Here is a 72089-nt window from a genome sequence, read left to right on the forward strand (position 1 = left end):
ATATGGAGATTTCAAAAGTATAACTTTCAATATGTACAATATTTAATAAAATAAAATAAAAATAAATTTTTAGTATCATTATCTCTTCTTTTTCGATTTTTTACTGGAAAAAAGAGAGCCCATTTCAAATAAACTCACAGTAGAATTTGGGGCAATGTTCAAAACTGGAGTAATCCGAACTCCATTGTTGTACGATCTGCTGCTGCTCTTCCCCAGCGACGGCTTAATGTAATGGTAGAATTGATTATGAAGCCCCGGCGCCGGAGAGCTTCGCCGATTAATCGGCGGTTCCCGCACCGAATTATGCTTCTGCTCAGTTCTAACAAGATAAATCATACCATACTCAATTCCAACGTTGACCAGAGCCTCTTTCCCAATCTCTGCAGAGTGAAACTCGCAATTCACAAACGATTCCATCGAAGCTATAATTGCATACTATATTCATAAATTTACCTGAAAAATCTTCCGAGGAAGGAGATACCATTCTTATTTCACTATGTACATCTAGATCTGCATCGATTTCCCCTTTCCCCCAATTTCTCTCTGCGAATTCTGTTCTCGAAAACCTAGATTTCCCGCCATTGAACCAACGCCGGAAGATAAACGATGGTGACATATAAGTGAAGCTCCGGTAGATTTCTGTCCTCCGTCGCGGCCTCCGATCCTTCGCCGCCGCAGCACCGTCGCAGCTCATTGTGGAACAACAATACGAAGAAGCTCACTGTGATTTCCAGTTTCCATTAATGGAAAATTACCATTTTAACCTTTTCATTATAAAATAATCTAAAAATATTTTTTGTGTGGCAAAATCTGGACCACTCATTTAATAAAAATGAGTGGCTGATATTGCATCTCATTTCTCAATTATAATAAAAAGATCTCAATTGATCATGGACCTATATATATATATCTATATATAGGGATGTGTTAATATGACAATCCCTTCTAATATGACACCATACCACTAATATCAGCCCTAGGATCTGAAAATTGGATGGTTGATAAGCTGCCACATGGCAGCTCATTTCATTTTTGTTTAATCAAATTAAAATGCTGAAGCGCAAATTTGGAAATTTCTTTTCTAATATAGCAATGGAATTCTCCACCCAATTTCACGCCACTTTCCATACAATTCTCCACCCAATCCCACGCAAGATTCTGCAAATCACACAACCATTGTCGACTTTTGATTCTCGATTCAGCAATATTCATCTCAATTCTGTTTGAATTCATCTCAATTCAAGCTATCCAATCACACGATCGGTTGAATTTGCATTCAACAATTTCTCTGCAATTCTCTCCAATCAGCGATTTCAATCTGCAAAGAGCTATTCAATCGTTGAATTCTCGGCGAATTTATGAGTGAAAGAGGGCCAGCAGCGCCGCCGGCGGGAATGGCGGTCACGGATCATCAAATTGCACAGGTGCTGGACTCTCTCCTTTGCGAAACTAACGCCCTTACTACTATTACTGCCGTCGTTGAACAACTCCAATCCAAACTCGGCGTCAACTTGCTTCACAAAATCGACTTCATTCGTAGCCAGACCACCATTTTCACCTATTCCACTCCAATTTCATGCCCATGGGTAAATCGATTATCAGCCCTAGGATCTCTAAACTTTATGTTTTTTAATAGTGATTATTTGATAATCTGCAAATTCATCGATTATTGCACATTTGTTGAATTCATGCTTATTTGATAATCTGTAAATTTCATGTTTTTATCCAGCTTTGTTGATCATAATTTGATTTATGATTATTATTCATTCTTATTTGTTTATTTGATTCATTTTTTGTGTAGCATGTTTTTTTAATTCCAGATTGGTTCGTAATGTATTACGAATTGCATTTCTGTGAACTTGCAATTGCATATCTGTATTACAGTTGCATCGGTGAATATTGCTGTTTAAATTCATTTTGATTCGTTCATGAACCTACTAATTTCATTTCTGTTAACATTTGTTTTGATTTGTTTTTATCAAGTTCTTATGGCTATACTCTGTTTTTTACAAGATTGTTGCATTATGTGGTGCATATTGTCGTACCTCAAATTAATTTCTTCACGGGCAGTTGCATGAATTTTCATTGGATTTCATCAATCAAGTATAGTTTGATTGATGAGAAGTTTTTGGTTGACATTGTTCTGTTTCAATATATTTAAGGAATTATGCAGAATATGCAGGCTGTGATTTTATGGCAATACTATGCTTCTGATTTATGTAATTTCTATGTACTAATTGTTGTTTTACATCTTCCTGTTTATATAGTCGTATATTGCAGGCCATACTATCGTATATTGCAGTCTGAACTGATTCGGCTTTGATTTCTGTGAATCTCTTCTTGGTTCTTTCTTTTTTGCTGCTTATTTCATAAATTTCGTTGTTAATTTTCCTGTTGGTTTCAGTTTTGTTCACAATTTTTTTGCAGTGTTACCATGGTGATATTGCAGTTTACATGTTATTTTAATAATTTTTGTTCATGTTGTTGTAGTTTAAAGAAATGATTGCAGATTAATTATTAAATTTTATATTTTTGTTCTCAGGTTGCATTCCATTTCAGTAATTAGTGTTTGTTGACGAGAATAATCTTATTTGTATCGAGATTGCAGTATACCGCTATATGAGTTGTAGTGCACCCAATAACTAAAGGTTCGGCAAAGTGATTCTAAAAGCCATTTGGTGTCCGCGAAGGAGAAGGCTATAAAGTTGAACAACAAACCATTGCGTCGGTGTAAAAAATGTGGAGAATTAGGTTACCATGACTCTAGTAACTGTGGCCGACAAAAGGGAAAATAAAATTATCAATTCATTTTTTCCATTACCATATTGCAGTCTTATACATTGTATATTGCAGTATTAGTATCATCATATTGCAGTCTTAATGTAACGATTGTCGATCACACAATTTGCTTCAATCTATTATTTTCAATCTATTATTTCCGGAAGGATTAATTATTAATTTTATACTATTTGTTTCCAAGTTGCCTTCCATTTCAGTAATAAGTGTAACTTCAATCCTTTTTTAATTACAAATTTGTATATTATCATATTGTTGTGTTGTTCAATGAATGTTGCAATGTTACTCTAAGACAATATTGCAGTACACGACTATATGAGTTGTAGTGCACGACTATATGAGTTGCAGTGCACCTAATAACAATATGATGTATAATGTTGAGACGTATTCTATACCTATATTTAATCTCAAGCATGCAAACATTTTATAAGTAACTAACATCAAAACAACTACACAAAAAAAGTCAAATCAAATTAAAACTGCAAAACTACATGTTTCAGTGCTAAGTTCATTCACACAGCCAAGATTTCATTCATGTTCAGAAAAGCCAAGAGTTAATTCAATGTTTATGGTTTCTTGTACTCCACAACCATCTTCTCCACATCTATCGGTCATCTCTTTTTTTGCCTCCTTGAACTGATGTTAGGCAATTCGCAACACACAGCCAAATGCCCTATTCTTGTTGCAGGGCCTTTAATCTGAACAGTAGGGCATTCAACCCCTTGTTTAGTTTTACCAGAACTACAAAAGAAAAAGGATTGTTTAAATATTGCATTATTCTAAATGATGCACTGCAATATATAACAAACAATACAATAATATAACAAGCAAAACTGCAATATATAACACGCAATACTGCAATATATAACATGCAAAACTGCAAAGTGTATCACAATACCTAAACTTCTTGATCCCCTTTCTTCTTCATCAATGTTTTGATGACTAGTGCTGGTTTCAACTTCTTCTTCTGTCCCTTCTAGAGTTTTCTTCAATCTCTTCTTCTTCTTCTTCTCTGTGATCTTGTTCTTTTTCGTGCCATTTTAATTTGTCTTACACTGCATTAAACAAAGAATATGAATCAAATATTGTCCACCAAACAAGCAACATACAAAAAAATGCAGACTAATGAACGACCAAATCATCCACAAATCAACCAAATCATCCACTATTCATCTAAAACACAAATACTAGTACTCAACAAATAATTATATACGTCGTACAATAATTAGATATATGCAAGTAATTGTAGAAACAAAAATTGAAATATTATGAATAATTAAAGAACAAGTGGCAACCTAGTTAGTAGAAAATGTCGTGCGGATCAATAGGCAGAGTAGCTGATTACTCATTTGTAGTATGGAGTATGAAATATTTAGTGGAATATGTTCTAAACTACTTGAATATTCTAACTGAGATACGGTCCTCAACCTGAAATCCAATAACATACTTTAGCTCCCTAGCTTCTTTTCTCAATATATCAAACTCACAATTTAAGTATTGCGATATATATGCACACATTAACACATACATATGGAATACGAAATTCTATTAATATTTTATCAGTTTAGATGCGAATTCGGTTTTTTCTACAACCGATCACTTAATTTGATTTATGGTCCCTGAAACAAATGGACAAAGCAAACAAGTATGAACAACCAAATCATCCACAAATCAACCAAATCGTTATACAATTGGTGATAAACAATATTGTAAATGATGCACTGCAAAATATTATCAGCAATACTGCAATATTATCACATATATAACCAGCAAACTCACATAACAAAATCACGATAAAAACTATAAAAAATCTTCATACAATTGCAAAAATCACCAATACATGGAGCAAAATCGCCATACAATAGCAAAATTACCATTACACCAAGCAAAATCGCTATACAATTGGTGATAAACAATACTGCAATATTGTAAAGGATGCACTGCAAAATATTATCAGCAATACTGCAATATTAGTATCACATATATAACCAGCAAACTCAGTATCACATATACTCCAAAATGCACATCACATATACTCCAAAAATGCAAACTCAGTAAACTCAGTATACTCCAAAATGCTCATCACATATGCACATATACTCAAAAATGCACATAAACTCACATATACTCTAAAATGCACATCACATATACTACAATATCAGTATCACATATACTCCAAAATGCAAACTCAGTAAACTCCAGCAAACCAAAATCTCAGTTCCTCTAGGTTTTCCAATACATCAACCAAAATCTCGCAAAAACCTAAGATCTAAACAATAAATTTAGCAAAAAAACACCAATCAACATTAAACATGGCAGAAATTGAATGAATAATACTTAAATTTCGCAGCAACATCAATGAAATATGAACAAAAATCAATAAACACATACATAAATCTGCATACACAAACAAAGTAACATTCTCGAAACCTATTTCGTTCAACCCTAAACGGAATCCAATTAACATACCTTATGAACTGTTTTCACCGTTTAGTTGTTATAGGCGTTCGGAATTCCAGAAATTAGCCCTAAATCGCGCGATGTAGAGGCAGAGGCGGTGGGATTTAGAGGCAGAGGCGGAGGCGGCGGGATATATAGGCGGAGGCGGCGGGATTTAGAGGTGGAGGCGGCGGGATATAGAGGTGGAGGCGGCGGGATCAGGTTTTGGAGAATCGGAGAGTCAGGGAGAGAGAGAGAAGAGTCTGGGAGAGAGACGAATTTGGAGAATGATGGTATTTTTGGGGTAACCCTAATTAAAATCTGTTTGAAATGACTAAAATGCCCCCGACAGCAATTCTGTATACACTAGACAGCAATCTCAATTATGTTGACGAAATTAAATCTTGAGCGTTGGATTTCCGGATCTAAGGGTGGATATTGGTGGTTGATGTTATTTTATCTATAGTGGCACCCGAGTGCACCCCTATATATATATATATATATATATATATATATATAGGGATGTATTAAGATGACAACCCTCTTTATTGTAACATCATACCATCATTTTAGGCCATTGGATCTGAAAATCGTGTGCTTGTCATGCTGCCACGTGTACAAACACGGAGGGGTAAAATAGGAAATTTCTAATTTTATGTTACCAGATTGTTGTGTTGTTCATTGAATATTGCAGTCTTACCACAACAATATTACAGTTTACCACGACTGCAATATCTAATACAGACTGCAATATCTAATACAGTAGACTGCAAACCCGTGTTTTTTCATGAAACTTAATCCTAGGCGTCCATAAACGAGATCTAACGGACTATATTGGTGGTATATATATAGGGGTGCACTATGGTGCCACCATAGATAGGATAACACCATACCACCAATATAGTCCGTTAGATCTCGTTTATGGATGCCTAGGATTAAGTTTTGTGAAAAAACACGAGTTTGCAGTCTACTGTATTAGATATTGCAGTCTACTGTATTAGATATTGCGTCGTGGTAAACTGCAATATTGTTGTGGTAAGACTGCAATATTCAATGAACAACACAACAATCTGGTAACGTAAAATTAGAAATTTCCTATTTTACCCCTCCATGTTTGTACACGTGGCAGCATGACAAGCACACGATTTTCAGATCCAATGGCCTAAAATGGTGGTATGGTGTTACAATAAAGAGGGTTGTCATCTAAATACATCCATATATATATATACATCCATATATATATACATCCATATATATGTGGTCCTATTAGGTTGAGATTTTTTAGTTTAATTGAGAAATGAGATCCATTTTCAGCCACTCATTTCGAAATGTCAACTGCAAGTAGATTGTCAACTAAGGGGTATTATCGTCATTTCATTTCAATAGCCAGAATATCAAATGTCAACAACTTGTATTAAAATGTCAACAACTAAAGAATAACACTTATAATTCACATATCAATACCGTGAATATCGAATGTCAACAGCTTGTATTAAAATGTCAACAACTAAAAAATAACACTTATAATTCATATATCAATACCGAGAATTCAAATGTCAACAACTCGTATTAAAATGTCAACAACTAAAAAATAACACTTAATATTCACATTTCAATAGCCAGAATATCGAATGTCAACAACTCGTATTAAAATGTCAACAACTAAAAAGTAACACTTAATATTCACATTTCAATAGTGAGAATATCGAATGTCAACAACTCGTATTAAAATGTCAACAACTAAAAAATAACACTTATAATTCACATATCAATAGCGAGAATATAGAATGTCAACAACTCGTACTCCCTCCGTCTCTGAAAATTAGTCATCTATTTCCTTTTTCGTCCGTCCCTAAAAATTTGTCACCTTTCACTTTTACCATTTTTGGTAGTGGGCCCCATATTTCATTAACTCATTATCACTCACATTTTATTATAAAACTAATATATAAAAGTAGGACCCATATGCCACTAATGTTTTCAACCCACTTTCTATTATATTTTTTATAACCCGTGCCGGGTCAAGTGGTGACAAATTATGGGGGGCGGAGGGAGTATTAAAATGTCAACAACTAAAAAATAACACTTATAATTCACACATCAATAGCAGAATATCGAATGTCAACAACTCTTATTAAAATGTCAACAACTAACAAATAACACTTATAATTCACATATCAATACCGAGAATATCTACCTATTCTATGCTCCTTCACGTGATCCATCGAGGACAGTAGTTGAAGTAACCTTTTTCGAGAGATTAGCAATATCTCACAGTATTGCCGCTCATAACCTTCAAATACTTGACTCATCCTTTAACCTCTCATCAATCTCCTGCAATCCTCAACAACAATTCTCAATTCTAAAATTAATTAAATAATCCTAAACACTACAGATTCTCATTTCTCAAATTTTATTCGTTGCCAGAGATCCGATCAAATTTTAAACTACCTACTGATTCTAGTTTCTTAAAATCACACACCATACCCATTCCGTCAACACCAGTATCTACCAATCCAAATAGATATTAAAGCACTGATTCGATAAACAGAAGCTATTAATCACCGGAATTCAATGAAATTCGAGAATGTGAATTGTGAAATGAGGAGCGCTTGAATTTTGATCAATCGATACGATTTTTACCTTCAATTGCTCGGATAGGTGCGGGAAATTAACAGGCAATGATCGGAGATTGCACTCTGGAATGATCAGAGAATGCATTCTGTCCGATTTCGCGAATGATTTGCTGGCGCCACTTATCGATCTCCGCCAGATCGCGACACTCCGATGCTAAGTAAGGGCGGCGCTGCTTAGGCGGCTTCTTCTCCTCTTTCATGGTGATGAAACAATTCAGGATGGATTGCGCTTTCTCTTCGTTGCCATGGTGGAAAAATTGGGGAGGAATTAGGTTTTTGGTGGAAGGAATAAACCCTAGATTATGAGTTGTGTGTGGGAGACTGGGAATTGCGGTTATCTTGTTTAAATTACCATTCTGCCCTTTCATAATTAATTAATCTAAAAATATTTTTTGTGTGGCAAAATCTGGACCACTAATCCACAAGATTAACGAAATGTCAACAGCTATCACATAATTGTCATTTCATTAATAATGTAGTGGAAAAAATAAAATTGTATTTGAAATCATTTTCTAAAACCCTCTCTAAAACTCTCGCTGCAAAATCTGCTGATCTTCATACAATTCTGCATTCGATTTTGCAAATCTTCAAAATTCAAACCGTAGACCTTCAAACACAATTATCTACAATGATGATCGAAGAGCAAAATCGAAGAGAATCGGCTGAAGTGCCGATTGTATCTGAATCTGCTAAAGCGCCGATCAAACTGAAATGGCATTCAAAATCGGTGGTGGTTGAAGCGACTTATTCAGGTTGATGAATTTTCAAAATCAGCATTCAACGGAGTTTGGTTGAATTTTCAAAATCGTTCATCCGAAAATTGATGAATTTTCGAACAACAGACGACTAATTCGATGGAGTTTGGTTGAATCTGAAGTTTTTAGGTTGATTTTATCGACTTTAATTGTGTTTATATGCTTTATTTTTTGATGCCTAGTCAAATTTGTTCCTAATTAGTTTTTTTTATTGCTTTTTCATCTTTAGCTTCGAGTTCAGTTCATAATCAAAGCCTAAGGTGTTATCAGATGGATTCTTCATCATATTCAGAGTCGACGTCGACGAATGTTGAAGGTATTTTGCTTTGATTTTCATTAACATAACTTTTTTTGTATTTTGTTGGTGAATTATATACTGTTGACATAAATGCAGATTTGTTGACATTCTATGTAGAATTTATTATGATATCATGTATACTCTATGTTGCTATGATGATCATTTCTTGTTTATATAAATGCAAATCCGTTGACATGGTGTATGTTACCTGTTAAATATTCTATGTAGCTATACTCTTTGTTGATATACAAAATAGTCAAAAGCCCCAACTGTGGTGTTTGTGGCTGGAGGAAGGGGTTTTGGATAGGGTTGCGAGTCCATGGTACGATGTGTGAGATGTTGGTGTTGGTGTATTGGTGCTGCATATTTTGAGATGTAGTTTTGAGATTTTGATTCTAGATTTTGGAAATTCTTTATGCTGTCAGTTAAGATATGCTAGTTGACATATTTGGATGTTAGTTTATATGCTGTTGTGTTGACACTATACTAGTTGATATGTTGTCATTTAAGATATGCTAGTTGACATTATGCTAGTTGATATGTTGTTGCATATTTTGGGATGTAGTATTGAGATTTTGATCCTAGATTTTGGAAACTCTTATGTTGTCAGTTAAGATATGCTACTTGACATTATCTGTTTCAGCTCGTTGTCATATTTTTCCATTATGTTGTAGGGATCTGTTATTCCAATTTGCAATGCCGAGTTGAGGCCTTATGAAGGCAAACATTTTCTTCACTTGAGGAGGGATTTTTCTTTTATGAAAAGTATGCTCAAGAGGCTTGTTTTGATTGTCGAAAATTTGGAAATAGGTCTAGTGGTGGTGTTGTTGTTTTTCAGTATGTTGTTTGCAACAGACAAGGTTTTCATACAGTTGATCCATTGGATGTCGATAGATGTATATCTGAGAAAGGGTATATGTCAGATGATGAAGTATCTTCAAAGAAGAAACGCAGACGTGGCACCAAAGAGAGTTGCAGAATCACTAGAGAAGCTAATGGATGCCACGAGGGAAGAGCTGCCGGACACCATCGCTGTCGTTCGATTATCTGGGATGGAGATCAGCGACTTGACAATGGAGCTCAGTTACAATGGTTCCGATTCAGAACTCTTCTGCTTCAAATCTCACAAGCTCGTGGAGGTGACGAAATAGTGCAAGGATCTGAGGCACAGTGTGCCGGCGGTGTTGGAGGTGGAGGTGGATCAGAGTGGTGGACCTAGGATACATAACGCGGCGATGGAACTGTACAGGAGAAAGGAGGAAGCCGCGAAAATCAATATCACAAGTTGTTGACAAGTTGTTGACATTTTGTTATAAGTTGTTGATATTTTGATATGCAGACTATTAACATGTGTTGTATGATCATGATGCCAGAACTTAAAATCATATGATAGATGTCAATAGAGAGAAAAATCAAATATCAACAACATTATCTCAATGTCAATAACTTGTAGTATATGTTAACAACTAAAAAACAACTCTGATTGTTGTTGATATGGCTTGTACGTGTAGTTGACATAGTATGTAACATAGTTGACATGGCTTTACGTGTAGTTAACACGATATGTACCGTAGTTGACATGACTTGTATGTGCCGTTGACACGATGTGCATCATAGTTGACATAATTATATTAGTTGTTGACATGACTAGTATATATAGTTGACATGATTTTTAATTGTAACTAACTTTAAAAACATGAATTGAAATAGTAATTATCCCCCCAGGCAGGACTGGGGCAGCCTGGACGACCTCATCGGCGAGGAGCACGGAAGCAAGCCTGACTCCAACTTGTATTGAAATGTCAACAACTTATAACCAAATGTCAACAGCTTGTATAAAGTGTGCACAACTCAGAAAACAAATCTTAAATTAAAAAATAAAATCATACAATAGACGTCGATAGAGAGCAAAATCAAATATCAACAACTAATAAGAAAATGACAATAACTTGTAGTATATGTTAACAACTAAAAAAACAACTCTGATTGTTGTTGACATGGCTTGTACGTGTAGTTGACATGACTTATAATTGTTGTTGAAATGTTTTCTATGTGTAGTTGACATGGCTTGTACGTGTAGTTGACATAATATGTAACATAGTTGAAATGGCTTGTACGTTTAGTTGACACGATATGTACCATAGTTGACATGACTTGTATGTGTCGTCAACATGATATTCATCATAGTTAACATAATTATATTAGTTGTTAACATGGCTTGTATATATAGTTGACATGATTTTTAATTGTAATTAACCTTAAAAACATAAATTGTAATTGTAATTACCCCTCCAGGTAGGACTGGGGCAGCCTGAACGACCTCCGAGGAGCACGGAAGTAAGCCTGACTCCAACTTGTATTGAAACGTCAACAACTTATAACCAAATGTCAACAGCTTATATAAAGTGCGTACAACTCAGAAAACAAATCTTCAAATTAAAAAAGAAAATCATACAATGTTGGGGTTTTGGTGCCCCTTGCACAGCGGAAGACTTGTACAAAACAAATAAATCAGACAAAGATCTATTTGACCGATTATGCGATTAATCAATTCACATGTTAAACAAATAATTGCATGCTAGAACACAAATAATTCATGCTTAGAAAATATAAATCCTAAACATGATTTCTACGGTTTAGGGTTACCGATTTTGATTCTCCAAAGAATCGACGATTGCTCGCGCCTTCTCCACGTGATGATCTTCGATACTAGACCACGGATCTTCTCTCTGGTTCCCGAACTGTATCTCGATATCAGGGTGGGCTGATCTTATCAAAATACTAGGACTCGAATAAAGAAGACAGAAGAAATCCTTCTCCAATTAGGAGAGAAATTCGAACTCCTCTAGGTAGAGGGGGACGAAAATTATGAGTAATAATAATGAATGATTTCTGTCTCCTTTATTCTCCTATTTATATTAAGTTCCTTTTGGGCCCAGACAGGGATCTATGGAAGGTTTTGGATATGGGCTCGTCCAATTAGCTTTTTACTAATTAAATTGAACCCACAATTTAATACAAGCTTATATTGGAATATTACGAGCAGCCACTACAGAAAGTAATATTGAACTCTCCCCATCCAAATCCGAAATTACAAGTAATCCGGATTTCCGTTATTTATTATTTATTTCTCGCGCTTAAGATATAAATGTCCATTAATTAATTAATGTCTGCTATGGACTTAATTAATTAACATCTTATTAATTCCAAGAGTGGACTTAGCAAGAAACATTTATTTATTATTCATAGAGTAATAAAACTCCAACTGGCCAGTTTTCCGAATAATAAAACCTTGTTCGAGCTCCTCTTGAGGACATTATCAAACGAGACTCACCTCGCGCACGTTTCAACATAATAGCAACCCTAGCACCGCTAGATATTAATCACCACTACCCAATATATCAGGATTATTGGGTTGCGAAAAACCCGCACCATTTGATAAGTCAAAGTAGTGCATAATCAATACCGTATGCTCAATGCTAACATATGTAGATTAAGAAATAGTATTTTATCAAGACCTAGTCTTTCAAGTAGATAGCATAAAGACACATCTTGCTGTTAGATCCGTTCAGTGCTATACCACACCAATGTCATCTTATTTCAGTAAGGCTTAGAAATATGCGGACTGACATTGCAACCTTTCACGATATGTAGCCAAAGCCTATCTAGGTTGTGAAATTCTTCTTTTTCTTTTGCAAAGCATTGCATAGATCTGACCGTGTTACCTTAAATTGGACGACGCCCACAACCGGTCTACTAAGCAAAAGACTTAGACTTTGTTTACTTCTTATGCATTTAAATGTTTGTAAAACATCTTTTAAATGCACAAGCAAACACAATGTAATAATAATAGTGATTCTATTCGTGCGAGACTGCTCGAATAATACTGAATCGGGTTAAAAGTGGATTGTAGAGTTTTACGTATACAAGCAAGATTCTATTCGCGCGAAACTTCCTCGAAACATGCTTTTCAGTATACCAAACCTAACATAGATGTCAATAGAGAGCAAAATCAATATCAACAACTAATAAGAAAATGTCAATAACTTGTAGTATATGTTAACAACTAAAAAACAACTCTGATTGTTGTTGACATGGCTTGTACGTGTAGTTGACATAGTGTGTAACATAGTTGACATGGCTTGTACGTGTAGTTGACACGATATGTACCATAGTTGACATGAGTAATATGTGTCGTTGACACGATGTGCATCATAGTTGACATAATTACATTAGTTGTTGACATGGTTAGTATATATACTTGACATGATTTTTAATTGTAATTAACCTTAAAAACATGAATTGTAATTGTAGTTACCCCTCCAAGTAGGACTGGGGCAGCCTGGACATCGGCAAGGAGTATGGAAGCAAGTCTGACTCCAACTTGTATTAAAATGTCAACAACTTGTATAAAGTGTCAACAACTCAAAAATAATTCTTACAATTAAAAATTAACAACTATTTTCTCTTAATTTTTTTATTTGAAACAAGTTCTGGTATCATGTTCATACAATACATGTCAATAACTTTCATATCAAATGTCAACAACTTATATAAAAATGTCAACAACTTGTATATAAAATGTCAACAGCTTGTCAACAACTTGTATATATACTTGACATGATTTTTAATTGTAATTAACCTTAAAAACATGAATTGTAATTGTAGTTACCCCTCCAGGTAGGACTGGGGCAGCCTGGACATCGGCGAGGAGTATGGAAGCAAGTCTGACTCCAACTTGTATTAAAATGTCAACAACTTGTATAAAGTGTCAACAACTCAAAAATAATTCTTACAATTAAAAATTAACAACTATTTTCTCTTAATTTTTTTATTTGAAACAAGTTCTGGTATCATGTTCATACAATACATGTCAATAACTTTCATATCAAATGTCAACAACTTATATAAAAATGTCAACAACTTGTATATAAAATGTCAACAACTTGTATATAAAATGTCAACAGCTTGTCAACAACTTGTATAAAGTGTCAACAACTCAAAAATAATTCTTGTAATTAAAAATTAACAACTATTTTATCTTAATATTTTTATTTGACACAAGTTCTGGCATAATAATCATACAACACATGTCAATAGTCCGCATATCAAATGTCAACAACTTATAGCAAAATGTCAACATCTTGTATATCAAATGTAAACAGTTTGTCAACAACTTTTATAGAGTGCCAACAACTCAAAAACAATTCTTGTAATTAAAAAATAACAACTATTTTATCTTAATTTTTTTTATTTGACACAATTTCTGGCATCATGATCATACAACACATGTCAACAGCCTGCATATCAATGTCAAGTAAAATGTCAACAGCTTGTCAACAACTTGTGATATTGATTTTCGTAGATGAGGATGAAGCTGATCACAACGACAACGACGAATTCCTCGTCGGATTGACCAAATCTGAGAAAACTAGAGAGTAAATCCCCGATTCAAGCGTCGATCGCCGCCGCAACTCCGATTCCTTCTCTCTCATGATTTTGAGCAAATCGGTGGAGAAATATTGGAGTAACAACAACAATCATATCCAACACCCGATTTGGAGCAAATCGGCGGAGAAATCAACTAGCAATGAGAGAAAGGCGATCAGCAGGACTAGATCGGCGAATTTGGAGCGGGTGCGGGGTGAGGAGGAGCGCCGCCGCGATTTGAGGCAAAGGATGAGCGAGAAGTGCAGAAAGAGAGTGGAGGAAGAGATGAGTAGCGATTTGTTTTAATTTGTTTTCAACTGAAATGACCATTATACCCTTTCATAATAAATTAATCTAAAAATATTTTTTGTGTGGCAAAATTTGGACCACTCATTTAATAAAAATGAGTGGCTAATATTGCATCTCATTTCTCAATTACCCTAAAAATCTCAATTGATCATGGACCTATATATATATATATATATCTCATTTTTCAATTATCCTAAAAATCTCAATTGATCATGGACCTATATATATATATAGGGTTGTGATCAATTGAGATTATTTAGGCTAATTGAGAAATGAGATGCAATATCAGCCCACTCATTTTTATTAAATGAGTGGTCCAGATTTTCGCCTTCGCCGCGGTGGTGAAATCGTCTCCATCGGTAAGTTTGCGCGGTCGCTGCTCGGCGCGTGCGGCAACGGCGGCGATAATCGCGGCATCGAGGTCGGGTGAGAGGTCTGCGAGGGATCGGCTGATTTTGTGCAGAAAATTCGACTGAATCCAGCGGGATCGTCGATTGCGGTGGTGAGGGCGGCGCTGCCGCTGCCGGGGCTGAATTTGGGGAATTCGTCGTTCCCGATGAAATTGAGGAGAGAGGGAACGAATTGAGGATTTACAACCACTGCGACCGGAGATGGAAGTCGGTTCTGTTCAATCACCCCGCCGATTTCGACGTGATTGTTCTCGATCCGGATCTGACGGTGAAAATCCGGCACGATTTGGAGAATTTTCTGAAATCGAAACAGTACTATCACAAGCTCGGCTGCGTTTGAAAGCGGAGCTATCTCCTCTACGGCCAATCCGGCACCGGAAAATCTAGCTTCATCGCCGCCGCGCCGAATGAAAAAGGCGCCGACTCCGTCGCCGGCGTCGGGGCCGAGCTCTACAGAGTCTTGGAGACCTTGACCGACGATGTCCTCACCAAAATGTAGGCCCCGCCCAAGGACGATTCGATCCCTGAGATCGGATCGCCCGCCGATTTGGCAGCCGCCGATAGATTTTTGTTCGGTTTCCCCACGAGATATGGCTCAATGGCGGCGCAGATGAAGGCGTTCTTCGATTCGACTGCTCAATTGTGGAAGGAGCAGAAGCTGGCTGGGAAGCCTGCCGGATTCTTTGTCAGCACCAGGACTCAAGGGGGCGGACAAAAGACCACTGCGTAAGCTTCAATTTTACTCTTGTACTCATTTATTATGATAATGTGGCTTGCTTCAATGATGTTGAAACATGAATTGGAAGATAGTTTGTTGGAGATGAATCGAATTGTTTGTGTGATGCTTTGGATTTTTCAGATTGATGTGGAAATGCGTTGCAATTGTTTTATTTATGTATACTGCAATTTTGAAAATGTTGCCTTGCTCTAACAAATGCAGATTAATGTGGTGTTTGATTCATTAGAATCTTTGTTCACTTGTAGTTACCGAATTATTGGATGGAACTTTTGGAATGACTTCTTGTATCTGTGTTTGTGAAATTTTGGAACAATAGTACTCACTAGCATCTGACTGAAAATCTGAATTATATGTAAAACATTAAGTTACTGATTCTAAATTATATGTGAAATTTTGCCTCGTTTGAAACAGTCTGACCTGCATATCTTGAGTTACTGATTCTTCCTCAGTTTATGACGCAGTTTTGCTTTAATAGCTCGCCTTTGTAATCTACAGGATCTTGATTTGAGAAAGCCTGGAGTGCGCAAGCCTACCAAAAGGATGGAGTTTGAAACAACGACTGAGGAAGTATTGCGAGAAGCTGATTTCAGGGTAAGTATATGCGCATCTGTCTAACAGTACCTTTATTTAAAGGCATAGTTCTCTGTTCAATTTATGTTGCATTATGGCATTTAGGAGATTCATTCTTCTAAAACTTTAAATACAAGTATTAACATTTTCAATAAAAGTATCTTGGCATATAAGAGTTGATATTGATTTAACTTTGATTATCTTCTGCAAATCCAATTGGCTCCACTTCTCAAAGTATGCATATGGATCATCCTTTTCATCTTTTCAAAAAATATTCACACTTTTGTTGTTAATAACCGGAAGCATTTTCCTGAGCATTATGCTCTAAACATTCTTTGGGTATCGTCTTAATGTATTTGTAAAAAGCCTTGAAGAGCTGATTCTGTACATAAAAAACAGTTCTGTTAATTCAGATTATACTATCCAAATTTTTTAACCAAATTTTGACATAAATTATATGTAAAACATTGTTGTTGACATGAATTATATGTAAAACATTATTGTTGGCATAAATAATATACGTCGTTTACATGAAAATATTTTTCGTTGACATTAATTATTTGTGAAATGTTATTGTTGACATAATAGTTGACATAAATAAAGTTTGTTGTTGACATCGTAGTTGACATAAATAAAGTTTGTTGTTGACATCGTAGTTGACATAAATAACGGTTGTTATTGACATTTGTCGTTGACATTAATTATAAGTGTTATTTTTTAGTTGTTGACATTTTAATACGAGTTGTTGACATTCGATAATCTCGGTATTGATAAGTGAATTGTAATTGTTATTTTTTAGTTGTTGACATTTTAATACGAGTTGTTGACATTCGATATTCTCGGTATTGATATGTAAATTATAAGTGTTATTTGTTAGTTGTTGACATTTCAATACGAATTGTTGACATTCGATATTCTCGATATTGATATGTGAATTATAAGTATTATTTGTTAGTTGTTGACATTTTAATACGAGTTGTTGACATTCGATATTCTCGGTATTGATATGTGAATTGTAAAGTTTATTTGTTAGTTGTTGACATTTTAATACGAGTTGTTGACATTCGATATTCTCGGTATTGATATGTGAATTATAAGTGTTATTTTTTAGTTGTTGACATTTTAATACGAGTTGTTGACATTCGATATTCTCGGTATTGATATGCGAATTGTAAGTGTTATTTGTTAGTTGTTGACATTTTAATACGAGTTGTTGACATTCGATATTCTCGGTATTGATATCTGAATTATAAGTGTTATTTTTTAGTTGTTGACATTTTAATACGAGTTGTTGACATTCGATATTCTCGGTATTGATATGTGAATTGTAAGTGTTATTTGTTAGTTGTTGACATTTTAATACGAGTTGTTGACATTCGATATTCTCGATATTGATATGTGAATTATAAGTGTTATTTTTTAGTTGTTAAAATTTTAATAAGTGTTATTTTATTGAATGTTGATGATTTGAAGATTTGAATGTTGAAGATTTGAAGATTTGAATGTTGAAGATTTGAAGATTTGAAGACTTTGCAGCTAGAGTTTTAGAGAGAATTTTAGAAAATGATTTTAAATACAATTTAATGAAAAGATAATTATACCCCGTATTGACATAATGTGATAGTTGTTGACATTAAGTTTATCTTGTGAATTAGTGGCTGAGATTGCATCTCATTTCTCAATTATGCCAAAAAATCTCATCCTAACAATACCCTAGTTGACATTATATGTGTAGTTACATGAATTATATATGTAGTTGACGTGGATTGTACACATAGTTGACATTATATGTGTGTAGTTGACATGAATTATGTGTGTGGTTGACCTTATATGTGTGTAGTTGACATAAATTGTATATGTAGTTGAAATATTAAAAAAAAATTAAAATTTTTTTTTATAAAAAAATAAAAAATAAAAATTAAAAATTAAAAAATTTAAAAAATTTAAAAATAAATTAAAAAAAATTAAAAAAAATTAAAAAAATTTAAAAAAATTAAAAAAAATTTAATAAAAAACTAAAATTAAAAATAAAAAAAATATTTATTGAATAAAATGTACCATGATATTACCATTCTTCTCTTTCATAATTAATTAATCTAAAGATATTTTCCATGTGGAAAAATCTGGACCACTCATTTAATAAAAATGAGTGGCTGATATTACATCTCATTTCTCAATTAGCATAAAAAATCTCAATTGATCACAATCCATGTCAACTACATATACAATTCATGTCAAATAGTATTTATTGAATAAAGTTATTGACATTTGATGTGTAGTTGACATGAATTATGTATGTAGTTGACAAAAAAAATGAATTTTTTTTATAAAAAAAAAAATTAAAAAAATTTAAAAAAAATAAAAAAGAAATAAAAAAGAAATAAAAAAATTAATAAAATTACAATTATGCCCCTGTGTTGACATAAACTACATGCTGTTGACATTTCACAAATATTCTGGATGAATGGCTGAGATTGCATCTCAATTATCAATTAGGTTCATAAATCTCATCCTAACAAGACCCTATATATATATATATATATATATATATATAAATAAAGCATATTATTTTACTTAGCGAAACAAAAGTGCTATATAACATCTAGAGTTAAACCATCAACCTGTTTCCAAAAGTCATTGCATATACATATATACACAACATGAACTATTCACAAAATTTACATGTTTAACACAATATTAGGAAGTTGTATAACGTCTAAGGTATGTTACACTTCCAAAATATGCCATATTTAGCAACTCTAAAAAGGATTACCCAAAAGCAAAAGCTTGGCTAAGAACTCGACTTGAGCTGTACAATAGAAGAGTTAGTCTTAATCACCTAGTCTGCAAGATGAAAAGAAGGAAGTGAGCTTCCACAATCATAGGATTAAATTTTCAGAATTAAGTAGATGTTATGAAACATATATTATTAAACAAGAAGTCATTTCAAAGCTAACATCCTCACATCCACATACATTTGTGTGATAGAAATAAACAACTAAATCATGAATTTATGGATTATCGGGTTTCGGATCGGGTTCGGGTAGTGAGATTTTTGGATTATCGGTATCGGGTAACCCGATACCCGATCAGGTATTCCCGAATTACCCAATTTTTAAATTTTTTAAATTTAATAAATTAAATGTAATTTTAAAAATCATATTTAGTGTTAGGGTAACCAAAATATTAAAATCCGTGAACTCCCCCCTGTCTCCTGCCTCTACTCTCACCTAGGCGCCTCCCTTCGCCGCCATCCACGTTTGGTGTCAAGAGGTGTTTTTGTACTGCTTTTTGTTAGATTATTTAATGTTTGAAAATAATCTTTGATTTTTTATGTGTTTAGTTTATCATGGTGCATATGTAAATTCACTGTAAGAAATTAATAATACTTAGGCAAACAAGATTAAGAAGCCTTTAAATGTAGTTTGTTACATAATTTGCAGACGGTAAACCTATGTTCTATCAACTATATCTGATTTTTCTAGATCTGAGACTAAATAACATAGCATGAATCAAACTTCTTGTATTTCAAAATAATAGTATTAACATACATGCAGAAACAATTTTAAATATTTCGTGGAATGAACGCATACTTACTCATATTTCATTCATCATCCAGTTTGCCTAATTCACTACCAATGGCTAAAATTTGCCTGAAATATATGCACAACTTCACCAATGTAATAAACTTACAAGCTTGTAGTTAATTCTCTAAAAAAAAAAAAAAATCAAAATCGGGACTGGATACCCGATTTTTCGGGGCTGGATACCCGAGTCGGGTATCCGGATTTTTCGGGACTAGATACTCGAGTCGGGTATCCGGGTACCCGAAATCAGTTTCGGGTATCAATTTTTGGGAAATTCGGGGTCGGGTACCCGAAATTTTCGGATCGGGTATCCGCGGGTATTCGATTTGACAGACCTAACTTATTCTAATTAAAACCTTATAATTTAATTTATTCAGAATTCCAAAGCATTTAAACTATTATTTTTATTTAGCTATTACTCCCTCCGTCCCGCTTTAGGAGTCCCGGTTGAGTCGGGCACATGTTTTAAGAAAAATGTGTTTGAGTGTGTAATAAATAAATATTGTAGTGGATGTTGGGACCCACTTTTAATTGATTGTCCAATAAATAAGTGTTGTAGTGGATGTTGGGATCCACTTCTAACACTTTTTATTAGTTGTAGTGGATGTTGGGACCCACTTTTAACACTTTGTAGGCATTTTTTATTAATTTATCTCAACCGGGACTCCTAAAGTGGGACGCCCAAAATTGATCAACCGGGATTCCTAAAGCGGGACGGAGGGAGTATTTTGTTAGATTCGGGTCGTTACAATTTTGATTTAATTTGTTTTAAATATATTTTCTTATTTTTTGAGTTAATAATCAATTTTTACAAAATATTCAATAGTTTTATTCATGAATTCAATAATTGTTTACTTTTTTTTTTTTTTTTTTTTTTTTTTTTTTTCTTTTCTGTATGTTAGTTATTCTTGAAGGATGTTTGTATTTCTTTTCCTCATGTCTTTCCGTTATAGTGGATCGATATATTGATATATGTGAAAGTAAAAGTACATTTTTTGAAATGTTAATAATCATATTTATACAATATTTCAATAGTTTTTATTCTTGAATTGCAAAAAATTCAACAATATTATATTTAAAAAAAAAATACTCCCTCCGTCGCAGTTTAAGAGCCACATTTTGCTATAAAAGTCCGTCCCAGTTTAAGAGTCACATTTAGAATCTTCCATATTTGGATATAAAATTTTACCCCATTATTCATCAAAATTACACTCAGATGCCATTATCTACATAAAAAAATCCAAAAAAAAAAGTCAAACCATCTCACTTTTCACCAACTCACTTCATTTATTACACACTCCACCATCTCACTTCATTTATTACACATTCCACCAATTTCTTAAAACTCGTGCCATAACTAATTGACACTCCTAAACTGGGACGGAGGGAGTATATTTTATTTTTTTCTGAAGATAATCTGACTCGTGCATAGCACGGGTGGTAAAACTAGTTAACATTAAGACAAAGTTTAAATATGAACTAACATCACTCAAGCATAGAATGATCCTCAAAATATGATTTAAAAGTGATAGTTTCATGTCAACTTCATCTTAAAAACACATAAAAACCTCACTTTGATGACCGATGCAGTATTGCTAGCATGCAGATCATTAAGGAATGTGAATTCCATATTGAAAACATTATTTTTTGGTGGATAAAATCCAATAATGTAACAAGAGAAGCTAATGAAGTTGTGAATAAGAAAATAGCAAACGAGACATATTTATAGGCAAAATATATAAAGAAAGTATTTATGTGTTGTGTAATAAATGATGCAAGTTTTTGTGTATTATTGACGTGTAACCGCCCAACACGTTCAAAAATTTTAAGAAACATGAAAAAAAATTGTCTAACGGCTGTTGCATTCTTAAATAAATAAATTCTCATAATTCTTAGAGAAATAAATTCCCATCACAAATTATTAGTACAATATTACGTTATATATGTAGTCTATTGTAATCCTAAGTTACTGGTCAAACAAAAATAAATTTCAATCAATATAATAGTAACGTGTTTATATATTATGATTAGCCTATAATAACGTGTGTGTATATTTATATATCAATGATAACCTAATTTAATAGCTTTTGTTTATTGCATTAAATTCACCTTTTAATATGTATAGATACAGATAGATAGATTGTGAAAGCTCTAAGTTGATATAAAAATGGTCAAATGAAGACAACGAAATTTGTACTCTTCTCAAGTTCTTATAATTTGATTTTTTTTTATACTTTGAAACACAATAAAATTTTCTTTTTGCTAAACTTGTATTTGTAAGAATAACATTTTATTAGTATTGATTTTATGTGAAACAAAATTTTATTATGAATAATCATTTTTAAAAGATTGCTTTTTCACAATTTCCATTTTTTGAATTTTTAGTAAACACTATAATTCTATTATGTTTCTAAAAATCAAAATTCTGACGCATGCACGATTTGCTGAGTTGTTGAAATAGTAAAGAAACTTACTCCAGAAATACTTGTAAAAGTTAAAGTTGCTAAATTTATATTATACCAGACAAAAGAATGTTTATTGTTGAAGGAATATAGATATAGAAATAGAAATAGAAATAGAATAGAAAAGAAAGGAAAAGAAAAGAAAAAAAAAGAAAAAGAAGAAAAAAAGAGGAAAATGAAAACAAATGCAATTAGAAATAGAAATAGAAATAGAAATATATGAAATTGTACAGTGTCTCTTCCTCAGACGATAGCAGTAGGGCTTCTCTCTCTCGCCCTCCGCTCAGTAAGGCGCACGTTTATAACTAACCTGCGCTCTTTTTTATCCTACGCCATTTCGTCTTACGCTTTTGCCCTAAACCATCCACCACCATTTCGTGTATGATCCCCAATTGATCGATTATCCATCGACAACACTCGGTAATCAATTCGTATTGTTTCATTCTTCTGTTTGAAATATTAGGAGTAACAATTATATGAACTATAATCAATCGATTACTGTTAGGGTTTTTATTTTCATTCACTTGTTGCTGCAGCGAGAGATCTATTCAGGGGAGACAGAGTGAGTTTGAGAGAGAGTTACTCAGAGTTAGGGTTTTGATGCGTTGGTGTGGTTTGGGAGATCCTGTGCTCGGATATGGCCAATCATGGCTCCAAGTTTGTATCCGTCAATTTCAACAAGTCCTACGGGAACCATCATTTTAATGGGGGGACTGCTGGACGGGGGCGGGCTGGGGGTGGAGGGATGTTGGTTCTATCTAGGAACCGAGGAGCTGCCCCCAAGGTTGCTCCTAAATTATCTGTTCCACCACCTTTGAATTTGCCATCATTGAGGAAAGAACATGAGAAATTTGATACCTCAGGACCCGGTGGGACGGGCGCTACTGCTGGCACTGGGACTGGATCCAGACCTTCGTCCGGGGTTGGCTGGAACAAACCTGTGGCATCTGCCACTGCATTGCCCGAGAAGGTTGATAATGGGGTTAATGGGGTGAGTGATGCAGCTGGGGCAAGTAGAGTTGGTTCTTATATGCCACCGTCTGCTCGTTCTACGGGGGTTGTTGCTTCTGTATCTCGAGAATTCTTACCGTCTGCAGAGAAAGCTATACTTTTGAAAGGTGAGGATTTCCCATCTCTGCAGGCTGCAAGGCCTGTCTCATCCGGGGCATCACAGAAACACAAGGATGGGTTAAACCAGAAGCAGAAGCAAGTCTCACATGATGAATCTACTCAGGATAAAGAAAAAAGCTATCATTTGGGTTCAATGGCTGATATGCATCCACCAGGACACTCCTTGGGAATAAATCCATCGGTGGAAAATGGTAGTGCAGTCCACATAAAGGCTGGTGGAAGGATGCCCGATCAAATTAGGAAGCAGGAACCTTTTTTGCCTGATCCACTGCCACTGGTTCGCATGAATCCAAGGTCTGATTGGGCCGATGATGAGCGTGACACGGGGCATGGGTTTGTGGAGCAGGGACGAGATATTGGATATTCAAACAGCGGAAATTATTGGGATAGAGATTTTGACTTGCCAAGGCCCAGCATTTTACCTCACAAGCCAGCTACAAATCAGAACGATAGATGGGGCCAACGAGACAATGAAACTGGGAAAATTATTTCTAGTGAAGTCTTTAAAATGGACCCATATAACAAAGATATGAGAACACCTAGTCGGGAAGGTAAGGAAGTCAACAGATGGAGAACATCTCTTCCTAAAGATGGGGTTAGCGAAATTGGAAATCATACAGTTGATATTGGTGCAAGAATGACCGATAATAATATGGCACCTTATTATGGAGGAGACACTGCACCTTATTATGGAGGAGACACTGTTCAAGATGGCAGCAAGGATTCTGCATTTGGGAGGAGGGCCATGGGACTTGTAGGACAGCAGATGCAACGAAATAGTTCAAGTGATTCGTATAATAACAGAGGGGCAGATCGTAATTCTCGGGATCGCCATGTCTTTGACCAACCTAATAGGTATAAAGCTGATATATTTCAGAATAATGCATTGTCCAGACCCTTTATTGCATCTATTGGGAGAAGGCCTCCTATAGCTGACCCCATACAGGAAAAGCGGTTTTCAAATAGTGATAGACCCCACTCAGATGATATATTCGCGAGAGACTACATTTCTTCAGGATTTGATGAAAGAGATCTCTTCTCAGATGGTCTTGTTGGGGTAGTTAAGAGGAAAAAAGATGCCGCCAAATCTACTCATTTTCATGATCCTATTCGAGAATCGTTTGAGGCAGAACTTGAAAGAGTCCAGAAAATGCAAGAGCTTGAGAGACAGAGGATCGTTGAAGAGCAAGAAAGAGCCTTGGAGCAAACTCGAAGGGAAGAGGAGGAGAGACTGAGAAGAATTAGGGAAGAGGAGGAAAGGCTGCGAAAGCTGGATGAAGAATCCCGTGTAGCTGCATGGAGGGCAGAACAGGAGCAACTTGAGGCTGTTCAAAAAGCTGAAGAGCTGAGAATTGCCAGGGAAGAAGAGAAGAAAAGAATTCAGTTAGAAGAAGAGAGGAGGAAACAGTCTGCGAGACAGATGCTTCAAGAATTGGAAGATAAGATGGCCAAAAGGCAGGCTGAAACTGTAAAGGTTGATGCTTCTGGACCTAAAACAACCGTTGATGAGAAACTAAATGCAGCTGTAAAAGAAGATCTTGTATCTAGGAATGAAGACTTGGAAACCTGGGAAGACGGTGAGAGAATGGTGGAAAATGTTATGAATTCAGGTTCATTTAATTCATCAGCTAATGTCAAACCTGCTGAGATCAGCTATCCTCCCAGAGAAAGTTCTTCAAACTTAATTAACCGAGGAAAACCTATTAATTCATGGAAAAGGGATTCTCTGGAATATGATGGCAGCTTCCCTTCACCTCAATCAGATCAAGAAACTGGTCATTACAGTCCTTGGCAGGATGCAGTTGTTGGTGGCAGAACAGGTTCACGAAGAGAGTTCCATGGTGGACCTGGCTTCATGCCTTCTAGGTCTTACGGAGTGCAAGACTCTTACTCAGATGATTTTGGATATCAAAAAGAACAAAGATGGAATCTTTCTGGCAATGCTGACTCTTATGGAAAACTCAGGGAGATGGATTTCGATTTTCAGGATATTGGAGATGGATATGGAGACGGTGGATGGGGGCAGGGACGCACTAGAAGTGGTGCTCATCCTCCTTACCCAGAGCGTTTATATCCTCATTCTGATGCAACTGAATTTAACTCGTACGGGAGATCTAGGTACTCTGTCAGACAGCCTCGTGTCCCTCCCCCTCCTTCACTTTCTTCAATTCAGAAGACTAATCTTAGAGGAGTCAGTGAACACTCTGGTTCTTCAGCGTTTGTAGATGACAGCATTCATTATACTCATGCTTCAGGAACTGAATCTGGCAAGGAGTCAGATTATTATGGCACTAATCAAGGAGGTCCTCGGCCATCTGAGATTTTTGGAAGACCGTTAGAAAGTAATTCCTCTGAACGTCAGAAATTGAACATTGGACCGAGGTGTGACTCACAATCTTCACTCTCTGTTTCCAGCCCCCCAACTTCTCCACCTCATCTATCCCAGGATGAGTTGGATGCATCTGGAGATTCTCTTGTAACATCTGCTGTAGCAGAAGGGGACAACAATTTAGTTACAGGGACAGAATCTGATACTCACAATGGTGACTCTGGACATAATGCAATGGTGATTGTGCAAGATTCTGTTTCAACTATTGAGGATGAAGAATGGACTCCTGAAAATGAAGATGTGATGCAGCAGCAAGAGGAATATGATGAGGATGAAGATAGTTTTAGAGAAGAGGAGGAAGTGCTTGATAGGAATGTTGAGAATCTTGAGCTGAACCAGAAGTTTGAGGTACGGGAACTTGAGCAAAGAGACTCACCTCATGTGATGGACAATGTAGTCTTAGGTTTTGATGAGGGTGTTGAAGTTGAAATACCAAGTGATGATGTTGAGAAAAGTATAGGGCATCAAGAAAAATCATTGGGGATGAATGATGGTCCTGTGAGCATGGTTGAAGAAAGAGTCATCATTGATAGGTTTCCATCTGATGAACAAAATCTTCTGACTGCAGAAGATTGTCACGGGACAAGTGCTGATAGCTCGTCTTGGAAGGTACTGGATACATCAGCTTTGCCAGGTTCTGTTGGTCAACTTGTTGGTGCAACCTGCACAGCAGCATCAGCCGATATCTTAGATGGTGCTGATTCCTCAGGTAGCATCTGTCTAGCTCCCCAGCCAACTGTACTTTCCTCGACAGTTGATGTTTCAGCTGTGACAAGTCAGCCTATCGTGTCATCTGTATCTTCTACTGGAATTCAGGGTGATTTACCAATCAAGCTCCAGTTTGGGCTGTTTTCTGGTCCTTCTTTGATTCCTTCTCCAGTGCCTGCTATACAGATTGGATCCATACAGATGCCCCTTCATATCCATCCTTCTGTTGGTCCATCCATTACTCATATGCATCCATCACAGCCTCCAATATTCCAATTTGGTCAGCTGCGATATACTTCTCCTATCTCGCAGGGAATTTTGCCAATATCCCCTCAATCAATGTCTTTTGTTCCGCCTAACATGCTGGGCCATTTTAATCTAAATCAGGATGTTTTAAGCTCTGGAAATCACAAGGATGCTCAAGATGCTTCCACGCAGAACATAAGCAAGGACGAGACACCATCTGTTTTAGTGAATGGTCAGCCAAGATCTGTTTCTGCGTCATCTGTGCAATCTAATGGTGGGCTTCTGTTGAGTGTAGATACAGTTTCAAATGCAGGCAATCATAATGAGAATTCTGCTGTCCATACATCTACTTCTGGAGCCTCTGGGCCCTGTGATGGAAAATTTATGTCAAACTCAAGCTCACATGCTGAAGAGAAAGGGCAGCTTCGTGCTACTTCAAGGAACTATCCACCACCATCGAAGGCAAGGGGATCTGACAGACAGTCCCATCATGCACATCCAATGTCGCAGTCTGCTAATGTTGACAGGAATTATGGCGTAAGAGGGGCAGGTGCATTGTCTGGTGGCAGGGGGAGAAGATTTGCTTATGCAGTTAAAAGTTCTAACACAAGATCATTGGTCCAGGATCATGATATGCTTGCAGATTCAAATGGGTTTCACAGGAGACCTCGAAGATCCGTCCAACGAACTGAATTCCGGATTCGTGAAAACAATGACAGAAGACCAGCACCTGCAGTGGCTTCTTCTAGTGCTTTCACTAGAAGTGGGGCCAAGAGGGGTAGCATGTCTAATAGAAGTATGAAGCACACTGAGTCCTTGGCATCTGGAAGGACGATATCTTCGGAGGTTGATTCTGGAGATAGGGAAGCAAAAGTAGTGGCGAAAGATTATTCGAGTAGGAGCCAGAATATCTCGAACCCTGGTGAAGCAAATCTGAGGAGAAATGCTTCTGAGGAGGATGTAGATGCTCCATTACAAAGTGGTGTTGTACGTGTTTTTAAACAACCTGGCATTGAAGCCCCTAGTGATGAGGACGATTTCATTGAAGTCAGATCCAAAAGGCAAATGCTAAATGATCGGCGTGAACAAAGGGGAAAGGAGATAAAAGCAAAATCATGGACCACCAAGGTAATATTAATGATTGCAGAAGAAGCTCCTAGTACATGTTTGGCAATTTTGTGTTGGTATCTGTTTCTTCTCTTGAACTTGCATTTTTCTCTGCATCATCTGTGCTAATTACATCTTTTTTTTTTTATCATATCAGCCACCACGTAAACCACGCCACTCCAGACAAAAGGATGTAGTCTCAAGAAGCAATAATAAATTCCCAGTACCATTGGGCGGTGAAGGAACAGTTGATCCTCAATTGGCCTTTTCTGAGAGCTCTCACTTTGGAACTGGAGGATCAACCGCATTTTCTTCTACAGCTTCTCAGTCTCCAATTGGCACTCCTCCTGTTAATTCTGAAGCTCGTACTATCAAGTACATCTCCTAAGCAAAAATGTCAGTTTTGGTATTTTGTATTAGCAAAGTAACTAATATATTCTTCAACTTGTGCGTCTATATGCAGGCCTTCACAATCCGATTCTGTATCTGTCGTCTCTAACAGTGGAAAAGAATGTGAACCTGGCCTTTTTGACAGCAAAAATATGGTATATGATCATACTGGATTAGTAATTGGTCTTTATAAAAATAAAATAAAAATTATGACCATGGTATGTGCTAGTGATTATTGGTTCTTATACTCCTAAGAGGCAGTCGTATTTCCAGTTCATCTGACACCCTATGTTTCTGCGATTGCATAATTTCTGACAGTCTAAGGGAAAAATCAAAACTAGTTAACTTTAACCAGAGCCAGGTTTTCATCCTTAGGAATATGCATTTGTGATTGACAATGGTATGCGATAACATTTAGTGGTTCATATCTTCCTAAAAGGTAGCTATATATCCAATCCCAGAAATAGCTTGAGTTTTAGTGATCGCATTATTTCTGTTAATTGAAAATCAAAATGAAAATTACTTAACAATTTGATTTTAATGGACCTTTCTATTTTTCAGCAAATGCTTGGAACTATTAGTTTGCTCAGCTATATCTTGTGTTAATCCATTAATTTTATGATAGGTTATGTCTCTAAGCCAGACACAAATTGACGAGGCTATGAAACCTGCTCGGTTTGATTCACACATTTCTGCTGTTGGAGGTCATTCAAACCCAATTAGTGGCCAAGTTTTGCCACCATCATCTATTTTGACAAAGGACAAAACATTTTCTTCTGGTGCAAGTCCAATCAATTCATTGCTTGCTGGAGAGAAAATTCAATTTGGTAAATTTTCTGCCACAATGAACTTTACATATGCCGAGATATTCCTCTTGAAAAACTTACGATTTTCTTTTCCCCCTTTTCCTGTTGTCAGGTGCTGTTACATCTCCAACAATTATTCCTCCTAGTATCCGTGTTGTATCACAAGGGATTGGTGCTCCAGGTTCCAATCGATCTGATGTGCAAGTATCCCGCAACTTTCATGTAGCAGAGAAAGAAAACATACTTTTCTTTGAAAAGGAGAAGAACCCGAGTGACTCTTGCATTCCACTACGAGATTCTGAGGCTGAAGCAGAAGCAGCTGCTTCTGCTGCTGCTGCTGCTGCTATCAGCAGTGATGAGATAGTTGGGACTGGCTTAAGTTCCGTCAATGACACAAAGAATTTTGGTTGTGCTTCTGTTGACAGCTTTACGACAGGTAGCTCTAATTACAGTAATCAAGAGGGTGGAGAATATTATGCGTGGCTTTGCATCGTAGTATAATTCCTTATCCTTCTTTTTGCAGGTGTGCTTGGAGATCAGCAGATGACAAGTCAATCACTGGGTGAGGAGTTGCTAAGTGTTTCTCTTCCGGCAGATCTGTCAATTGAGACAACACCAATCTCTTTATGGCCACCATTGCCAAGTCCTCAAAGTTCTACTGGCCAGATGCTTTCTCATTTCCCTGTAGGTCCTTCCCACTTCCCCTTTTATGAGGTGAACCCTCTGTTGGGGGGTCCAATTTTTGCATTCAATCCACATGATGAATCTTCTGGTACACAATCACAACCTCCAAAGACTACAACATCCAGTTCTGCTCCTCTTGGTAACTGGCAGCAATGCCATTCTGGTGTGGACTCGTTCTATGGTACTCCGGCTGGATATTCTGGTCCGTTCATTGGTCCTCCTGGAGGCATACCTGGGGTTCAGGGGCCTCCACATATGGTTGTCTATAATCATTTTGCTCCTGTTGGACAATATGGGCATGTAGGTTTGAGTTTTATGGGTACCACCTATATCCCATCTGGGAAGCAAGCTGATTGGAAAAATAATGGTTCGTCTACTGCAATGCATATTGGTGAGGGAGACATTAATAGTGTGAATGTGACTGCTGTGCAGCGAAGTGCTCCCATTACAGCTCCCATTCAGCATCTTGCCCCAGGATCTCCACTCTTGCCTATGCCCCCACCATTGCCCTTGTTTGATGCATCACCATTTCCGGTAAGAGCTTCTTGATTAATTATATCCTTTTCTGAAGTTTATTTGCTTGACAAAATGTGTTATATCCGTGGACAGTTTATTATTTTCAAAGTTCCTTCACATTTTCTCCTGGTTGGATTGTTAATTGGTGAATAATTGTATTCGAAATTTGAATGGGATTGTTCTCTTTATTTCTTCAAGCATATGAAATGCATGTCAAAATCTTTCATTATATCTTGAAAAATGTGGTAATTTTATTTTCAGACTCCCCCTGATTTGCCTGTCCATGCTCGATGGGGGCACATTCCTGCTTCTCCACTACACCCAGTCTCTGTTTCTCGACCATTGCAGCCACAAATGGAAGGTGCATTGCCTCCTCAAGCCAGCCACAGACACTCAATTGACCAATCATTAACTGCCAATCGGTTCACGGAGTCTTGCACTCCTACATTATCAGGTGACACTGGCCCAACTTTCTCTACTGCTGCAGATACAAATGGTGTCCCATTTCATGCTGAATTGGGATTGGTAGATTCAGTGAGATCCAACACGGCTTCATCAGGGCAGACTCCAGTTCTGAGCATGTCTGCAAGTGCAAATGCTGAATCTGAGAAGATCGATACAATTGAGAGTGAGAAACGATACAATAATGCAAGATCTGTGAAGAGTCAATTCTCAAATAAGAGTTTGCCCACCCAACAAGGTAATACCACTGGTCGTTATTATCAAAGAGGCCACACATCACAAAGGAACAATACAGGAAATGAATTGCCTCACCGTAGGATGGGTTTCCATGGAAGGGGCGGTGTGGATAGAAATTTGCCTGCTGTAAGGATGAAACAGATCTACGTGGCTAAACAGACCACAACTGGAAATCCGTATACATGAGCCAGCCAGGCGATTGCGATTTATGGATGTTAGAAGTGCATTTTCTATGACTGACACCCGATTTTGGGGGTACACGAACCCTGCAGTTTTGGAGCTATATAGTAAACATTTTTTTGATCACTTGGAGCCTATCTGTTGTGTCGTTGTTTGGCAGAGATCCATTCTAAATCGAGCAGTGAAGTTCCTTTCCTCCATCGTGCTTCTAGTAAAGAAATCATGTTTGTGTCCCTGCCATTCGACACGTTTAAGTCTCATTTTTAACTTCTTAAATGATGTATTGGCTTATTCTCTTTAGTTAGTAGTATATGTTTAAAGTGGTATGATAATCGTCAGGTATGATGCTGTGGTTTTAGTAAGAAATATTATCACATGTTAGTATATTATTTATAATCAAAATTTACTAATCGCATTTATAAGAGCGCGCTAATTATCATTTTTTAGATTATTGTAATGATATTGTTGGTAAACAATGAATGATTTGATCAAGAACTTTAGGAAAGAAGATATGGAACAAAAGTGTATGGATTGACAGAAAGTAAAAGTTTATTTCTTGAGAAATGAATGAATCTTTTGCAGCAGATTGTGGCTTTACATATCAATTTACACAAGAATTCGTAACTCACTAACTAAAGAAAAGTTTGTTATAACTGTCACCAACCTTAGCTAAATAATCCCTCCATAATCTATCAAATCTCCATGTTGGAAAATTGATTTGCATCATTAGACAGAATAAACGTTCATAAACTTTAAACAATAATCGAACTTCTCCTCGCCCAAAGGCTTTGTTAACCTATAAGAGGGATTATGAGTTGTGTGTATTTTCTCATCGTTCACATTACCTTTTGCAATTTCATCTTGGATGAAATGCAATCTTACATTGATATGTTTTCACCGTTTATGGAACATTTAGTGCTTGGCAAGACAATTGCTCCATTGTTATCACAATATACTGTTACAACTCCTTGATCTATTTTAAATATGCTGCTAAACCCCTCTGCCATTTGCTTTCCTTCACCGCTGATGTCAAGGCCATGTATTTATCCTCCATGGTGGACAATGTTACTATGTATGGACCCCAGACTTCCAAGAAATTACAAATCCTTAAAGAGTGAAAACATAGCCAGTCTGAGATCTTCTTGTGTCCGCATTAATAGCATAATCTGAGTCACAGTAGCCAACTATGGCATCTCCCTTTCTACTTGCTTCATATCTGTACAATATCCCAAGGCCTCCAGTCCTCTGAGATACCTCAAAATACACTTAAATGCATTCCAATGTTTTTTCCCATGGTTCATCATGTATCTGGTTGTAGCACGAATAGCATAGGCTAAGTGAGACCTGATGCAAATCATCATATACATAATGCTTTCAACTCTATTTGAGTATGAAATCAAACTCATCTCCTTTCTTTCCTTATCTAACTTTGGCCCCTTGATCACTGGATAACTTCAAATGTTGAGCCAAGGGAGTTTCAGTTGTCTTCATAGTTTTCACATTGAACTTCTTTATGATTATATTGATGTAATCAGTCTGAAACAACCAAAGTTTAAACTCTTCCCTGTCCCTTATTATATCCATGCCCAATATCCTGTTGGCCAGATCTTTCATCTCAAAGTCGGCCTTCAATTGTTCCTTGACATTCCTGATTTCAGCAACATCAACCTCTGTTCCAGCAATCAACATATCGCCCACGTATAGCAACACATACACATCAGAAGCCCCCTTCTGCCTTTTGATATATACACAATTATCAAATTTGATCTCTTCAATCCGTGCTTGCTCATGCTTTCACCAAATTTCTTGTACCACTGTCTACAGCTTTGTTTTAGGCTGTATATGCTCTGTTTCAGCATACAAACTTTGTTCTCAGAGCCAGACACTTCAAATCCATTTGGTTTAGCCATGTAAATGGTTTCTTCTAAATCTGCATTTTCAAGAGGGCAGTCTTGACTTCAAGCTACTCCAAAAACAATCTCTTTGTACAACAACGACAAACAACATTCTAATGGGAGTGTGTTTCACCACATGAGAGAATACCCCATTGAATTCCACTCCCTCCTCCTTAGTGAAATCGAGCTACCAGTCTGGCTTTGAATTCAACTTCTAATGTCCACCATTTTCAGTCTTTTTCTTATATATCCATTTGCAGCTGATGGCTCTCCTCATATCATCCTTATCAATGATGCACTTTTTATTAGCACTATAAATACATTCAAGTATACAGTGTAGAAATAGTATAGCTAAAGGTCAGTACTGGATATCGATCATGGGAAAAAAATCACAGACTGGCTATCTTCTACTAAAACTCAATTACTATCTGGAGAAACCGAAAGATTTTGGGAATTTTTGAAAACAGAAAATAATTGAAATCGATAAACAACTGATTGCAAATAAATTACGGAGATAAAAGTATAGAGATAAGGGAATTCCAGGGATGTGCGTTCACAGTTATAGTTATACAAATTCCAACTGCAATACCCTAGCACAATTAATACTTTGTTAGGACGAGTCATCTAGCTTATGCTCATTCGATGCAAACGTTGCTTACAAACATTGGGGTTGTCAATCCAAAATATGTAACTCCTAAAAGCTCCTATGACCCTTGAAAAGTCCTCATTCTCAAATAACAGTGCCATTTTAAGGGAAGCTAACTGTAGTGTCTACTAATTGGATCTAACTAGCCAACCTCCTCTCACGATTATGTGGCAAGTTATATTAAATCATCCATAATTGTGTCACTCAATTATGAAGCATCATTATTTACTTAGGGAAGAAACAATGTAAAAGCAAAACGGATATTAAATAGAAAATGAATTGTATAACCAAAGTCCTTACTAACACATCCCTAGAATCCTATGAGTTTAGTTAGACATGATAGAATAAACTAAAAATATAGGTTGAAGGGAAAACTATGAAAACATAAGAACTAAAGGAAATAAAACCCGAAGGTTGAATCCTTGTAGCCTAGATGATCTTCTTGAATCCTTCTCCAACCCCTTGCACAATGAAGCACTCTTAACTTATTAATCTTGGAAATATTAGGCAAAGAGAAAGTCTAGATGAAGGATTAGGGTTGGAGGATGAGCTATGAAGGCTCACTGAAACACCAAATTTTCTACTTTGTGTTTTTACTCCCTTTTTAGGCTCAAATATGCACATTTCTCATGAAACCTGTCAAAAGTACCAAAACATATAAAATATGCAAATAATGGACATGTAATGCAACTTTGACATTAAAAACAGACCAAATAATGGCCTTAAAATCGTGCAAAATTCGAGCGTATCAATCAACCAAAATCCATGTCTTGTTTCTGATGAGTGAATCAAACTCCTCTTTCATAGCTTTAATCCATTGCTCCTTCTCAGGCCCCTTAATGGCCTCTGAATAAGCCCTCTTAATGGCCTCTGAACCCTAAATAAGTAGCAAGTTCAGAGTATTCCAACTACTCACCCACATTTAAGGCAAAAAATAGTATCCAGAATTTGCAAATCTAGCTGGAAGCCTGGTCAGTACTCCTTACTCTGTCTCTTGCTAAGAAATATTTATCTAGATTTGGCTCTTGTTGATCTTGCTCTTGTTGGTCTTGCTCTTGATTCTAATCGTGCTATCAAAATTTGTTGGATCATCCTCATCAATTCTTGGTGGACCAGAAACATCCAACTCCACCTCAAATTGACTCTCTTTCTTTCCACCATCAGAAACATATAGCTCAACCTCTAATTTATTCCCTTTCTCTTTCTTTATTAGCTATGAGGCACGACATTTTATGCTCCATGAACACCACATCTCTACTCACCAAAATCTTTTGATTCGTAGGCTCTAAAGACCATAGCCTCTAGCCTTTCACTCCCTTGTGGTATCCGACCATGACACACCTCAGTGCTCCTGGATCCAGCTTATTCTGCCTAACATGAACAAAGACTTTGCAACCAAAATGCCTAAGCCTAGAATAATCCCCTACAATTTTATACCATTTCTCATCACAAATACCACCACTAATACCAGAAGAAGGACACTTATTGATCAAATAACTAGATATAGAAACTACCTCATCCTAAAACATAAATATAATGATAACAGCATACACCTCACTCTCTCTAGCAAGATCATGTTCATACTCTAAGCAATTCCATTTTATTGTGGATTTGCAAAGAAATTCCTATGTCTTCTCGTACCCTTATCCTTACAGAATTGATCAAACTCTTTAGACAAGTATTCTAGGTCGTTATCAGTCCTTAGGCCTTTTAGTGAGCAACCTTTTTCTAATTCCACTTCATTGTATCATACTTTGAACATAGAGAAAACATTTGATTTTTCTTTAAGCATATATACTCAAACCTTCCTAGAATAGTTATATACTCTCTCCGTCCCATAAGAGTATACAGTTTTGGTTAGACACGAGCTTTAATGCACAATTTGTAAAAAGAGATGGTAAGAAAAAGTAATTAAAGTATTGTTATTTGGAGAATGAGTCCCACCTTATTAGAGAGAAGAGTTTCCAAAATTAGAAAATGCATACTTTTGTGGGATGGATTAAAAAGTAAAGAGTGCATTCTTGTGGGACGGCAGGAGTATGTAATATCTTCTTCCACCCAAAGTATTGATTGTAGCAAGTCCCCACAAATCAGAGTGTGCATAATCAAGTGGGGAGGTGGAATTATGTTTACAAGGAAATGATAATTTCTTGGATTTTCCCATTATGCAATCCTCACAAGCATCCATCTTCTAGCCCGCATCTCTAATTAAAAGTCCATTTTTGATTTTGAGACTGCCCTCAGCTTGATGCCTAATCATAAGTGCCACAAATTTATTGCAGACTTCATTGTTGAATGAATCTCCCCAATTACTACAGTGACCTCAATATAGTACAAGCCTCTTCTCCTCCCAGCCACCATTTTCACCTCAGAACCTTTATGAACCACCATTCTGCAATATGTAGAATTGAAAGAATATCCTCTAAGCTCCAGTGTATCTAAAGAGATCAAGTTCCTTTTAACTTAATCACATATATATTTGACATCAGTTAACCTACAAATCTTGAAACCAATCTTGGGTCGGGGCTGATACGCTCGGATTTTGCACTGTTTTAAGGCCATTATTTGGTCCGTTTTTGATGTCAAAGTCATTCTAGGGATGTCTTTCTCTTGATTTATTTGCTTTTAGTTGATCTATGCTCTTATTTGCTTTTAGTTTTTCAAAAGTTTTCAAAACCCAAATTTTTTCCAAATAGTAATTGAGTCTCAGTAGAGGATAGACATTTTGTGTTCGTCTTCCCCGTGTTCGATATCCGGTACTGACCTTTAGCTATACAATATATACTCTGTATACTTGCAGGTTTATTTAGTGCTAATAAAAAGTGCATCAAGTTTTTGGCGCCGTTGCCGGGGAAGACAATTCACTTTGGAGTGATATCTTCAAACGGATAATTTTACTACTTTGGATTTTACTGCTTTCATTTTTTATTTTATTTTTATTTTCGTTCTTATTTTTATTTTTATTTTTATTTTTCGTCTTTTTTTTTTTAGTTTCTGCAGGTTGTGCAGATTTGCGTATCTTGTGGAGATAATAAGATGGCGGAGCCTACCAACCACGATCTTATCATCGCCCTCCGAAAGGAGGTGGAAGAGATGCGAGAAGAGAGAGCTCGGGCAAAAGCTGAAAAAGAAAAACGAGCAAGGGAGGTAGTTCCAGTCTTGAATATGTTTAGTCATGGTAACATTGCGGATATTCCTGCAGGTCCGCAGATAGAGGCCAACAACTTCAAGTTGGGGATACCCTTAATCAATAGGGTTGAACAAAATGCCTTCGCAAGAAGAGACACCGATGATGCAAATCGACATCTCACCAAGTTCGTGGAAATAGCTAATACAATCAAGATCAATGGTGTTGATGATGATATTGTGAGGGTAAGACTTTTTCCCTTTTCCTTGACTGATGCTGCTAAAGAATGGTATGATTGCCTGCCTGCAGATAAAACCACCAATTGGAAGGATCTAGTGGTACTCTTCCTCGTCAAGTACTACCCGCCTAGCACCATCCTAAAGCTTAAGTGTGAGATCTTTTAATTCATACAAGGATCCGATGAGCCTCTATATGAAGCTCTCGCACGTTTCAAAGCCCTTCTCCGCAAATGCCCGAATCATGGTTTTGGAATAGACCATCAGGTAGGAATCCTTTATAATGGGTTTAACGAAAAAATCTCTAGTTTGTTGGATTCAGGGGCGAATGGGGGATTCTTGAGGAAATGAGGAGTTGCTGCTATGGAGGTGATAGAGGAATTAGCTACAAACAGTCGAGGTTGGTCCAAGGAAAAACACAAAGCTGAAAGGCTAGATGCAGTGAAGAAACCATGTGGGAATGAGACATCCCAAGAATTGGCATTCATCAGAGCAAGACTAGAAAAATTGGAAGCTCCAGGCAAAGAAGGGAATGCCATCAAAGATGTCAAATATGTCCAAAATGGGGGTGATCCCAACATGCTAATAATTATCGCCCTAATCAGGGGGGCGGTAATTTTAATAATTATAATGGAAATCACCCACATCCACATGTATCTCATGCTAATAATCATAACTTTGTCCAATCTCATGCAGGGTTCAATCTAGGCAAAGAGAAAGGAGTGGAGCCACCTACCAAGGAAGACAAATATGAGGCTGGCATCCAAAAGATCTTGGAACTAATGTTGGAGGATAGAAAGAACAACGAGACCAAGATGGGAGTTGTAGAGGAAAGACTTACCAAACTTGAATCTGGGTTAAATACTGTTGTCTCCACTGTGTCCATCATTAAGTTACAAATGGATCAATTCCAAAAGAAGGTAGTGGAGGATAAAGGCAAGGCTGTTGCCAAGGTTGTCGGTACCAACAAGGATGAAGCCAGTACCTCCGGAACGAGTTTTAGGGACTGTCCGACACCCAGCGGACCACCGCATACGTTGCAGCGGGCCGCCACTAGGGCACAGTTTGGATCCTGCCCGACGCCTGGCGGACCGCCGCAAACCCCGCAGCGGCCCGCCACTGAAGAGGCAGAGGCGCCCGCCAAGAAGGAACTCGTGCGGCACAATGGGATTGTACTCCCCTTCCAGCCGAGGAAGCCGTTCAAGCTTGAAGAGCAATTCCGACAATTCTTAAATATGTTTTGTAAATGTCATACTAACCTCCCTCTTGTTGATGCATTGCAGGAAATACCTAGGTATGCCAAGCTCTTGAGAGAAACGGTGATGAAAAAGCAAAAGCTCCAGAAATCTGATCTAAAGCTACCTCTTCACTGTAGTGATATCATCCAAAAGCAAAGGACTGTCAAGCAGAGGGACCCTGGCCAATTCATCATTCGCTGTTCCATTGGGAATGGCAAGGTAGACAAGGCTCTTTGTGATCTTGGAGCTAGCGTCAACATAATGCCATTGGAGTACTACGAGAAGCTCAACATCGGGCCGCTCAAATCCACAGATACCTGCTTAAGGATGGCCGATAACACTGCGATAAATGCGGTGGGGGTAATTGAGGATGTGTTAGTAAAGGTTGATGACTTCATATTCCCTGCCGATTTCTTTGTTTTAGACATGAAAGTTGATAAACAAGTTCCTCTGATTTTAGGCAGAAATTTTCTAGCCACATGCAAAGCTCTTATTGATGTAGGTAGAGGAGAAATCACAATAAGTGACCATGGAGGAAAGTCGACCTACAACATCGAAAGCGCGATGCTTAAGTATGAAGAGGCGAAACAAGCTAAGATGGAACATGATTGCAGGGAGGTCATGGTGACCGATTTGTCTAAGCCTTATGATCCATTTGGAGGGGAAGATCTTTCTAACCCTACTATTTTCATTGTTAACACTTTACCTCAAGCTCCTAAAAAGGGCGAGCCTAATCCTACTAAGCCTACCTTGCAGGAAAAGCCCAAGAGAAAGAAGAGGAAGAAGACTACACCTCAAGATGACCCCGAAATCTACGTGATCAAAACCTCGAATGGAAAATTCAAATGGTGGAAGAAAGTTCTCAACAAGTTGGTTCCATTTGCGGTGGCAGAGACTAAGATTGTTGGTACAAAGACATTCCAAAGGAATCCTCACGATGGGGGATAACATTAGCTTCAAAGAACGTCAAGCTAAAGACGAAAAATATGCGCTTGTTGGGAGGCAACCCAACCATTTATTTCCAGGTTTTAGTATTTTTTTTTTGTTTTTGCTTCGTTTTCTGCTTTGAAATTTTTTTTGCAGGTTCTGACCCTTACGTGGCGACCGCCGCAAGCGCTGCGGCGGTCCGCCACCTGCTCGCTGGAACAATCTGACGATGTGCGGCGACCTCCGGACAGGCCGCGGTGGCCCGCCACCTGGGCACAGTATCCAGCGCGATTTTTCGAATTTTTCGAATTTTCGCCCGTCAAGCCTCTACGCGAAAATTTTCGAGGTATGTTTTTTTTTTCAGTAGTTCACTCACGTCCTTACCAACTCTGCAAACTTATTTTACACTTTTAAATAAGTTTGGGGGGATGAAGTGGTGGACCGTGAGTTTAGTTTTTGCTTTTATTTTCAAAAACCCCGTAGGTGAATTTTGTGTTCTAAAAATGTTTTCTTGAATCCATGTCGTGAACTCAACATGAAGAACTTAAAAACACGCATGCTTAGGGACATACTTTAGATCGAGTTGCCGATGATATTACATTCCATCTAATGTTTAAGTGTGGCTTAACGTTTTGATTTGATGGTTTGGTAAAAAGGTGCATAATTAGTGAATTGCTTGTTCGCCTTGAATCATGCTTATACCTTGTGAGGATTTGAGCCAAAAATTTATTCTTGTGTGATTTATCTACATGCATGTATATGTTTCTAGAACTTGCTCCTAGTCTTGCCTAAGTTTACATAGTGTTTAAGTCGATTTAGGAGGATGATTGACCATCTTTTCTTAGCCTACTTTTATCCAAAATTTTGACCCTCTCAAAAATTCAAAATTTTTCCCTTTGGAGCCAATTTTGAGCCTTTAAGCCTTTTCTTTGGAAGCCAAAATAATGGGGACAATTCCTTGGGTTAGTTAGTTTTTGCTATCTTATTTTGTAAAGGAATTGGAGAGATAAGGAGAAAGTATAAAAAGTGGTGTGCTTAATGTAAAGAAAAGTACAAGTTGTGAAATTGAGAAAAATTCCAAATATGTGCTTGATCTTAGAAAAGAAAAGAAAGGATGTGTAAGAAAGAAAAAGAAAAAAAAAGTGTGAAAGGTTGTGAAAAGAAGAAGAAAATCAAAGGATTGGAAAGTGAGTTGAAGGAGAAAAATAAATGAAGTGTTAAAAGTGCCTTGGGTTAGAAAAGTGGAGTTATCTTTACTCTACTTGGGATATTTTTATTTTTAGTCACTTTTTAGCCAAATATTCCTCACCTACCAAAGAGCCTACATTACAACCAAAGATAAAGACCTTTCGGACTTTTGAAGCTTAATCACATTTAGTAGAGGAGGGAGTAGACTTTGAGCAAGCCTATGGTAAACTTTGCAAGATGTATGATTTGAGTGCTTATGTACACATTACCCTTATACACTTTGAAAGTGAGAGAACACTTCCCATCATTGGAAGTTTTCCACATGTGAGGGCTTGAATTCAAGGTGTTCCACGAGTTAGTAATGAAAGTGCACTAATAAGCCTTGCTTGATTTCATTGTGTTAATACATGTTTAAACTGTTCTTCCATCTTTTGAGGCAATTATGATGTCTAGTCCTTGTACATTCCGTGCGTCTTTTTGGTGTCTTTATTGTTTTGTTTGAGGACAAACAAAAATGTAAGTTTGGGGGAGTTGATACGCTCGGATTTTGCACTGTTTTAAGGCCATTATTTGGTCCGTTTTTGATGTCAAAGTCACTCTACACGTCCATTAATTGCATATTTTGTCTATTTTGGTATTTTGACGTGTTTTGTGAGAAATGTGCATAATTGAGCCGAAAAAGGGAGCCAAAACGCCAAGTTTAGGAATCTGGAGTCGAGACGGCGGCGACGCCGCGGATGTGTGCGGCGATCGCCGGCGCCCGGCGGGCAGATCAATGCAGCGGTCCACCTCGGAAAAATGTGCTTGGAAAAGAAGTCTCGTCCGGCGACCGCCGGAAGATGCGTGGCGGTCCGCCACCGAGGGAACAGACTCTCTGGACTCCAACGCGGCGACCGCCGGAGAAAGGCGGCAAATCCGAGAAGCCCTAGATTTGCGCCCAGTTTTACCATATTTTGGAGATTTTTTCCTTCTACAACAAGGCATGGCTTTCCCCTATAAATAAGGCCTCAAGCTTCATCAAAAAGAGAGAACTTCTAATTGCAAAATACTTCATAGAGATCAAGGCTTAGAGTACTTCACTGGTGCAAGGAGTTGGAGCAGGATTTCAAGAACATCAAGAACGACAAGGATTCAACCTACGGGTTTTATTTGCTTTAGTTTTATGTTCAAATTGTCTTCCATTCAATCTATGTTTTTAGCTTATTCAATTATGTGTAACTAAACTCATAGGATTCTAGGGATGTGTTAGTAACGGCTTTGGTTATACAAGTTCCGTTTTCTATTTAATATCCGTTTTGTTTTTACTTTGTTTCTTCCCTAAGTTAATCTTGATGCTTCATGATTGAGTGACATAATCGTGTATGATTTAATATAACTTGCTTCTAACTATGACAGAGTTCTAGTGAGTTAGGTCCACTTAGTAGACACTACAGTTAGCTTCCTTTAAAACGGCACTGTTAATTGAGAGTGAGGACTTTTCAAGGGTCTTAGGAGCTTTTTGGAGTTACGTGTTAGGATTGACAACCCTAATCTTGTAATCAACGTTTATTTCGCATGAGCATAATCTAGGTGACTCGTTCTATCAAAGTAATAACTGTGCTAGGGTATTGTAGTTGGAATTTTGTATAACCATAACTGTGAACACACATCCCTGGGATTCCCTTATCTCTATTGTCTTTCTCTTGATTTATTTGCTTTTAGTTGATCTATGCTCTTATTTGCTTTTAGTTTTTCAAAAGTTTTCAAAACCCAAATGTTTTTCCAAATAGTAATTGAGTCTCAGTAGAGGATAGACACTTTGTGTTCGTCTTCCCCGTGTTCGATATCCGGTACTGACCTTTAGCTATACTATATATACTCTGTATACTTGCAGGTTTATTTAGTGCTAATAAAAAGTGCATCAGGGGCACATGTGAAATGAGAATCTTGAGTCCATTACATTCAAGATCCCAAGGACCCCCTCATCTTCTGTTATAGTTTGTATACTAGAAATCACGTTTCGAGTGATTGAATACTGTAAAACTCTTATTTTATTTTCCAAGGAATAAAACAAATTATTTTTGTCATAATGTTGTTATGTTTTACATTTAATGGATGTTAATTGCATGTTTAAATGTATAAGTTAACTTAAAAAAGTCTAAGTCTTTGTTTTAGTAGACCGGTTGTGGGCGGCGTCCACTTTAAGGTAACACGGTCAGTCCTAAACAAAGCGAAAGAAGAATTTCACGACCTAGATGGAATTAGACTATCTGAAATGTAAGTAGAAAGAAGAATTTCACGTCCTTCAATTAAATTTCCTCTTTGGTTTGTGTCAACACCACCATGTGGGTAGGTAGGCCTCAACCGAGCTTTATATGAGACTTCTTCTTCAATTGGCCTCTCAAACCCATTATGGCTAACATGATCTCTCACCCTCTTAGAATGCCACTCTCCATGAGACTTGGGAGCTCGTTTCCCACTATATCCTCTATCAAGCCCATCTCCATGGTACCTTGATTCATAGTCACCTTTAAAATGGCCATGAGCACCATTTCTTCCCCCAAACCGATCATTCTCCATGTGATTGACTCTATTTCTATCATTCCCCCTTTGCCATCCCTCATACACCACTTCTTCCATCATCTCCTCCGGGGCAACATTAGGTAGATTGTTACCCCTAGAAGTAGGAGTCCTAGATGTGCGGCCTCCCTTCAAGGTGTTGAACTCCTCAAATAAAGTGTTTTGGGCGGCAAGCATGCGGGCTTCGGATTCTTTTGATTGAGCAATGGATTCTTTTGCTCGCACATCCATTTGGATCATCATCTCTTGTTTGAATTCCTTCATCATACGGGCCATCATGCTCACAAGGTCCCCATCGGGTATAGGGTGAGTCATGCTTGTTTCCTCCCCCTCCGCACTTGTCCCCGCCATTTTGTTGGACCGGGTGCGAGGAGGCATAGAGTAAGTACCTACAAATCAAACAAACACTAGGAACTAGTCCTAGAGGTTAGTAATAAAAGAAAGTAGAATTTAAGAAGATGAACTCAACCTTGATGTCCCAAACCCCCCTCAAATCACTCCCCAATAACTCTCGACAAAGGCTTAGAGTATTGTGAGAAAGGTGGATTCACTCACACTCACAACTCCAATTCCAAGATTTAAGTGCTTGAGGTGGATCAATCAAGGTATACTCCTTGGTCAACAAAAATCAAGAAGACAAAGCCATAAACACATATTAGCAAGATGCAAGTCAAAGAAAAACAAACAAGGGGTGACACTTTTGCTGAAATTTGGCTGATCTTTATGATTTTTTTTGGTATTGATTCCCGCGCCCAATTTGGATGAATTTTGGTGGATAGATTCCCAAACAAGTCTAGATCAAGGGAAAAATGGCCATATATAGTCAGATTTGATGATTGGATATGTTTTGTATGGTTTTCCCCAACTATGCCAAAACAGGGCAATGATGTTAATCTTCACGGTTAACTAGGAAAACGAAGGAATTTTTTGATGATATTTTGCAGGTACGTAGGTCACATAACATAGATCATACACACCAAATTTCAGATTAATCTAAGCACAATTGATCAATCCGATCATCCCAACAAAACAGAGCAAAAACAAAGGACAAAAAGGAAAAATAACCCAACCCAAAGCAACAATAGATCAAACACCTAGTGGGTACTAGGCTCTAGATACCAAATGATGTGGATCCATGTATTTTGTGATCCATTTCCCAAGAATTTACCCAATTTGTAGGTGATTGATCTAATATTTTTGTGAAGTAGATTTTCTATTGTATCAATAATGGCAATCCAACAAGAAATAAGAAACTAAGATAAACAAAGAAGGAAATAGCATTGGATATGGTGGAAATTGAGATACATAGTCATTGATGAAGCAAGCTAAGGCACTTACAACATAACTAACATGCATCCATGGCTAGATCTTCAAGGGAACCACAAACCTCAAAGCATACCTCTACTTGATCCATGCTTGAACTAGCAATTGATGGAAATCCCATGCTTGAACTAGCAATTGATGGATTCAAGCAACCTAAATCTAGGAATTGGATAGAAACCCTCTCCAAGAGGAAACAAAGCTCTCAAGCATCTAATTTCATCAAAGTCTCCAGAAAAGAAATGACATCAAGAGGTATTTATACTATGGGTCCAAAAATAGAAAGTTGGCCCACAAAATCTAAAAATCGGCATAATCGCCCGGTCGGGCGTTTTTCACATGCCAAAATGCCCGGCCCGGGCGTTTTCCCTGTCCCCGGGCGATTTTCACAAGCGAAACGCCCGGTCGGGCGTTTTTCCCGAAGCTCCCGGCCTTCTCTGCGCGACTTCCGTAAAACCGCCATAACTCCCTCATTCGGACTCCGATTGGGATGTGCAAGATACCCACGCGAAGCCGTTTCCAAGACGAAGATAATGGTGGCAGTTTTATAGCTTTCGGATATCATCTCGATAGGACGGTTTTCGGTTGAATCCAGCTGTAGCTGAAATCCTTGACGCACGGCCTCCATGATCGTATCATCGTGCATTACTTTGACTTATCAAATGGTGCGGGTTTTACGTAACCCAATAATCCTGATATATTGGGTAGTGGTGATTAATTTCTAGCGTTGCTAGGATTGCTTTTATATTGAATCGTGCGCGAGGTGAGTCTCGTTTGATTATGTCCTCAAGAGGAGCGCGAAACAAAGTTTTATTATTCGGAACCTGGCTAGTTGGAGTTTGATCACTCTATGAATAATAAATAATCGTTTTATGCTAAGTCCACTCTTGGAATTAATAAGACATTAATTAATTAAGTCCATAGCTGGACTTAATTAATTAATGGGCATTTTTATCTTAAGCGCGGGAAATGAAAGTTAAAACGGAAACCCGGATTGCTTATAATTTCGGATTTGGATGGGGAGAGTTCAATATTACTTCTGTAGTGGCTGCTCGTAATATTCCAATTAAAGCTTATATTAAATTGTTTGTTCAATTTAATTAGTAAAAAGTAAATTGGATGAGCCCATATCCAAAACCTTCCATAGATCCCTGTCTGGGCCCAAATGGAACTTAATATAAATAGGAGAATAAAAGAGACAGAAAAACACACAACATAATTTTTTCACTAAAATTTTCGCCCCCCCCCTATTGGAGTTGGACAATTTTTCCTCTCCTCCGTGGAGTTGAATTTCTGTCTTCTTTATTTAAGTCCTAGTATTCCGGTGAGATCAGCCCACACTGATATTGGAGTACAGTTCGGGAACCAGAGAGAAGATCCATGGTCTAGTATTCAAAGCGTCACGTGGAGAAAGTCGCTAGCCATCGTCAATTCTTTGGAGAATTAATTAGGTATTATTTCTGCTCTATAGAAAAGCATGTTTTAGGTTTCATTATACTTATAGCATGATTAATTCAAGTTATCAGCATGATACATGTGAGAATTACGTGAATAGATTTTGTCTAAATAATCTACTAAATAGATCTGATTATTATGTTATTTATTTGTTCGATTAATAATTAAATTATAAAATTCGAACGCGCTTCCGCTGCCAGTTCCTTCATCTTCGTCACAAACAACATTAGTATGAGATACCTTCTCAGAAGCCTTCTTCTTCCAGGAAAAACAATCACTTTTGAGGTGGCCGAATTCTTGCACCAATGACAAGATCCGTAACTCCTTGGCCATCACTACTGCCTAAAGTTGTGAGAGAGTTATAGACTTCTCACGACTATACAATATTGCATTCCTCGACTATATCATATGATTTTGGCAACCCATAGGGCTTTGTGATACGTTCACATTTTGCACTTTTTTAAGGCCATTTTGTGGTCCGTTTTGAGTGTTAAAGGGCATAAAAACATCAAAGTTCGGAAGCTGAAGCGGAAGGCAATCTGGTGGACCTATAAGACTTTTATTGATTTATACAATTCTGTTTTCTATTTAATATCCGTTTTGTTTTTACTTCGTTTCTTCCCTAAGTTGTTCCGTAATACTTCGATAAAGATTTAATATAACTTGCTACATAATTGTGAGAGGAGGTTGGCGAGTTAGATCCACTTAGTAGACACTACAATTAGCTTCCCTTAAAACGGCACTGTTTATTGAGAGTGAGGACTTAGGGTTTTAGGAGGTTTTAGGAGTTACGAATCTAGGATTGACAACCCTAGTGTTAGTAATCTACGCTTGTACCGCATGGGCAAAACTTATGTGACTCGTTCTATTGAACTATAAACTATGCTAGGGTGTTGTAGTTGGAATTTGTATAATCATATGTGTGAAACCACTATTCTTGGAATTCCTCTATTTGCCTATTTTACTTGCTTAATTTTATTTGATTATGCTTAGTTAACCCAAAACTCTTGTTTCTCTAGATAGTATATGACGCTTAAGTACATGATAGCCAGTTGCAATTATACTCCCCGTGTTCGATATCCCGGTATACTTGCAGGTATTTTTAGTGCTAATAAAAAGTGCGCACCACTTTGTTAAAATCTTCAAGTTTCTAACTGATGCCTTTGTCATCAACAAATCTATACGAATATAGTCTCTGCTTCATGTAGAGCCTATTAGACAACGATTTATCCGTGTATAGTGCATCCAATCTCGCAAGAATCCCAACTGCGGTCTTCACCTTTGAAACCTCCCTCAACACCTTATCACCAAGGTAGAGGATGACCGCGTTGTGCGCCTTTTGAAGCATCTTAGCTTGCTCTGGTCATGCCTTCTCGTCGAGAGCCTCCTTCCCCTTCGCAACTGAATCCTCTAGAATTAAGGCACTCGCCAATCCTTGTTGAATTAGAACCGCACGCATCTACATCTTCCACAACCCAAGTCGTTCTTCCTTGTAAACTTCTCCGCCTTAAATCTCGATGCCATGACAGAGTTAATCGATCCAATCCTTTCCCACAGACGATGCCAATTGTTGGTGAACAATGAATGATTGAATTAAGAACTTTAAAGAATGAGATGTTTAACAAAAGAGTGCATGGATTGAATGAAAGTAAAAGTTTATTTCTTGAGAAATGAATGAATTTGTGGTTGTGGCAATATATATCCTCTACACCAGAATTTGTCTAACTCGCTAACTAAAGAAACGTAAGTTATAACAACGACCATCGGCTAATTCTTTCTAACTGCTAGTTTCGTAGAAGTAGCTCATGTTCCACCGAGTCTCACTGCTCGAGCAGCTCTGAGCCTTAGCAGAAGAATCATCCATATGTCATCAGATACCTTGTGGATTGGGAATTTACATCATATCATGTTTAGTTGCTTTAGGGGAATTGTAAAGTATGGCGCTTTATTTTACTAGTAAACGTGGTATCTACTAGATAATTAATTTCAAAATAAATAAGGATTACTTTAGGTAATACGATAACCATGCGAACTTGATATGTAGAATGTTTTGAACACTATTTATGGTCAAAGAAAAAAAGAAAACTAGTGTTCAAGTTTTGTTACTACGAAGAAACCTACTAGCATAATACTAGAAAAAGATTACTATCTCGCTGAGTTTGATTTTGCGTGATCAAATCTGGGTGAAATTGATACGATAGAGGATGGAAAGTATACATGCGTGGAGATAGGGAGGTCGTTTGGCTAAATGAGCGCCAGTGGGACAACTCCACTGATCTCGGCTGATTTCATTAGTTGTTCATGATAACCGATGGTGAAGATTTGAGTGAGAAAATTGGCAGTTAGATTGTTATTCTAGTTTCATTATTTTGTTATGGACATGAATTGCAACTTGTTAGAGTTTTATATATTAGAAATCACCTTTCGAGTGATTGAATGCTGTAAAATCTCTTATTTTATTTTACAAGGAATAAAACAGATTACATTAAATGATTTTTTTTTACATATTTAAATGTTATCATAAACGTAACAAGTCAAAGTCTTTGTTTTAGTAGACTGGTTGTGGGCGTCGTCCACGCTAAGGTAACACGGTCAGTTCTACACAAAGAAAAAACAGAATTTCACAACCTAGATAGGCTTTGATTACCTATCGTGAAAGGTTGTAATCTCAATCCGCACATTTCTAAGCCTTACTGAAATAAGATGACATTGATGTGGTATCGCACTGAACGGATCTAACAGCAAGGCATGTGTTTGTGGTATCTATTGAAAGACGAGGTCTTGATAAATAATTATTTCTTAATCGATATATATTTAGCATTGAGCAAACGATATTGATTTTGCATTACTTTGATTTATCACATGGTGCAGGTTTTTCGTAACCCAATAATCCTGATATCTTGGGTAGTGTCGATTGATACCTAGCGGTGCAAGGATGCTATTATATTGTAAGCGCCTGGTGAGTCTAGTTTGATAGTGTCCTCAAGAGGAGCTCGAAATAAGGTTTTATTATTCGGAACCTAGTGATGCACTATTTTTTAGCACTAAATAAACCTGCAAGTATACAGAGTTTATATAGTATAGCTAAAGGTCAGTACCGGATATCGAACACGGGGAAGGAAAACACTGACTGTCTATCTTCTACTAAGACTCAATTACTATTTGGAGAAACAAGAGAATTTTGAATACTAAAAGCAATAAAAAGTAAATAACAACTGATTGCGATTAAAACACAAAGATAAATATAGACATAAGGGAATTCCAGGGATGTGCATTCACAGTTATGGTTATACAAATTCCAAACTACAATACCCTAGCACAGTTATTACTTTGATAGGACGAGTCACCTAGCTTATGCTCATGCGATGCAAATGTTGATTACAAGATTAGGGTTGTTAATCCTAACACGTAACTCCAAAAAGCTCCTAAGACCCTTGAAAAGTCCTCACTCTCAATTAACAGTGCCGTTTTAAGGCTAACTGTAGCGTCTACTAAATGGATCTAACTCGCTAGAACTCTCTCACAGTTATGAAGCAAGCTATATTAAATCATACACAATTGTGTCACTCAATCATGAAGCATCAGGATTACTTAGGGAAGAAACAAAGTAAAAAAAAACAGATATTAAATAGAAAAAGGAATTGTTTAACCAAAGTCGTTACCAACACATCCCTAGAATCATATGAGTTTAGTTACACATAATGGAATAATCTAAACAGATAGATTGAAGGGAAGACAATTTGAACATAAAACTAAAGCTAATAAAACCCGTAGGTTGAATCCTTGTCGTTCTTGATGTTCTTGAAATCCTTCTTCAACTCCTTGCGCAATTGAAGTACTCTAGCTTTTAATCTCTATGAATTATTTTGCAAAAAAAAGATCTCTAGTTGACGAAGCTTGAGGTCCTATTTATAGGGGAAAGCCAATCCTCATTGTATAAGGAAAAGATCTTCAAAATATGGTAAATCTTGGAGCAGATCTAGGGCTAATCGGATTCGCCGCCTTTCTCCGGCGGGCCGCCACGTTGGAGTCCAGAGTCTATATTCATTCGGTGGCGGACCGCCGCATGACTTTTCGCGGTCGCCGGGCGAGACTCTCTTCCAAGTGTAATTTTTCCAAGGCGGGCCGCTGCATTGCTCTGGCCGCCAGGCGCCGACGATCGCCGTACAACTTCGCGGCGGTCGCCGGTCGCCGTTTGACTCTAGATTTCCAGACATTGCGTTTTGACTCCCCTTTTCGGCTCAATTATGCACACTTCTCATAAAACACGTCAAAATACCAAAATAGATGAAATATGCAAATAATGGACGTGTAAAGTGACTTTGACATAAAAAACGGACCAAATAATGTCCTTAAAACAGTGCAAAATCTGAGCGTATCAACTCCCCCAAACTTACATTTTTGTTTGTTCCTCGAACAAATCAATAAAGACACAAGTATAGACGCACGGAATGCACAAGGACTAGACTTCATAATTGCCTCAAAAGATGAAAGAATAGATTAAGCATGAATTAACACAATCAAATCAAGCAAGGCTTATTAGTGTACTTTCATTACTAACCCGTGGAACACCTTGAATTCAAGCACTCACATGTGGCAAACCTCAAAAGATGGGAAGTGTTCTCTCTCTCACTCTCAAAGTGTATAAAGGTAAGTATAAAGCACTCAAATCATGCACCATGCAAAGTTTACTATAGGCTTGCTCAAAATCTAATCCCTCCTCTACTAGATGTGATTAAACATCAAAAGTCCGAAATGTATTTCTTTTTGGTTGTAATGTAGGCTCTTTGGTAGGTGAGGAATATATGGTTAAAAAGTGACTCAAAATAAAATATCTCAAGTAGAGTTAAATTGACTCCACTTTTCTAAACCCAAAACACTCTTAACACATTATTTATTTTTTCTTCAACTCACTTTCCAATCCTTTGATTTTCTTTTTTTTTTCACAACCTTCCACACTTTATTTTTTCTTTTCTTTCTTTTTCATATACATCCTTTCTAGAATCAAACACATGTTTAGAATTTTCACTATTTCACAACTTGCACTTTCTTATCATTAAGCACACTATTTTCATAATTTTCCTCCTTATCTCTCCAATTCCTTTACAAAAGATAATAAATATTAATTAACTCAATGAATTGTCTCCATTTATTTGGCTTCCAAAGAAAAGGCTTAAAGGCTCAAAATTGGCTCCAAAGGGAATAATTTTGAAATTTTGAGAGGGTCGAAAATTTTGGATAAAAGTAGGCTAGAAAAGATGGCCTAACATGTTCTCTTATAAACTTAAAAAGTATGTAAACTTAGGCAAGACTAGGAGCAAGTTCTAGAAACATATACATGAATGCAAATAAATCACCAAAGAAAGAAATTAAGGGTCAAATCCTCACAAGGCATAAAGCATGATTCTAGGCGAACAAACAATTCAATAATTATGCACCTTTTCACCAGAACATCAAATCAAAACGCTAAGCCACACTTAAACATAGATGGAATGTAATATCATCGGCAGCTAGATCTAAAGTGTGTCCCTAATCATTCGTGTTTCTAAGTTCTTCATGTTAAATTCACGACATAGATTCATGAAAACATTTTTTAGAAGACAAAATTCTCCTACGGGGTTTTGAAAAACAAAAGCAAAAACTTAAAACAAAAATGAAAACCCTAAAACAAACACCTAAACTCACGGTCCACCACTTCATCCCCCAAACTTATTTACAACAAAGTGTAAGATAAGTTTGTAGAGTCGGTTGGGACGTGAAAAGAAAACATACCTTCAAAAAAATTTCGCATAGAGGCTTGACGGGGCAAAAATTCAAAAAAATTTGAAAATCGCGCTGGAAACTGTGCTTAGGTGACGGTCCGCCGAACGGCCCGCACGATGTCAGATGGTTCCAGCGTTCAGGTGGCGGACCGCCGCAGCGATTGCTCATTTAAACCAAAACCAAAAGATACTTAAGAAATAAAGCAAAAATCGTCAAAAACATAAAAAGAAATTGTCTAAAAATATCCAAAAACATGATTCAAGTGCTCATTTAAAGTCGTTGAGCTTGACTTCTTCAATCTTGAGGAGGAGGAGGGAAATGGGCGTTGTGGTCGTCGAACGCGCCAATAAGATAGGCGATGTCGCCACTCATGGCTTGGCGCTCTTGTTGAGCCTCGGCGGCCATCCTTTGGAGCTCTTCAATTTGTTGACAGCGATGCACGTCTTCTAGCCTTTGTTGCTCCGCCGTGCGCCAATCGCCTTGAGCCGTCCACCCTTGGCGGTTGTAGGCATTCTCAACGGGTGTCCCAAGTGTTGGACACGTTTTGCATGTAGGAGTATATCTCTCCTAGTTGGGCGGAGGTGTATGCTTGGAACTCATCATTGGGATTCGGCCTCCCTCGGCAGCGGTTCGCTCGAGTCCGGCGGCGATGGCCCTCCACTTCCTCTTCTTCTTCTTCTTCTTCTTGGCAATGTTGGGGCGGCGGTGGTGGCAGCACTCCACTATCTTGGGCATGCGAGTGCTCCCCTTCCTCATTATAATGGTCAATGGCATCATAAGGGGAGTCATCCTCAGCTTCAAAGACAGGGATGCGAGTCGGGATGTTCCTCTTCCTAAACTCCCCATTGATGGGGTTGGACTCAATGGCTCTTCGGTGGGACGGAGTGGCGAGCTTCCAATTGACTTGGTTTTCCTAAATGTCGACCTTGGTCAACTGCGGAATTGGAACGGGGAAGTGATCTCCTGCCATTTGCAAGAAAAATCCTTGACCCCAATAGTCGGTCTTCAATAACCCCACCGAGAAGAGCACCTCATAAGTGATAAAGCGCTCTCCGCCATCTTCCGTCAATCTAGCGAAAGATATGTCCAAGTGTTCGGCAATCTCCATGATCAAACCCCACAACAAATAACACCTCCATCTTCCTTCGTGATCCGGTCCATATAGAGAGTGAAGATGGTTCCATAGTCGAATCCCTTCTTGTTGAGAAGACACCAAATCACATTGAGCTCCATTTGGGAGACTTGGCATAACCCGCGGCGTGCTCTTGCTCATTAGTCATCGCGCCCCAAACCTCAGAGAAATCATAGTCATTGTCCTCCTCGGGGTTGGGGTCAAAGCAATGAAACACTCCACTGAGCTCATCCATAGTAAGCGAGTGCCAACGGTTGCCTAGGCGGAAGTCGATGCTAAGCGGGACATTTTGGCGGCGATCCTTGGTGACCTTTAGTGAGCTAATAAACTCAAGAGTATATTTCTTAAATGACGGCCACTTCCTCTGGAACATGTAACCAAGACTGTTCCCATCACCCACGTCACATAACGCCCAAAAATCCTCCGCGATCCCCAAAATTTGGATAGGAAAATCGTGGGGGTATCTCGAGGGCGCCGTCTCTCTTGCCAACACCTTCTTCCGCATGGCCTTTTTCTCATAAGTGGCAAGGCTAATGCCATAGTTTTTCGTATTTTCGGGCTTTCCCTTTGATCCCATTATCCTACAAAAGAAAACTTATGTTCTTAAAAAGAATACCAAGAAATGGGCAATCAAAGGTTCCCCAAACTTGCACTCTTATAAGCAAAAACTAAGAACCAAAAATCAATTGCAAGCTTATGTGTCCTAGCATCCTGGATGGTAGCATGTAAACATGTAGAGCATAATCATCCAAACTAGGACACAAAAAAGCCATCCCCTAACTTGAATTCATCCCCCATGCAGAGACGTACCAACAATAAGTCAACAATAATCAACATTCTCTCAGAAATTCACAAGTATTGAATAGTCTCTCAATGCTATGAACATGATTGCAACATATTATCATTCAAGAACAAGGGGGGAATCACTATTCACAAATCAACAACTCAACACCCTATAGAAATATCTAACCATGGAATTACAAAATAAGTACACACAAACATCCCCCATTAAAGAAAAAGAGTTTCTACCGAACAATTCATCCAATACATACCAAAATCTATGAAAGAATTGAAGCAAAAACTCAGAAATTGAGTTATGATTCATACCTTTTGTTGATGAGAATTGTAAGAGAAGAACTCTAAACTTGGAGAGAATTGAGAGAATGAGAGAGTGGGTGTGTGAATTTAGTGATTTATAATGGTTGGGGTGTGTGCAAGGAAGGAATTAGAGAAAGAATGGGAAAAAGGAATGAAAAACATACCTTAAGTAGGATGTTCCCGTCTCTGGACTGCGTGTGGCGACCGCCGCGTGATGCGCGGCGGGCCGCCATACGGGCTTGAAAAACAGCCCGCGTCTAGCGGGCCGCCGCGGCCCGTCCAACGGTTTCTTTGGCCTGCCCTAAGCCTGCCCTAATCTCGACCTATCCTGCACATGTGAACACACGTGTGGCGACCGCCGTGTTAAGTGCGGCGACCGCCACTCGTTATATATATATATATATATATATATATATATATATATATAGAGTCCCATTATCCACAAATCCACTCTTAAAGACCGAACCACCGAACCCTACCAAATTAGGGCTTTTAGATCTAGTTTTTTATGGATAAGATACATAAATTAATAAATTATTTTCGCCTTCATCACGAGCCTATTTTAATTCATCCGATGGTAAATAAGTCAAACTAACATGCTACGAAGATTTATCTTCGTTCCAGAATATATTACTTCATTCTAGTAGGTTTTTACTTCTTTCCAGTAAGTTTTTACTTCATTCCAGTACGTAAATGTGGTTTCGCCGTCGCGTGCCGTTCTTTCTCTCTACAATATCTATCACCACCGCCATAGCGCTAATATGGTTTAATAATCACATGGAATAATGTAATAAATTATTGGAATGAAGTATGTGTAGAAGCATTTGAAGTCCTACTGGAATGAAGTAAAAATCTTATCCAATGAAGTAATAATGATTCTGAATGAAGTAATAAACTCACTTGAATAAATTGCATTTTTAAATGTTAATCAAGCAAAAACCCACGTCAATGAATTTGAATGAAGCATATGTTGAATCATTTCAAAGCCTACTAGAAGCAAGTAAAAACATGTTGTAGTTTCAAGGTAATACGAACAGAATGAAGTAATAAACCTATACAATGAAGTAAAATGGGCTTGTAATGAAGCCGAAAAAATTTTCACAGCAGCACATCTCATAAAAAAAACTAGATCTAATGGCCCAGATTTGGTCTCTAGTTCGGTCTTTAAAATTGGTTCGACATTGATCACAACTCTATATATCTATATATATATATATATATATATATGATTGTGATCAATTGAGATTTTTTTATGCTAATTGAGAAATGAGATGCAATATCAGCCACTCATTTTTATTAAATGAGTGGTCCAGATTTTTTCACATGGAAAATATCTTTAGATTAATTAATTATGAAAGGGCAGAATGGTAATATCATGGTACATTTTATTCAATAAATATATATTTTTTTATTTTTTAATTTAAATTTTTTTATTAATTTTTTTTAAGTTTTTTTTTTAATTTTATAATTATTTTTTAATTTTTTTTTAATTTTTTAATTTTTTTTAAATTTTTTAAAATTTTTTATTTTTATTTTTCAACTACATATACAATTCATGTCAACTATGTGTACAATCCATGTCAATTACATGCATATAATGTCAACTACATATACAATTCATGTCAACTACACACATATAATGTCAACTATGTGTACAATCCATGTCAACCACACACACAATTCATGTCAACTACACACATATAATGTCAATTATGTGTGCAATCCATGTCAACTACATATACAATTCTTGTTAACTACACAATATAATATCAACTACATGTCAAATCCGTCCCGCTTTAGGAGTCCCGGTTGAGATAAATTAATAAAAAATGTCTACAAAGTGTTAAAAGTAGGTGTCAACATCCACTACAACTAATAAAAAAATATTAAAAGTGGGTCCCAACATCGACTACAACATTTATTTATTGGACACTCAATTAAAAGTGGGTCCCAACATCCACTACAATATTTATTTATTACACACTCAAACACTTTTTTCTTAAAACATGTGCCCGACTCAACCGGGACTCCTAAAGCGGGACGGAGGTAGTAGTATTTATTGAATAAAGTTGTTGACATTTGATGTGTAGTTGACAGGAATTTTATATGTAGTTGACATGAATTGTATATGTAGTTGACAAAAAAAAAATGATTTTTTTTTAAAAAAATTTTAAAAAAAAATTTAAAAAAGAAAAGTATTTATTGAATAAAGTTGTTGAGATTTGATGTGCAGGCTATTGACGGTAATACCCCTAGTTGACATAAACTACATGTTAACATTTCACAGATATTTTGGATGAGTGACTGAGATTGCATCTCAATTCTCAATTAGGTTCATAAATCTCAACTTAACAAGACCCTATAATATATATATATATATATATATATATATATGGGCATGTTAGGGTGCCACCACCCCTTAAAATAACACAATACCACCATTCCTAGTCAATCATTTGTGCACGTGGACGAATAATAAGCTGCCACGTGGCAAAAAAAAGAAAAAAAAAATTGAAAAATAGGTCAGCAATTTGCTGCTCTTTATACATCAATTTTTCTTGTCTAGCAATATCCGACACACTATACAACAATCTATAGATTGCTGTGTAGTGTTTGTAATATTGTTGTATAAGTGGTGTCACGGTGTCATTTTAAGAGGGATTGTCATTTTAACACAAACATATATATATATATATATATATATATTATATATATATATATATATATGGATGTGATCATATCATAACCCCCAAATCACATAATAACTCTATAACCAAATTCTTACCACACATATTTGATAATCTTGTGGTTGAAATTCAAACTTAGATGTACTTCATAAAAAAGGCGCAGGGGGGTAAAAATGTAATTTTCTCATTTAATTTCTAAATTTTACTCCAAACTCGTTCAAACTCATTCTGTTGGAACTCAATTCTCTCACCTTCTAACAGATTGATTCTCTCATCTTCATATTCAAGCGATTTTGTTTCCATATTTCTCGCCTATTTTACTTCAACATCTCCAGATTTTCTTCCGATTTGGTACATTATTCCATAGTCTCCAGATTTTGTTTCCATATTTCTCGCATAATTGTGATCGGGAAGATGTTTTCAATTTTGCGTTCTTATTTTCATTGATTACCTCTTCAATTGCTGTCAGAATTTGCTTCGATGGAGTCTGTAGCAAATAACGAAGGTAACAATCATTATCTATTATTTAGCTTATAGATTGTGTTCATATTCATGTATTGAATTTGATTTTAGATTAATATTAGTTGTCGATTGGTTTATGTTTCTGATGTACTGAAATTCTTATTTGATTATATTATTTACTGCCGATTATGTGTTAAGATGATACTTTTGGCTTATAAATGTTAGGTTTACTGCATAACATGATAGTTTTGTCGATAAAATGATACTCTGATAAAATGATACTATGATAAAATGATACTCTGATAAAATGATACTTTTACTGATTTGTAGGTATGTATATTCCTGTTTGTGATGATGCTTTGAAGCCAATGATTGGTATGAAATTCAATACATTAGTAGAAGCAGTTGATTTCTATGAACATTATGCTCGTTCAGTTGGTTTTGACATTCGTAAAATGGGCAACAAATCAGTTCAAGGTATTACTAAGTGACAGTATTTGGCTTGCAGCAGACAAGGCTCTAAGAATTTTATACCTGGTCATGCATCCCAATCAACTGAAGTCTCTGTTAAGAAGCGTAGGTGTCGGTCATTTAGGTGTGAATGTCTTGCTAAGCTCAATTTGAGATATTTTTCAGATGGCATGAGCAGAGGATATGAGGTTTATAAGTTTGTTGAGTATCATAATCACTTAATGGTTGCGGATGAGCATAGGCATTTTATGATGGCCAATCGCAATCTGGATCCTATCCATCGGAGGTTTATGGAGGATTGTGGCAGGTGTAATATTGGTCCCACTCTCACATTCAAACTTTTGAAGGAGATAATGGGTGGACCTGAAAATGTTGGATGTGATATTATTGATATTAGAAATGGTTATCGTGATATTATGTCCAATATTGATGAATCAGATGCTCAAATGATTTTTGATTATATGCGTTCTCAAAAGGAATCATCTGATGCCTTATATTATGAAATTGAGATAGGATCTCATGGAAAGTTAACTGGACTTTTCTGGGTTGATGCTATTTCAAGACGAAATTATCATATGTTTGGAGATGTAATTTCATTTGACTCAACATACAACACTAACATGTATATTACTTTTGTTGTTAATAGACATAAAATTATACTTTTTGCTGATTAAATTACTTTTATGTTATAAAATGATACTTCTGAATTATATAATGACAAAATGATACTTGCAGCAGATAAAATGATACTTCTGACTAATAAAATGATACTTTTGGCTGATAAAATGATAGTCATAGCTGATAAAATGATACTTCTGAATTATATAATGACAAAATGATACTTGCAGTAGATAAAATGATAATTCTTACTAATAAAATGATAATCTTGGGTAATTATATTTCAGTTGATAAAATGATACTTTTGGCTGATAAAATGATAGTAATAGCTGATAAAATGATACTTTTCTATATGCATGAAAATATAATTCATTTTTATGTTATATTCTGAAGGTATTGCATTTTTTTTGCACCATTCACTGGAAAAGATAACCATTCTAGACCAGTTACATTTGGAGCTGGCTTGTTATCAAGTGAAGGTAGAGACTCCTATTCTTGGTTGTTTGGTTGTTTTGTTCGATGCATGGGGGTAGCACCCAAATTGATTATCACTGATCAAGATTGGGGGATCAAACTTGCTGTTCAACAAGTACTTTTACAAACAAGGCACCGATGGTGTATGTGGCATATCATGGTTAAGGTGTCAGATAAGTTGCCCAAATCTTTACTTGGTAATGAAGATTTCAAAAAAGAGTTGAATGCATGTGTTTGGTCTGATTTGTTAGAGCCCGATGAGTTTGATATAATATGGAATGATATAATGGAACGGTATGGATTAGAAGACGTGCACTGGTTTGGATCAATATTTGAAGATAGAGAATTCTGGGTTCCTGCCTATTTTCGAGATTTTCCCATGGGGTCACTTCTTAAGACTACATCGATGTCTGAATCGGAGAATAGCTTTTTTAAAAACTACACAAAGCCACGTGCAAAACTTGTACAGTTCATCAATTTCTTTAATTATGCTGTGGGAGATCAAAGGAATGCCAATTCGCGATTGAACTACTTGGATTACTCAACTATTCCTGATTTGTCAACCCAATTGCCTATTGAGAAGCATGCATCTACAATCTACACTGATTCTATTTTCAAACATGCACAACAGGAAATAAGTACGGTATGTGAGATTGTTTCTATAACTGTTGAGGATAACATCAAGATGCATCAGGTCAAGGACCAATATGGTAGAACATGGGATGTTAAGTATGATAGTAAGCAAGACACATTCGACTATAGTTGCAAGAAGTTTTCCAGAATTGGTTTGTTATGTTGCCATATATTTTGTTTGTTGAAGAATAAGTCTGCTAATCTCATTCCTGAGAAATATTTTGGTCGAAGGTGGTTGAAGAGCTCTTTACTAAAGGCAGCCCATGGTCTACCATCTGAGGAACAACAACCATTTGAACGTGTGATCCATTTTTAACCTTATTTGTAAAAATTCTATTTTTCAGTCAGAGAAATGATAGTATTTATTGTAATAATGTTATCTTTTATCTTGCAGATTTGGATGAAAAGCAGGAAGTTAAGAAAAAGTTGTTCTCCAACTTTTATCGATTAGTCCAAAAGTCTGAGGGAAGCATGGATCATTTGTCTTTGTTAAGTGCTGGTCTTGATGATTTGGAAGAGCATATATTTGGAAGTATGTGTAGAAGCATTTGAAGTCCTACTGGAATGAAGTAAAAATCTTATCCAATGAAGTAATAATGATTCTGAATGAAGTAATAAACTCACTTGAATAAATTGCATTTTTAAATGTTAATCAAGCAAAAACCCACGTCAATGAATTTGAATGAAGCATATGTTGAATCATTTCAAAGCCTACTAGAAGCAAGTAAAAACATGTTGTAGTTTCAAGGTAATACGAACAGAATGAAGTAATAAACCTATACAATGAAGTAAAATGGGCTTGTAATGAAGCCGAAAAAATTTTCACAGCAGCACATCTCATAAAAAAAACTAGATCTAATGGCCCAGATTTGGTCTCTAGTTCGGTCTTTAAAATTGGTTCGACATTGATCACAACTCTATATATCTATATATATATATATATATATATATGATTGTGATCAATTGAGATTTTTTTATGCTAATTGAGAAATGAGATGCAATATCAGCCACTCATTTTTATTAAATGAGTGGTCCAGATTTTTTCACATGGAAAATATCTTTAGATTAATTAATTATGAAAGGGCAGAATGGTAATATCATGGTACATTTTATTCAATAAATATATATTTTTTTATTTTTTAATTTAAATTTTTTTATTAATTTTTTTTAAGTTTTTTTTTTAATTTTATAATTTTTTTTTTAATTTTTTAAAAATTTTTTAATTTTTTTTTAATTTTTTAAAATTTTTTATTTTTATTTTTCAACTACATATACAATTCATGTCAACTATGTGTACAATCCATGTCAATTACATGCATATAATGTCAACTACATATACAATTCATGTCAACTACACACATATAATGTCAACTATGTGTACAATCCATGTCAACCACACACACAATTCATGTCAACTACACACATATAATGTCAATTATGTGTGCAATCCATGTCAACTACATATACAATTCTTGTTAACTACACAATATAATATCAACTACATGTCAAATCCGTCCCGCTTTAGGAGTCCCGGTTGAGATAAATTAATAAAAAATGTCTACGAGGATGAGGACCCCGAGGAGGATATGAACGATATAGACTAGGAGTGATAGTCGTGGAAAACATTGTTTTGCTTCCCCCATGATTTTTGAATATTTTTTGCTAAACTTTTTGCGTACCTTCTACTTATGCTCTTCTGAAATTTCCGTTGATACTAAGACCTCATTGAGGCAACGTTTTTTTTTATGCTATGTGGAGAATTTTTACGTTTCATTCTGTGCTCGTTACCTTATGATGCAATGGATTCCCATATTGTTATTCTCATGCCATTGTGAAAATTGACTACCACTATGTTATCATGCCATCATATCATCACACCACTATCTTTAATACCTTATTGCGCCCTATACTTGCCACTTGAATTGCATAAGTGCCTCTTGATTACAATTACCTTGTTGATAAGGACCAATGATTCTTTTGATACCCTGTGGCGCAGCCAATTTTTGGTGATAATAATGCTTTGACACTACTTGTGAAATCCATCTATGTGACGAAACTTTTTGCTTGGCCTTATGCACCAAAACAATTGTCCCATGAACCTTGTTATACCACGTGACTGTTGCTAGAATTTTGAGAATAATCCGTGCTTTGACAAATCAGAATGCCGCTGAGACGCCATAACCGTCAACAGACACCTCCGCCTTCGAGCGAGGACAGTGTGACGCAGTCAATTCAGACACCGCCGCCTCCCCCACCCCCGGTTAATCGGGAAATAGTGAAGCTGTTCTTGGAGCAGAAACCACCTGTGTTTGATGGACTTGGAGAACCGGCCAAGGCCGAATCATGGATCCGCGCGATAGAGCGTATCTTCGCAATCTTGGGATGCAATGATAGGGAACGGATGAGTTGCATTACTCACCAACTAATCGAGGCGGCCGACTTTTGGTGGGATTCTAGAACGAAGACCCTGACGCGAGACCAAATAGAAGCAATGACGTGGGAAGATTTCAAGACTGAATTGTACAACAAGTATGTTCCAAAGAGTTACCGGAAAGCGAAGGCATCCGAGTTCCACAATATGACTCAAGGACGCATGACTATGACCGAATACGATCGAGCGCTCAATAGCATGACCCAATACGCCCCTGATCAAGTTGACACTGACGAGAAGCTGTCCGACAAGTTCCGCGAGGGACTAAGGTCCGAGATAAGGATGTCGTTGGCTAGTCGAGGGAGACTCACCTACGCGAAAGCTTTGGCACTCGCATTGGATATTGAAGCAGCGATGCCTCAAGAGAGAGCCAAGGAGAACTCTACACCGTCCCTGCCCCCATCACATCACTCCCGGGAGAAGAGGAAGTGGGAGGACGCTAGGAATTCCTACGACGGAAAACGGCACCAGTCGAATCAGCATCGACCCCAGCACGGAGGAGGGCAACATACGTCTAGCCAGAGAGGAGATTATCGACCCAGGGCACCGCAGTGCAATGTGTGCTCTAAATACCATTTCGGAGAATGCCGATATCAGAACCTCGTCAAGTGCTACACCTGCGGAGGAAACGGCCACTACTCTAGGGAGTGTGCAAATAACAAGGTAGGATCGGGATCGAGGCAGAATGATCAAGGATCCCGTCAGCAATCGAGGGCGCCGCAAGGTGAACCACGAGGAAATCGCGACCCATCGTCGCGGCAGCAACAACCTCACCGCCCTAGACTTCCTCCACAAGCTAGAGCGTTCGCGCTGGAACAAAAGAAGCCGAAGAAAGAGCAAGATGATCGTGAGAAAGGAAACTTGACAGGTATGGGTAAAATTCTCGATACCCCCGTTGTTGTGTTATTTGACACGAGTGCATCGCATTCATTTATATATGAGCTGTGTGTGCACACTTTGGGCTTGCCTTCTAGCGAATCTGAACATAGAATGATGGTGTCCTCACTAGTAGGAGGAAAGATAGAAATATCTCGAATATGCTCGAACATAGAAATTGTTATGGGAGAACTTAGGTTAGTCGCTCACGACTTGCGAGTTATGGCGATGAGAGATACCGACGTAATCCTAGGAATGGACTGGTTGGCCGCGAATTTCGCGACGATTCGTTGTAAGGAGAGGCAAATATCCCTACAAGCTCCGGGAAAAGAACCTATCGTGTATCATGGAATCTCGAGGAACCGGCGAACCGCGATAATCTCTGCACTGCAAGCTACCGCGATGATGAGAGAGGGGCGGCCTGCCTATCCCGTCTTTCTTCACGGCAATGAGAATGATGAAAGAAGAGTAGAAGACGTCGTTGTTGTGCGGGAATTTCCAGATGTTTTTCCCGAAGTATTACCTGGACCGCCGCCAGATCGACAATTGGAGTTCACCATCGATCTCGAGCCGGGAGCTGCACCCGTATCTAAGGCACCATATCGAATGGCACCTAAGGAGTTGGAGGAACTCAAGATACAACTCCAAGAGCCGATGGACCTAGGTTTTGTTAGGCCTAGTGTCTCGCCATGGGGCGCACCGGTACTATTCGTAAAGAAGAAGGATGGATCGATGAGGATGTGCATCGACTATAGGGAGCTAAACAAGTTGACTCTTAAGAACAAGTATCCACCGCCGAGAATAGATGACTTGTTCGATCAGCTTCGAGGAGCCGGAGTCTTTTCAAAGATGGACTTGAGGTCCGGATATCACCAGCTACGAGTACGAAGGGAGGACATACCGAAGACCGCATTTCGCACAAGATATGGACACTACGAGTTTGTTGTGATGCCGTTCGGCCTAACGAATGCCCCAGCGGTATTCATGGATTTGATGAATCGAATATTCCATCCGTACTTGGATAAATTCGTCCTAGTATTTATCGATAACGTTTTAGTCTACTCGAGGAACGAGAAGGAGCACGAGGAGCATCTACGAATCGCTTTGGAGACCTTGAGAAACGAGAAGCTATACGCCAAATTCAGCAAGTGTGAATTTTGGCTGAAAGAAGTAAACTTTCTTGGACATATTATGTCGGCGGAAGGAATTACAGTGGACCCCGCCAAAGTTGAAGTTGTGCAACAATGGAAGTCACCATCAACCCCAAACGAGATTCGGAGTTCCCTAGGCTTGGCAAGATACTACCGAAGGTTTATAGAAGGATTCTCTAAGATAGCGAGACCAATGACGCAACAACTTAAGAAGGGAGTCAAGGTGAATTGGACCCCAGAGTGTGAAGCAAGCTTTCAACTCTTGAAGGAGAAGTTGACCACCGCGCCAGTGTTAGCAGTGCCTGAGTCTGGAGTGAACTATGTAGTCTACACCGATGCTTCGAAGGTTGGACTAGGATGCGTGTTGATGCAAAACAACAAGGTGATCGCCTACGCGTCACGACAGTTGAGACCACACGAGTTGAATTATCCAACGCACGATTTGGAGTTAGCAGCAGTGGTACATGCCCTAAAGATTTGGAGACATCATCTCTACGGAGTTCGATGTGAAATCTTTACGGACCACAAGAGCTTGAATTACTTCTTCGAGCAGAAGGACTTAAAATCATGCGATAACGAAGGTGGCTCGAACTAGTGAAGGACTACGATTGTGGTATCAATTACCACCCCGGCAAAGAAAATGGGGTGGCAGATGCTTTGAGCCGAAAAGACCATTCGCAACTAGCTATCCTAACAGAAGAGGAAAGTTTGATACGAGAGTTTAGTAAATGGCAATTGGAAGTGATAAAGGCACCTGAAACGGTGGAAGGACGAATCGCCACCTTAGTGGTGGAGCCAGATTTGAAAACAAGAATCGTTGCAGCGCAACGAATAGATGCGAAACTTGAAGAGATTCGAGTGGAAGTGAGAAATGGAAAGTCGGGAAATTATAGTGAGGAGTCCAATAATGCCCTCATGTTTGAAGGAAGACTATGCGTGCCCGACAACGAGGAACTCAAGAACGAGATCATGAGTGAAGCTCATGAAACTCCATATACTGCTCACCCTGGAAGTACAAAGATGTACCAAGACTTGAAGAAGTCATTTTGGTGGAATGGCATGAAGAGGGATATCGCGACATTTGTGGAGCGTTGCTTAGCCAGCCAACAGGTGAAGGCTTTACACCAACGACCGTATGGAAAATTACAACCGTTGGAAATACCAGAGTCGAAGTGGGAGCACATCACCATGGATTTCATGACGGCCTTGCCGAAAACCCTCAAAGGAAACACCGCCATTTGGGTGATTGTAGATCGACTCACCAAATGTGCGCACTTCATACCGATTCCGATAACTCATGGATCGGACAGGCTAGCTCGAATCTACATAAGAGAAATCGTGCGATTGCATGGAGTCCCAGTGACGATTACGTCTGATCGTGACCCGAAGCTCACATCAAAATTTTGGATTAGTCTACAGCGCGAGCTTGGAACACGATTGAACTTTAGCACGGCGTTTCACCCGCAGTCCGATGGGCAATCCGAGAGGACGATACAAACTCTCGAGGATATGATGAGAGCCGTAGTGCTCGACCGAGGCGGAAGTTGGGAGACCGCACTACCGTTGATCGAATTCGCTTACAACAACAGTTTTCAAGCAACGATTAACATGGCGCCGTATGAAGCCTTATACGGAAGGAAGTGTAGATCACCGCTCTACTGGGATGAAGTTGGCGAACGAAGGGTACTTGGACGCGACGCAGTCGAGGAGATGATTGAAATTGTTCCACAAATCCGTGTGAGAATGAAGGAAGCCCAAGACAGACAAAAGTCTTACGCTGACGTCCGACGGACCGACTTACGATTTCAAGTCGGTGATAAAGTTTTTCTCAAGGTGTCCCCGTCGAAATGGATAACGTGTTTTGGTGTCAAAGGAAAGTTAAAACCGCGTTTTATCGGTCCTTATGAAATTCTCGAAGGAGTAGGACCCGTAGCCTATCGATTAGCGCTGCCGCCAAACCTTGGTAACGTGCACAACGTCTTCCATGCGTCACAGTTGCGGAAGTACGTGTTCGACCCGAAACACGTGATTCACTATGAGGAAGTTTCTTTGAATCCGGATTTGAGTTACGAGGAACGACCTCAGATGATTTTGGACCGTAAAGTTCAAATCTTGAGGAACAAATCTATTGCTAGTGTGAAAGTACTTTGGAGAAACCACGAGTACGAGGAAGCCACGTGGGAGCTTGAGGATAAGATGATGGAAATGTACCCGGAACTCTTTCCATGAAGGTACCAAATTTCGGGATGAAATTTCTTTTAAGAGTGGTAGGATGTAACGCCCCGCTTTTTCGAACCCTAATTTTTGTGACGTGGAAATTTTTGCATTAAATGCTTTTAATGCTATGACATATGTGAATTAAATGATGAGTGATTTATTGCAATATTCGTTGTGACCTAATTGCGATTTGGAATTGAGATTGAGTTGAATGGTCAACTTGTTGAAAATGTGACGTGGCTATTGAATAGTCAATATTGTGGAAAATATGACGTGGTCGTGGAGTGGTCAAAGTCGTTGGAAAATGTGAAGTGGAGGTGAAATTCGAAAATGTGGATATTTTAATGTGGGGACAAATAATAATTGTGGTGAAATATTATCCTAAGGGATGAGTGAGAATTTAATAGGAGCATTATTTAAGTATGTGGAATTTTCGACCCCTCCTATTTATTGGAAAGAAATCCTATTTTTCTTGGATTTAAATTATTGCTTGGGATAATTATCCAAATTAAATCCAAAGTCCAAATATTCCTATTTATGCTATGAAGAATTCGAAACCCCTTTTATTCCATGAAATTTTTGAAATCTCCTAAATATGGGAGAAGGGATTATTTTTATTATATTATTTGATCCCTTGTTTATTCTCTTCCATATATAAATTCAAATATCCTAGCATATCTTGTCAAATCTAAGAAGATCTTACCATATCCTAATTTAAATAGGATTTTAATTAAATCCCTTTGGAAAGGGGATTACTACACGCCTACTACCATATTTTGGGGAGATTATTATTATTTTCTTGCTCCGTGATATGCTCCGTGAAATATTCAAATTAAATCTAAGGCTAATTAAATAGCCAAAATTTCAAAATTCCCTATTATTCCTCTTCAAATTTTCGGCCTCTTCAACAAACAAATCTAATCCAAATCTTTTATTATTTAATTGATGGAGTATATCTTAACCTCTATAAATAGGAGAGAAATCCTAAAACCTAGCACTACAGAAAAATCGCCCCCCCTCTACTTCACGTCGTGCTCTCCCCTCTCCCACTCTCTCAAACTTTTCTTCTACTTTCTCCATTAATTCTTCATCTTTTGGAGAAGAATTGAATCTGCAATTCAAGATTTTGTTGAAGAATCGAGATTCTACTTGTTTTCTACCGATTGTTCTTGTGAAAAAGGTACTTTTATTTTGATCTTCTCTTCTTCTACCGATCAATCGGTGTTCTTGAGTCCACATGCATTTAGATCGAGTGAAGGGGGAAATTAATCGGTGAAATTTGGATGCATGTGATAAGTGTGTGTGTGTGTGCATGCCTCGGTAGGCGTGCACATGTGTTGTGTGTGTGTGTGCGTGTGTTGTGTGTGGAAACACTCATGCGTGACACGATTTGATGATAAATCTGGAGTTGTTGTGCGAATAAAACCGATATGATAATCGTACTTTGATTTTGATTGGAATATTGAAAATAATCGATGGGAAAGGGAAACGTGAGAACATGCATGATTTTGATCCATGATTGAGACCTATTTGAAATACATGAAATAAAGGTGATAGTTCGCGTTCCCGGTGTGATAATAAGAAGAAGTGTAACATCCCGAGTTTTCGTGCGCTAGTTTTAGAGTATAAAAAAAAATTGACGAAAGGACGATTGGAATTAAAGTGCAAGGAAATTTAAGTTTGTAAATTAAAATTATTGGAAGGAGGAAAAGAGAATAAATTAGTACAAAGTACAATACATGCTATACGAATTGGATACATGGAGCTACAAGTGAGATTTCTTTCAAAGATACATTTCTACAATACAAGATCTTCTACTCTATCCTTTTCTCTTCCCCATCCTTCTCGAATTTGGCATCTCATAAGACTCCAAAATTTACAGCCAATAACACCAAGGATCCTGCAGTAATTTAGCACCAAAGGGATTATTAGAAATAGGCTTCACAAAGACTCAAGGTTGGAGACTTCTCCAAAATAGCAAGTGTGACCCAACTTACACCAAAATGGCATACAATTGGATAAGCACAAGGGAGAGATGAGATGGCAGGCCCAAAAATAGGAGCCTTTGCCCTCAAGACTTGCTCAATTAGGTAAAGAAACATGATGCCAAGAAAGAGATGGAGCTGACAGCCAAATATGGGAGTCTTTGTCCCCAAGTTTCCAACACAAGAGGCCTATATAAGCAGCCCCATCCCCATTCCCCTCCCCTCTCCTTTAGACACCACAAATTCACTCAAAATCAAAGAGTGCAGCAAGGAAACGAGAAGAGCAAGAAGGCAAGGAGAGGCAGCGACGAAGCGGGGAAAACAGCCGCGAACCGAGAGGATTCACCGAGTGAGGTAATCCCCTCGATACCATTCTGGGCATCACGTAAGAACGCCACGAAATTTCCAGAACGTAGAATCATAGGCAGCATGCTCACGTAGGACATGGAATCATAGGATTTACCACAAGACTTAGCATAATTTTCTGCCAAGAATCACAACATAAAGCTTCTTCCACAAACCCAATACATGGACTCAATAATCAAACTCTCATCAAAGCTTGAACATCACCAATAGTCAAGAATCAATTTTACATAGCTATTGTCCCAAAGAATCTAATTACTTAACAGAACAAGAAAAGGGGAAGGGGCAGAGGGGACTTAGCTTTGGAGTGAGGAGTATCTGGTAGAGCTACCGAGGCGACGAGCAAGTGTCGACGGAGTCCGGAAACTCCCACGGAGCAGCTGCAGGCCGCGGTTGAGAGAGGGAGAAGGAGGCGATGCCGGTGCTGGACGGAGGGTGCGAGACGGAGGAGGCCGGCGTGAGCTTCTGGTGAGCATCGTGGCTGCCTCATGAAGGAGGCAGCGGCGAACGACGTGTGACGGCAACGGAGAAAGGAGTAACCGTCGACGGGACTCTAAAATTTCGTCAAGGCGGGGCGCGATTCCCGCCGGAGGAGGAGAAGAGGGAGGCGACGCCTCTACTCCCCGCTAACGCGGCGGTTGTGCGATCTCAGGAGAAAGAGGGAGAGCTCGACAGAGAGGGTCCGACGAAGAGAGAGAACTTGAAGGAGAGGGAAAGCTCGCCGGAGGAGAGAACGGCGGTGGCGAATTCGCCGGAGGCGGCGACGAGCTGAGGAGAGGAACCGTCGCTTCTTCTCTGTTCTTCTAATTTAGGGATTTGAAAGTTGAATTGGGGATTTTCTAATTTTGAGTTGTTGTAGAAGAGAGAAAGAGACCGATAGATGAAGGAGTATAATTTGGGCCTTCTAATAATTTAATTAGATTTGGGCCTAGAGGCTATAATGTTGGGCTCTAGTAATTAATTAAAGGAGTGGTTGTTTTTAATTAAGAGTTGGGCCCAAGTATTATTTAAGGAGTGGGTTATGGTTCTGGGCCAGTTAAATAACAAGGAATGGGCTGCCTAATTTAATTAGTTGCGCTTAGAGATGAATTAATTAAGAGGGCCGATTAATTGTGAGGAAAAATACACCAATTACATGTCTAAATAGTTTGAGTCGAGAATTATTTATGAGAAGTTGGAATTTATTTAAGAATTTAGTTGGAGCTCAATTAATTAATTCCCGAATAATTTAGTAAGTTCCCAAAGATGGAAAGTGATGAAGATGGAGATGCGAAGGGCCGACCGGCGTCGCCCCGCGACGCCATGGGCAGCCTTAAGAAAATTCAAAGAAAAGATTAAGAAAGGATTTTCCAAGAATCCATATTAAATGCTCAAGTAATTATTTTAAAGATAATGGAACTTCTCCGAATTTAGTTTAAGTGGACAAATAAATCCTACAACTTAATGAAGCCCGAGAAAGGACTAGAGATTCTATGAGACAAGACTAAGGATATAGGTGCTATGCCATAGGGTACATGCATTCTTTCTAAGGAGAAATAGTTCAAGTACTAATTAGCGTGCTACGCTATTTATTTTTCAAAGGAAAAATTGCTCAAGGGAAAGTGAGGTCAAACCGAATAATTGAATTGACGAATAAGCATACCAGGTGGGCTTTCTTTATCCAGCACACTAGTGTGGATATAAATCAAATACTTGCGAAATTATGAAAAATCATCTTTTCTCAAAATGGAGCTATGATTCTTTTCAAATTGTTTTCATGCCATAAATGTTTTGTTTTTTCTATGAATGTCATGGAATGGATTGTATCATTGGATTGTCATGGAATGATGGGTGACCGTTGGAGCGACACTTGACTGGAATGAATGATGAATGATGAATGATGAATGATGAATGATGAACGATGAACGATGAATGATGAACGATGAATGATGAATGATGAATGATAAGTTAGGATTTATGAAAGAACCTAGTCTGCAGTTGAACTTTTAGCTCACAAAAGAACTTAGTAAGCTCGGGCCTTTTAAGAAAAAACCATGTGTGTTACTGTGATGGCTTGAAAACTATATAATGTATGTTTTGTTTTCGGCACGTGTCCACTTAGTACTCCTGTACTCTGCCCTGCATGTATTTATAAATGTGCAGGTTGAACGTCAAAAGGATGGAGTGATGATCGGAGTCGATGTTATCAAGTTGATCTCTCACGATTCGTGTGTTCATACACGAAGCCGTTTAGTAAGGACTTATTCCGCTGCTCTTTTGTGAAGTGAGAATTGTAGAATCTCACTATCAACTCTGATTTATTTGAAGAGATGTCTATTCTGTTTTCAAGACCATGTAATGAAATACTTGGCTTCTATGATATCAATTGACTTGGCCTTGTGAAATTCTCAAGTTCTAGCCCTTTTCTTTCCCCGCTTCTTAAATCCCTCTTATTAGTCGCGGTTTACCCGTTTTCGCTATCCTTAGCAAAATGTGGTCGTGACAAGAAGTGCGTTTTTGAACTCGAAGGAAATCGAGGTGGGCTTTATTCTAAACTCTCTCTTATGTTGCAAATATATGAAAGTGGAGCAATAAGGGTGGATTAAACTGTTATGCCATGCCTACGATTATTTTGGATATTGTGTGTGCCTGATGCCTAGATTGTGAGTACGCTCCATTAGGCTATAGGGCTATAAAACCGAATTCGGGTTTGAGTAGGGGCGCAAACCCTATCAGGCTAGTGTACACTGGAGATCGGGAGCCGTCCTTGCTAGTCGGCCGGTCTCGTGGGCGAAAGTGTGGCCACACTTCGTCGCACCATATGAAATGTTAATTGATGAGAAAATGGGATGTATTGTTTGACTGGCCAGTCCATGATATATTTTGTGATACTCGATGCTTATCTTTAGATAAATGCAAAACCTCGAGTTCACTATGGTAAGGGTGGCATAACTATAAAATGTTTTGGCATGAGTTCACTGAGTATGCTCAAAATACTCAGCCCTGCATGTGTTTTCCCTATGTGCAGGTTGAGCGGCGATGGGCGGTCGGTGGTGTTGAGACAGTTGAATCGAATAAGATGGATGGTTGGGATTTTGAGTGTAGTCGTGTCCTCGTACATGGCTTCGCTTCTCTTGGAATGCTTCCGCTGAATATTTTGAAACTTATTACCTTTGGTTGTTTTAAACTTATTTCTTCGAATTAGAATATGGTGAATTATTGCGTTTTGTTGGAGCTACAATAAACCTTTGACCTTTGAGCTTCGCCTATGTTAGCTATTAAATCTTGTTTCCGTATTTAAAGTCGTTGACTTATTGCCTTGATATTTCATTAAACGCTTGGTCAAATCTCTTTAAATGAAACCTTACTCTATTTCTCTTGTTGCCTTAAGTTTGCCTAGTTAACAGTCGTCGTATTTATTATACCCTAGAAATGCCGGGCTGTTACAAGGCTAATTTCATGCATCGGTTATGTGATGAAAAATCACCATTTACTGGGTCTAACACATTGTTTAGGCCAGGTGTGTGAAGGAAATTCGCCAGGTCCAGGAAGAATTGAAGGAAGTGGACTAGCGAAGGAAAGAGGCGAAAAGTGATCAGAATCAAGGAAGAAAATGGCTAGACGAAGGGAATCCGAAGCTGGGGGCAAAGAAGACTATACACACAAAAGAGCCCCTGCTGGACCCACTTTCACGCCTATATAAGGAGGAGCATGCAACACACATGTTATACACGATATAGCTCTCAGCTCACACACACACACACACTTGGGAAATGAGAATTTTGGGGTAGAATAGTGGTCTCATCTTCGGGAAATTTGTGCAACACCGTCCTCAAGGAGGGCGAAGATACAATCATTTACTTTTCAGCAC

General features: G+C 37.8%; 3 protein-coding genes and 1 long non-coding RNA gene across 8 annotated transcripts; 3 read left to right on the forward strand and 1 right to left on the reverse strand.

The window, feature by feature from the left end:
* Positions 1-22667: 22667 nt before the first annotated feature.
* LOC125195816 lies at positions 22668-31706 on the forward strand. Of its 2 annotated transcripts, none has more exons than XM_048094062.1 (8): positions 22668-22851; positions 22968-28033; positions 28170-28387; positions 28476-28557; positions 29028-29229; positions 29321-29644; positions 29732-30426; positions 30670-31706. In XM_048094062.1, exons 2-8 carry the CDS (start codon positions 23069-23071, stop codon positions 31291-31293), a joined length of 7110 nt encoding a protein of 2369 aa, XP_047950019.1. In that variant the 5' UTR covers positions 22668-22851; positions 22968-23068; the 3' UTR covers positions 31294-31706. The 2 variants fall into 2 exon arrangements, with proteins under 2 accessions (XP_047950019.1, XP_047950020.1); XM_048094063.1 differs by having other exon boundaries at positions 30757-31706.
* Positions 31707-57038: 25332 nt separating this feature from the next.
* Positions 57039-59455, forward strand: LOC125194885 (protein FAR1-RELATED SEQUENCE 5-like). The gene is made up of 5 exons (XM_048093103.1): positions 57039-57063; positions 57351-57497; positions 57657-58113; positions 58503-59368; positions 59448-59455. The coding sequence occupies exons 1-5, from the start codon at positions 57039-57041 to the stop codon at positions 59453-59455; spliced, it is 1503 nt and encodes a 500-aa protein (XP_047949060.1).
* An 8109-nt stretch (positions 59456-67564) lies between these two features.
* Positions 67565-68030, reverse strand: LOC125196304. The gene is made up of 2 exons (XR_007171851.1): positions 67889-68030; positions 67565-67791 (listed from the first exon to the last, which is right to left on the reverse strand). It is a non-coding gene; the product is annotated as an uncharacterized LOC125196304 (long non-coding RNA).
* LOC125196303 lies at positions 68009-71520 on the forward strand. Of its 4 annotated transcripts, none has more exons than XM_048094759.1 (3): positions 68009-68230; positions 70382-70471; positions 71247-71520. In XM_048094759.1, the coding sequence occupies exons 1-3, from the start codon at positions 68009-68011 to the stop codon at positions 71421-71423; spliced, it is 489 nt and encodes a 162-aa protein (XP_047950716.1). In that variant the 3' UTR covers positions 71424-71520. The 4 variants fall into 4 exon arrangements, 2 of the variants coding, with proteins under 2 accessions (XP_047950716.1, XP_047950717.1); XR_007171850.1 differs by lacking the exon at positions 70382-70471 and adding an exon at positions 69821-69884 and having other exon boundaries at positions 68114-68230; XR_007171849.1 differs by lacking the exon at positions 71247-71520 and adding an exon at positions 69821-69884 and having other exon boundaries at positions 68114-68230; positions 70382-70623.
* The last annotated feature ends 569 nt before the right edge of the window (positions 71521-72089 follow it).

This window comes from Salvia hispanica, chromosome 6 (assembly GCF_023119035.1).
Source record: "Salvia hispanica cultivar TCC Black 2014 chromosome 6, UniMelb_Shisp_WGS_1.0, whole genome shotgun sequence".
Taxonomy (NCBI): domain Eukaryota; kingdom Viridiplantae; phylum Streptophyta; class Magnoliopsida; order Lamiales; family Lamiaceae; genus Salvia; species Salvia hispanica.

Bases quoted from the DNA above. Each gene is read 5' to 3' on its own strand.
- LOC125194885 (XM_048093103.1), top strand. From the start codon at position 57,039: ATGGAGTCTGTAGCAAATAACGAAG. The intron at 57,498-57,656 runs GTATTACTAAGT...GATATTTTTCAG, and splicing joins GGGCAACAAATCAGTTCAAG to ATGGCATGAGCAGAGGATAT. The intron at 58,114-58,502 runs GTATATTACTTT...TATATTCTGAAG, and splicing joins TCAACATACAACACTAACAT to GTATTGCATTTTTTTTGCAC.
- LOC125196303 (XM_048094759.1), top strand. From the start codon at position 68,009: ATGGAGCTGACAGCCAAATATGGGAGTCTTTGTCCCCAAGTTTCCAAC. The intron at 68,231-70,381 runs GTAATCCCCTCG...ATAAATGTGCAG, and splicing joins GAGAGGATTCACCGAGTGAG to GTTGAACGTCAAAAGGATGG. The intron at 70,472-71,246 runs GTAAGGACTTAT...CCCTATGTGCAG, and splicing joins TTCATACACGAAGCCGTTTA to GTTGAGCGGCGATGGGCGGT.
- LOC125195816 (XM_048094062.1), top strand. From the start codon at position 23,069: ATGGCCAATCATGGCTCCAAGTTTGTATCCGTCAATTTCAACAAGTCC. The intron at 28,388-28,475 runs GTACATCTCCTA...GTCTATATGCAG, and splicing joins TCTGAAGCTCGTACTATCAA to GCCTTCACAATCCGATTCTG. The intron at 30,427-30,669 runs GTAAGAGCTTCT...TTTTATTTTCAG, and splicing joins TTGATGCATCACCATTTCCG to ACTCCCCCTGATTTGCCTGT.